This window comes from Neomonachus schauinslandi, chromosome 12 (genome assembly GCF_002201575.2).
Source record: "Neomonachus schauinslandi chromosome 12, ASM220157v2, whole genome shotgun sequence".
NCBI classification, from domain to species: Eukaryota; Metazoa; Chordata; class Mammalia; order Carnivora; family Phocidae; genus Neomonachus; species Neomonachus schauinslandi.
In genome coordinates, this window is record NC_058414.1 from 96,382,168 (window position 1) to 96,454,256 (window position 72,089).

Here is a 72,089-nt window from a genome sequence, read left to right on the forward strand (position 1 = left end):
GTAATGAAAGTCTCCAGGTGACTTTTCAAAGCCTGGAGGTTGGGGACAGGTAGGGGCAGGGAGAGGATTAATTCAGTTCTTTAATGAATTTTATCCATATGAGTTAGGATTTGCACTGAGCACATATCACAGAAAACCCCCAAACAGTGATCCTATCAAATAAAGCCACAAGTAGGCATCATTGTGCTTTCTGTGTGTCAGTATTTTATGTTTTAGAGACTCAAACTCTGAGATGCTATTGGTCATTTTTCATGGTTAAAAAAGACTACAGCTGTAACCTCCGTGTCCAAAATCAAAGCAAAAGAAAGAATCAAGAGTGAAGAGCAAGAAACTTCCCAGCAGTCTTCCTTCAGAGCCGTACCCAGTGACTTCTGTTTATATCTTTTTGACCAGAATGGTGTCACATGGCCTCTCTTATTTCCAAATGAGACTAGACAATTTTACATTTCAGCTGGGCACTTTGCTATCCCAAAACCAAATTAGGGTGCTATAGTAAGGAAGAAAACAGAGAGCATATACTGGGCAGGCAACTAGAAATCTTGGCAGCAATACCTGAGAGAAAGGGAAGACATTCTATATTTAGAAAAGAACAAAAGTCTGTATGTGTCCTTGATCAGAATGAGTAGAAAGAGAAAAATTGCCTGTGTGCTGGTTTCCCAGTGGAGTTTCACAGAGAAGTAAGAATTGTTCCCCTCTGTATGTTAAGCAGCTCTCAAATATGTTGTCCATGCTCACCTAGCAGTGACCATGGTCTCTCAGCAATATAGTTTTATTTTTAGCAATAGACTAGGAAACAAATCTCATAGGGAAGAGGCTCCAAGACTGGTTTCCACTTCTGAAAATCAATGTATGAAGTGTAAGTACCTCAGAAGAGTGGTTTGGTATACCATTTCTTGAAGCCAGGTAAACATAAGTCTAACTGTCCAAACAGGGCAAATGAAGCAGATTTTTTGCCTCCAGGAAAAGTCATGAGTTTGTATCCACTGCATTGTTCTTTCAATATCTAGGACAATATTGAATGTTTAATATATAATTCTGATAATTCAATTTGTTGTTAGATGGTTGTAAAACTGAAAACTAAAAAATAAATAAAAATGAAAATAGAATTTAGAACTACTAATCTCTAAATGATATATTTTACTTTAGGAATATTTCACATTTAAGAATATTGTTCACTTCAAGATCAGCATTTTAATGGTGAGCACAATGAACCTATAATCAGTTGAAAGAGATATATTATTTATATCAGAACCTTTTAAGCTTTCTTGTGGTTTCATTTATTTGATTTTAAAAAGGCAATTTAAGAATACTGTAGATTTTAAAGAATTATAGCAATGTATTTCTCACCTGGACAAAATTTCAGATTCTTTTAATTATGCAAATTTTACATGTTATTAAGGACAGACTTCAAGGTTCTATTTTAAGACCAAGCATTTAGTAAGAGTCCACTATTATAAAGTGGGATAAAGTAAGGCCACATAATGTTTAAGTTATATCCTCATTTCTTGGAGAAGGTGACAAACACACATATGACTAAATTTGATTTTGATTTTCCTCTGGTCCACTGTGTTAATTAAAATATGTAGAACTAATCACTAGTGATATACTTTGTTCTTGTTAACATTTGCCAACTCATTTGCCTTGAAGTTTTTAATTGCAAAGAGATTCCTTCTCTTTAGTAGATGTCTCAGCACTTCAGCATGTGGCTTTTTCTTTGCAAAAACCCCAAGATCACCCTGATAACATATTGAATAATTAGCTGGACAGCTAATATATTTAAAAACTAGTGAGCTAGAAAGTTTTTAAAGATTCCACTGTTGAAAATGGCACATCAAATTTCTGGGGCAAATGTTTTAAACATTTATTAAATCTAAGCAATTTATTAAATGTTGTCTGAGGAGAAGGACTAATTCCTCTCTAAGTAGTTTCTAGGTTATTAAATATGATCCAGTGCATATTATATGTATCCAAGGCTTTTTGGTTAGAAGAGGGTCACATGGTCTATATTTCCTTTTCAGGACAAGTAGTTTTGTTAGTGAATGGTTTGTGAAGGATGTAAAATCCTGTCTAATTTTCCTAGTTGGGCTCTAAGTAGTTTGATTTGTTTCTTGAACAATAAATAAATATATGGCCATTGAATATAGACTTTTATTTCATACAAACGACAACCCTGAAATGACCACTTCCGTTTTTCATGTCTCATCAAAATACTGCTGAAGACCCTGATTCAAATTGCCAGGAACTTCTACTTTGCTTAAATCCAATTGTTCTCCTTCCTTTTTAAAAATACTGTAGTTAAACACTGGAACAATAATGGAGCAATGTCTCTGGGGATTGAATTATGTTTAATTGGGAAGGAAGCACACTATCTCTTGTTGCCTTACTTCATAAAACTAAGACTGTCAATTAGTAGATGCTGCAGCCCAATTTCAGCCAAGTTGCAGTGCAGCCTGTTAAGAGCATTGAAATAAATAGGAAATTTTTAAAAGCATGTCTTGTGAAAGGCCGTTATAGGTGGGAAGTTGGGTTATACCTGTCTTTTTAAGCTGTAGCAGCATTATATTAGAAGGTGAAGGACACTCATATCGATAAAATAGTGGCTTTGGTAATTCAGATGATTAGTGTAGGAAGCCCACCCACTTCCAATTTTCCCCAGGCATATTCCAGGATCACATTTCAATGATTGACTCAGGAATTGTAGGCTCTGTATTTTTTACCAATCCCTTCAGCCAACTAGCATCAATGTTTCACCACTGTTTAGGCTCTCAACGAATGTGAGGAAGATTTAGAATAGACATCCCTTCTATTCTGTTGGGTTCTATATACAGTGTACGTAATGAATTGTCAATATACAGTGGGCATTATAAATATTTCAATGTCCATTGGAAATCTCATCTTCTGTGGAAGAGAATTTTAGTATCACAAGTTGACACTGAGTTTGCTCATTTTGTGTTGTTTTCCTAAAATTGGCCTTTTTATGAAAATTCTTGTACGGACTTTTGATCAGGAAATATATGTTTTGATTATATCAAAATGGTCACCTTGAAGTCAGTTTTAGATATGAGTTACAGATTCCTAGAAAAATATGCAATGTAGGATGCTGCTTTATTAGTAAATGGGAGTTTGTATTTTTTAAAGATATCAAATTTGTTTACTACAGATTTGACTTCTGCAGAGCTCACCTTAATGAGCATTACAATAATGTTCCTTTATGCTTAAAATGATGCATTAGTATCCCATCAGTACCTTTGCCAACGTGTGAATTTTTAATAAGGTGATGATCATTGCTAATGAAGCTACTTTATTAGATTTTGATGGATTTTGTGCTAGAGATTTAGTGAGGCCTTTGAATATAGAGAGTATTTTCTCCCAAGGCAAATCTTCTGGCTTCATTGAAAACTTCTCTGAAAACTCCCCAATATTGCTTCACCTATTTTCTGCTGACATGACAGTCATTTTTACAGAAACATAATAGTCTGCAAGTCAAATGTTTAATTTGCTGCTGCAAAAGAATTCACTATAGAATTCTCAATGTGGGGTTAATTACATAGTAATGAAAGAGTAATCCTATTGGGAAAATGCTCTGAGTAACATTGCTCTGTTTCTTCCTGATAAAGATGTGCATGCTTGTTTCATTTTATAATGCTGGGAAATTCAGAGAAAACATTTAAAAGATATGTGCACAAATAGCAAAGTTCTTACCTTTTGTCAATATGATGAAAAAAATGAATGTGTGTAATTATTATAACAGCAATCATTAATGATTAGTAATGCATAAAATATAACATTCTATCACAGACAGGAAAAATAGTACATCATAAATAATTGATAATATGTTCTGAAGAGAGAAATTGCTACTATGAAAAAATAATAGGGGAGTCACTCAAAATTGTCTCCATATTTTGAATTTCTACAAAGAATCCTTTGCCCTCACTTTCTCTGAAGAGTGTTATAAAGCTAGCTATGTTATTGTAGGTTTACTCTATATGTCAGGTACTTCACTGAGTGCTTTACTTGCAGTATCTTATTAAACCCTACAAAAAGTTTATGCAATAGATAGTATGATCCCTATTTTCTTAGCTGAGGAAAACAACATTTAAAGAGCATAAAAATCATTGCTGTGTGATAGGACTCAAATTCAGATCCATTTGTCTCCAAGGCTTTGTTGTCATTCGTTATCCTGTACCCTCTTTTGGTGTCATTCCATACATATCAGAGAGGCTTGGAAGTTCAAAGAGAAACATCTCCCACCTAATTTGCTCATCATTCTGGGTGGACAGTGGCTAATACAATGGCACAGTGTTATTTACTTTAAAACTACGTTGATTAGGATGGCACGGTGTAGGTGTGATAACAAATACCCTGAAACAATGAAATAGAGTCCAGAAATAGCCCCACACACATATATATGGTCAATTGATTTTCAGCATAGGCACAATTGTAATATAATGGGGAAAGGAAAATTCTTTCAACCACTGGACCTAGAAAACTGGAAATCTATATTGAAAAAAAAAGCTTGATCCTAATCTCATGCCATACACAAACATTAATTTTAGGTGGCACATAGACTAACTATCAAACTGTGAACTCAACAATTTCTAGAAGAAAATATAGGAAAATATTTTCTGGACCTTGGGATAGGCAGAGATTTAATGGAAAAGGCCCAAATTGCATTAGCCATAAAAGAAAACAAAATGATAAATGAGACTTTGTTAAACAAAAATCCTACTCTTCAGAGGAACACTGTAAGAGAATTAAAGAGGTAAGGCATGAATAAACTTTCATATTACATATACTTGATAAAGGACTTTTATCTGGACTATGTAAAGAACTCCTACAAATCAGTTATGAAAACACAACACAATTAAGATGAGAAAAAGACTTCGACAGATTTCAAAGATTAACAACTGGCCAATAAGCACAAAATAAGTGTTCTATAGCTTGTAATCAGTTATTTGCAGATTAAAACAAAGTGAAATACAGCCACACACTAGAATTGCTAAAATTAAAAAGGCTGACAGAGCCAACTGTTGTCGGTAAGGATACAGAGTAATTACACTCCCATACTTTGCTGGTGGGAATGAAAAATGATACAAGAATTTTGGATATCTCTTGGGTGCTTTCGTGTGTGTGTGTGTGTGTGTGTGTGTGTGTGTGTATCAGTATAACTGGGGAAAAGGAAAGTAAAACATACACATACACATACAAACATATACATACACACGCAGGTTTTACTTTCCTTTCCCCCAGTTTTATTGATACACAGTTGACATATTGCATAAATTTAAGGTGTATAATGTGATGATTTGATGCATGCATGTATTGCGAAATGATTACCACAATAAAATTAGTTAGCACATCTATCACTTTACATAACTACTTTTTTGGGGGGGGCGCAGAGAGAACATTAAAGATCTACTTTCTTAGCAACTTTCAAGTATATAATACAGTATTGTTAACTATATTCACCATGCTCTGTATTAGTTCCCCAGAACTTTTTCATCTTATAACTGGAAGTTTGTATTCTTTGACCAATAAGCATACAGTAACCACCTGATGTCAATTTCTACTTCTAAGTATTTACTCAGTAGAACAAAAACATATGTTCACAAAAAGACATCTAAAAATATGTTCATAACAACTGTTTTCAGAGCCAGAAATTGGAAATCACTTAAAATTTTATCAACAAGAAAATGGATAACCAAGTAGTGATATATTAATATAAAATAGTACTATGCAGCATTATACACAATTACTGATGTGCACAACAACAAAGATTAATATCAAGTATTATATGAGCAAAAATAGTCAGACATAAAAATATATATGTTTATATGAAGTTTAAGAAGAGGAAATGCTAATATATAGTACTAGGGACCTTAGCTTAGAGAAAGTACCATTCAACTGAAGGAACTCTCAGGGGTAATTGATGTATGCTATATCATTTATTTGGCTGATAGTTGCAGGGATAAATGTATTTTTCTAAACTCATCTAACTGGATATTTAAGATCTCTAAAGTTTACTATTTTTAAAATATACCCAATAACTTTAATTTTTATGAGAAATAGGAATGAAAAATAGGCAATATTTTTTTCTCAATAAAAATGCCTTAGACTTACTGTTGTCAGACCATCTGTACTAGCTTGGTATTTGTGTTTAAAATGTTTTCTACTCTATCCCTTGAAAGGTTAGGCTCTTGGTTTATTTTAAGTGGACAGTTAGGAAACCTTAAGCTGATCATTGGATTTTACATGTGGGAAATGACCAAAGGCCTTTTCTGTTACTTTGATTTTGTTCTTTTTAAATATATAAAATATTTAATGACCTGAAATGTCAAAACCATTTGAAAGGTACACAGACAAAACTGAGTTCCATCTATATTCACTCCAGTTTTTTACCCTAACCCATATAAATAATAATATTTTTAGTTTTTTGTATATCCTTCTAATACTAGTTTTTGCAAATTTAATTATATATATGTGTGTGCATTCCTATTTCTCTTCCTTTCTGACACAGACATTAGCATACAATATGCTCTGTTCTGCATATTCTTTTCTAACTTATCCTGGAGATCTCCATATATTTGTACATAGAGATTACTTTCTGTTTTACACTTTCAGAGTTCTCCATTTTGTGATTGTTACATAGTTTGTTGAAACAGTTCTTTATTAATACACTCTTGGTTTGTTTCCAGCATTTTGCTATTTCAAATAATGATACAAAGAATACTCTTCTTCATATGCTCTTTATATTTGTGGAATATATTTCCATACTTTCAAGAGGTTCTCTTGAAAACCCTAGAGGTTATTGTTTTTATACATAAAAGTTAATAGATTTTTATTTATTTTACATATTTATAGATTTTTCTTTTTTTTGAAATTTTAGTTCTATCACTATATCACCTACAAATAGAGGCAATTCAACTCTTCTTTCCAATTTCTTTTTTTTTTTTTTTTAAAGATTTTATTTATTTATCTGAGACAGAGAGAATGAGAGAGACAGAGAGCACATGAGAGGGGGGAGGGCCAGAGGGAGAAGCAGGCTCCCTGCCGAGCAGGGAGCCCGATGCGGGACTCGATCCAGGGACTCCAGGATCATGACCTGAGCCGAAGGCAGTCGCTTAACCAACTGAGCCACCCAGGCGCCCCTTTCCAATTTCTATAATTCTATTTTTTCCTTGTATAATTGCTTTGATTAATTCCTCCAATATAATAATATAATAGTAATGTTGATAGTGGCTGACTTCAGAAGGGAACCCCTGTTACATTTTGAGAACAGTCATCTAGAGCTTTCATTTCACTATAATTGTCTAAATTAAATTATTAGCTCAAAGCCTATGAAGGACTTATTAGAGTATTTCTGCTAAGTTGCACTTTGTGATGAACAAAAATTATCTAAAATATCTTCCTAATTTATCTATACATGGATCGATCTGTTACTGTTCAGGATCTTAAAACTTCCTACTGCTCACTTATAGGAAATTTTATTAAAAATACTAAGTCCTACACATCAACATTTCAACATAAAAATATACATTTTATGGTTTACTTCCTGACTTTTTCAGTGGCACAGTTTCGTATGCAATAAATCTGATCAAAACCTTAATCAATTCTTTCTGGTGTAATTAATCTTGGACCTTAGCTTCATATGATTTTTTGCATTTCGTATCTGTCTTCATCATAGTAACATCGAACTGTATTTTCTTCCTATTCCATTTCATAAATTTTGGAAATGTTTAACATCTTTGACTTTATTTTTCTATTTATTTTAGTGTTTCATTATGATAAAATTTTTGTAATTTATGACCTTAAATTTTACTTTGTTTTCATGACATCGTTAGCAAAAAAAATAATTAAGTTACAACTACATATTCTTTCCAGAGCTATGCCCAGGTAGGATATAAAGGAGTGCCCTTTAGTATGGACTGGGATACATACAAGTAAGAGTTTCACATATTTTTAGGAAATGTGTTCATGCTTACTAGATCAGTCTTCTAATTTTGGAATGTCTGACTAGATTGTTGTTTCTTTGGAAAATGTAGTCAAACTGTAACGAAAGTGGAGACTCTGTAGCACAGCTGTTAAGACATGGGTGGATTAGGTAGCATAAGGTTGATGAAACCACTAGTGTAGAAATGGTTCTAAACATCTGAGACTATCAGTGCAAAGAAATCTCTATTTCTGTGGTCTCTGATTTAGTCTCTCTCACGTGGAGGGCCTAATGAAGGAAAGAAACTACCGCTTTCTAAATTGCGTAGAACAAATACCGTAAAAGAGAAGTGTCTGGATCTTTATTACTTTGGAGACCAAAAAGACAGTGTACTTTGAAGTTAGTTCCTATGGTTAGTTTCATTTACTTGATGTGGAAGTATCGTATGAATTCATTGCCACATGAATAATGCATAGCAGTAATCTCTATTATCAGAATGTTTTTCTGTAGACATAAAGTATATTTTCTATGGCTAAAGGAAAAGCAGCAAATTATTAAACTCTCAGGTTTTTTTTTTAATGATCTGCTCTACCTCTTCAATTTATTCCACTTTTTTGTTTTAAAAATTGCATTGATAAGACATTATTACAAAAGAAGCAATTTGGAAAACACTGATCATTCATTTTCATTTTGCCTCCTTGTTTTACTTTGTGTTTTGAGCACAGTATGTCAGTTCATAGAGACTATGATTGAAAAGGGGGCTTATGATCTTCCTCAAATAGCTTTGCTCTGAGTTTCCAGTGGATGATTTGGAGGAAGAATGTGATGATGACTGAGCTTATAAAATAATAAAGTACATTTGTTTTTGTGATGCCATATATTGATATAAAATTAGTTTGAAGAGGTTGCTTTCTCTCTCTTATTTTATTTTTAATTTTATTTACTTATTTTTAAAGGCATTTATTTTTCTAAAGATTTTATTCATTTATTTGACAGAGAGATAGAGAGCACAAGTAGGCAGAGTGGCAGGCAGAGGGAGAGGAAGAAGCAGGCTCCCTGCTGAGCAAGGAGCCTGATGTGGGACTCGATTCCAGGACCCTGGGATTGTGACCTGAGCCAAAGGCAGACGCTTAACTGACTGAGCCACCCAGGTGCCCCTTATTTTTAATTTTAATTGTTTTTTTTCAGTCTTATGCAAAACTTCCTATACTTAACTCTGCAGGACACATATTTAGATGGTCTGTGTTTCTTTTTATTGATTCAAGGATTGGTTTCATCACATGCCCAGAATAAAGTTTTGATTAAGAATAAACTTCTTATTTTGCAATAGCACACGCAAAGATGAGGTGAAACAGCCAAGTAAGTCTCTGCTTAGGCTGTTAGGTATTCCTAACACAATGACAGGGAAGTCAGTATTGAATTTCAGATGACAATTTGAATTTTGGCATGTTCTTTAGTTAGGCCAGTGTGATCTGTGCGTCCATCACTGCCCACTTTCTGTCCCTAGAATCTCACTGAACATTTCAAGAGCACTGCACTGAGTCACAGGGAGGAAACTCCTGACTTGATGGGCAGTGCTAGCATCCAGCTGACAGCTCAAAAGGGCCATTGGACCCCACCTCATTAATTTTCTGAGCACTGCCCCAGTTTTCCCAAAATCTTTTGGGCTGTGCTCTGCACCTGGTAAAAAGCATTGATGGCCTGAAAGTACTTGGGAAGAAGGTATTCCTCTCCTCCCCAACCAACACAGAAAAATCTTTATTATCTTGAGACAATTCCCTTCACAAGTCTGTGATCTACAGATTAAGGATATTGAAATTGTACATTGTGGTTTTTTCCCCTACTATCATTCATACTGTTTATAAGAACAAGAACAGATACTATTTGTTAAACATTACTGTGTTCTGGAGACCACACGTACATTATAAACTCCTTTAACCCCGCACAAAACCTTTACGGTAAATGTGATTTAATACTTCCATTTTACAGATGAGAAAACAGGTTTTGAAAGGTTGAATGATTTGTCAAACATGCTCAGCTATGGAGCATGGCTGAGATTTTAATGCACATTTTGCTAACCTTGAAGCCTGGACTCTTCTTTATGCTATGCTTTCTCAGGGCTGGGGAAAAGTAGTATAAATACATTTGTTTTTAAATCATGGATAGTAATCTTATTGCTTAAGCCATTTAAATCTAAATTGACTCCCCAAAAGCTCTCTGCAGATGTTGTTCCAAATTACACTGATGTTTCAAGGAAACCAGCACTAGAAAATTTAATTCAACTAAAGAGTAAATTCTAGAAATCAGGGAACATTTTTATCTCTCATACCAGTTGATTCCTGGTAATTAAGAGTGTCCTGGTCACTTTTAGTTACAACAGATACTTGTTGAATTGAAATAAACTGAATTGAATTCAAGAATTCAAGTCATAGGCTTATTTTGGGGGCTTGGACACATTTGCAGAGTATGTTCTTGGAAACTTTGCTGTGAGGAATAGAGGTTAAGAAGAAAGGAGACAAAAAGTTTAAGTAATTACATGAAAGGATAGTAATAGAAACAGAAAATTCCTGTCTCCTATGTCAGTCATCCTAGAACGCAAAAGCTGTCAGCTCCTGGGGATAACTCCTCATACAACCTCTGGGACAGAACTACATTCACTGAAAAATCTGTGACTGTCTCTGATGATAAGGAGCATGTCTTACATGGGCAGAGATGTTCCAGGTTCTCAAAGCAAAAGTGAGAAAGTCTAAGGGCTACTGTGCTGTTTCTTACATTCTTGAACCGTGCTGAGAACAGGAGAAAGAATGGAGAATTCCTGCCTCATTTATTTCTTTTTTTGATAACAGCACATCAAGACATTATACAACACTGCAGATCTACTATATAGTCCACCTTTTGGAACCACAGATAAAAACTAGTGTTATACATGCAATGGCAGAAATTGCAAATTGAAATGAAGTAACCTTATATTTCACTATTTGGGGGAGAAAGTTGAAAAATTTTTTAAAAACTTTCTACTTGCTAAAATTTATGTAAGATAGAGATCAAGGCTTTTAATTATTTATTCATAAACTTCTTTACTTACGCTTATAAAGTAACACCTGATTTTTAGCGCTGTTATAGGAGTTCTAATCCAATGAGGAAATTTAGGCAGGGAGGTCGCAAATGACAAAAGGTAAAACTGAGAAGTGACTCAAAGTGTTCTGGCTTGAACTTTAACATTTTTTTTTTTTTAAGATTTAATTTATTTATTTGACAGAGAGAGAGATAGCGAGAGCAGGAACACAAGCAGGGGGAGTGGGAGAGGGAGAAGCAGGCTTCCCGCAGAGCAGGGAGCCCGATGCAGGGCTCGATCCCAGGACCCTGGGACCATGACCTGAGCCGAAGGCAGACACTTAACAACTGAGCCACCCAGGCACCCGAACTTTAACATTTTTAACAGCATGCTGCCTCTAATCAGTGTCGAGGCAATGGGGTAAAACAGTAAAGAAACAAAGAGGGGGCAAGGTGACAGAAATGGAATTTCCAAATATCTATTTGTGGATTTTTTTTATCGTTTATATTACTTTTGAGTAGTATCTGGGAATCTGTATGCCTGCATTCTTCTTCTTAAAGAACATGAAAACACTGAAATTTACATAATAATCAGTGGCAAAGAACTTCATAGTATAGACTTTCTGTTATTTTTTGCATCCTTCAGCAATTCTTAAAATGTTACTTAATACAAGAGGCTATTTTGAGTGTACTTGTGAGAAGGTGGGCAAGTAGAAAAGAGAGCTCATCCACAGATTTATACAAACTATTTCTACTTAGGAATTCCTTTCTTACGAAGGTTTATGGTGTTTGGTAGAATTGATCAAGGGGAGGAACTGCTATAGACCCAGCTCTCCACTGAATGGTTATTGAGAGTACATTTCACTGTCTGCTCCCTTTTACTGCAGTCAATGATCAGTAAGTGTTCTTCCTCCAAATAAAAGTCTGTATGCACCCTCCTGTGGTATGTTTGCCACTTTGTAATATTTTTAATGTGGCAGAGGTAGTGGTGAGTAAAAATTCCCACGGCAATAAAGCCTTTCATTTAATTTCCTCTATTAGTTTTTCTCCAGAGAGACAGAGACAGAGACAGAGACAGAAGATATATAGTCAGACAAGGGCATATATGAATAAAATTCTTAACTCTAAGAAACTTATTAACAGGTAAAGGAAGAGAGAAGTAACAAACTATTCAAGTTCTAGCTTTAATTTCACCCTAACTTGAATCTACGTGGACTATGTCTTATTTGTATGTTTTTACTTTACTTTTCATATACTTGTTTTTTAATTCTTACATTAACTCATACTATATATGATCTTAAACTCCAAGATATTTTTATGTAATTTTGATAAGGAAATATTTCCACTGCATCTCTGTTACATTAGACAAAAAGTAGTGTTATATTTTAAGAGTTAATATGGCATGTTGGAAATACAGTTAGCCCAGAGTTTAGGATTCGTTTCACATATATATATAGAATCCTAAACACACAATTAAACTCGAGTTTTAGCTTTCTTTCTAGTGAATTAAGAGTATTGATTCCTGTCCTGATTATCATTAAGGTCTGCTCTGAATATCTAGAAAGGGATCCTTAAGTTTTCTCAAGTTATATAAAATTCCCTAAAATTGGTGAGTCAGTATTTAGTTCCAGTTGGACTTTTTGAATATCTCATAGCTATAGACCTTGAAAAATTTCTTCTTTTTATTTTTTATTTTATTATGTTATGTTAATCACCATACATTACATCATTAGTTTCTGATGTAGTGTTCCATGATTCATTGTTTGCGTATAACACCCAGTGCTCCATTCAGTACATGCCCTCTTTAATACCCATCACCAGGCTAACTCATCTCCCTACCCCCCACCCCTCTAGAACCCTCAGTTTGTTTCTCAGAGTCCATAGTCTCTCATAGTTTGGCTACCCCTCCAATTTCTTTTTAAGGTGTGATTTCTCTAACTATAAAATTCAGTGACATTTACCTTATAGTATATATTCTAAGACTTCCTTAAACACAAACTAAGAAACAGAATCTTAACTCATAGGCATTTTCTAGTCAAACTTCACCTATCTACACATTCTAAGATAATTTGATCCTGAAGGTGAATTACTGTTTGTTTTTTTTTTTTTAAGATTATTTATTCAACAGAGAGAGAGCACAAGCCAAGCCGGAGGAGTAACAGGTAGAGGGAGAAGGAGAAGCAGGCTCCCTGCTGAATAGGGAGCTCAATGCAGGACTTGATCCCAGGACCCTGGGATCATGACCTGAGCTGAAGGCAGTTGCTTAACCAACTGAGCCACCCACACACCCCGAATTACTGTTTTATCCTTAAGGAATTTAGAGAAGGTACCATATATGTATGCGTGTATGCGTGTGTGTGTGTGTGTATATTTTGAGATGGTTATTTTTTGTTACTATGTTATTAGTAGCCCTCTACTAATACAGTTATTTTATAGAGCTGATTTCACTGGAGTATGTTGCAGTAAATCCCTTGGCATGATTAGAAGAACAGATTTCCATTTCCTGAATAGCCACTGAGTGATGCTTGAAGAACTTGGAGGCCATCAATAGGTCACTTCTCAATTTCCTTCTCATTTGACTAATGCAGCAGGTCTGTTCCCTGCTTTATTGCATAGTCTTGCACATTGGGTTCCTTTTTCCTGACTTTGGACACTCTCTTTCTTATGACTCCCAGTTGGTTATTTTTATTTTCCTTCATTATCATTTTACAGAGGGCATCATAATTTTTAAGTAAATCTCACATTTCTATAATTATGTAAAAGGACGATTTGGGTTGAGACCTCTTCTTTCTGAAAGTTCTCTATGGATCATATCTCTCATCTTTTAGTTGGGATCAGTGTTCTTCATGAAGTTATATGGAGTTTCAGATGGTAAGCAGTGTGTGTGTGTGTGTGTGTGTGTGTGTGTGTGTGTGAGAAACTCTATAAATTGAAGCCCTATCATACATAAAGAATTACTGTGAGTAATCTACAAAATAGTAGTTTTGGCTCTTTGTATATATTCCCATGAACATTTATAGTTTGGAATTAAATATGGTGCCCTTGCAAAACTATGATGTATAATAATTATTGTTAAACTTCCAAACTGTGAAGCAGTAGAAAAATCTATTGTGATTTGGGTGAGCTTTTCTTTTTTTTAACTTTTTGTTAGTGTCTTGGAAAAGCATAACATATGATTACTAAGACATTTTTCAGCGAATTTGGCAATGTTCAATAAAGCAGAGAATGTACTTTTAGAATAAAATGCTTAATGTTTAATTCATCACAAATACAAAAGAACTGAAGTTTTCTTAATTCAAATCAGTTATGTTAATTTTATTATGAATCACTAATATTCCCAAAAGGTGGCATGCTTGAATCATGAGATATATTTTGCACTAAACAGGCAAAAGAATAGAGGCATATTATTAAAAGACTATTATCAAAATTGCCTTTTTCTTTAAAATTTGTGTATAAGTTTTTATATAGGTTATAAAAGTTATCGGAGTTCTTTTCTCTTGATTATTACAGCTAAACATTTCAAGTCAATCCATCAGTCGGTACTTTTAACTGGTTAATTGAGGTCTTATGTCAGCAATGTTTAAATTGTCTGGTGGGCTTTCCAGATAATGTAGATATCCCATCTGTCCAGTTAAAACCTCTACTTCATAATTGCATAAAAATGAATTAATGTTGGAAATATATGGAATATGTAATTAAATAACAATTTAGTTTGAAAGAAACATAGCTTAAAGCAAAAGTTAGCAAGTTGTAATATGCAATAATGAAGTATTTTCCCTTTGGACTACACAACATCATTTGTGAGATTCACAGTTTTGAAAGAAGCCATATGAGGTCATGATATTTGTATGTCATTATTGGACAATAATAATCAAGAAATCATCAACCTTCTCTTCCTGAAGCATCATAGGTACTATTTGTGTGTGTGTGTGTGTGTGTGTGTATGATTTTACAGTTAGAAACAATATGTACTTAACGATATTTAAGAGAACATTGACATGTTTTCCCTTTTTGGTCAGTTTCTACGTTTCTGATGAACTATATTCCAAAAATTAATTTATTTGGAAACTTAAATACATTTTTTTCATAGCGTCAGCAGTATTAATGTTGGGGAAAATTTCATACTAACTTCATCAGCTTATTTAAATCATAATGCAAATACAATATGCAGTTGAAAGAAATTTTAAGAGTAGATGTATACACAGTTGCAAGTCAGTTATTACTGATTATTCATTAGAAACTAGTGAATATTTAAACTATGTTCAAAAATTATTGTGAATTCTAGTATCCCAACCAAGCCCCTTGAATTGCTGAGTGATTTTCTTAAATAAGATCAGAATCGAGGCAAATGTGGAGGGTGGGGGGTGAGTGGCTGGAGGAGCAACTTTCTGTGGAAGAAGAGAGAGGAGGCTTGGAGAATATCAGGGTTTAATAGTTGGCACCCAAGGGCTCTGAAGGACTAAGCCAGGTAGTCAAAACTCAAATCTGGAACAGGAGCTTTGAAGTGGTGTGGTTGAAAGAAGTTAGAAACCAAATGGTGCAATCTGAGGGCAGTACAAAGAAATACAGGCTTCCCATAAACAGGTACTGAGAAAGAATCAGGCACCACAGGAGTTTTTTCCCAGGCATGGAGCCAGAGTTTTCGCTGGTAGGGACAACTGGTAGTCTAGAAGCTGCTCTGTGAACTCAGTCACAAGAAAAAGGACTTTCAAGAACTCTATGACTAGTCAATCCATTGGTTCTTTTTCTGTTCACCTTCCTCAACATACCCCACAACCGAACCTCAAATCCTTAAACCAGTATTTCTCCTAGCTCTAATATTAACTATTGCTACATTAAACATTTTACATATGAATGATATTATTTTGGCATATAAATGATACATATACAATTAGTATATAGTGCATATAATATTATATAATAAGTATTATTATTTATAATACTGTAAGCATTATAGTGGATGTGTGTTTAGGTACTGTAGGAGCATAGAAACATGGATTCAAATAAAATTAGGTGGCTTATGAAAGACTTCCATAAAGTAACAATGCTTTAGCTGAAATTTGAAGGAAATAATCTTGTTAATGATATTACAGCTGTTGTGTGCTGAGGTATTAATGAGCCGGAGCAATGACTCAGTTGAGAAATAGCATAGCAGAAAGGACAAAGAGAAGGACATAGATTCAAAAGGTATTTAAAAATTTGGATGTGTAGTTAAGAAGAGAAAAGAGTTTAGGATGATGCCTAGCTATTTCTCTAGTACGGCTGTATTTCCCTTTTGGAAAATACATGGAATACCAGAGGAGGAGCATGTTTAAGGGGAAGTTACTGGATTTTTGTTTGGACACAGAGAATTTGAGGTGGTTGTGGATTATCTGTGGAAAAAAATGCAATATGAGGTGGGAAATAGATGCTCAAAATTCTTGTCTGGATGGAGGTGCAAATTTGGGACTCTGGACTAAAGGCAGCATTGAGCATGGACACTCCCATTTTTTTCTATATAGGTGAGGTTGATCTCCCCTCCCCACACCTGTGTGCCCCATCTTTAGCTTCCCAGTCCCAGATTATGGCAGTTCTGTTTTTTCCAACTGTTTGATCCAAGAACTTGACCTCAGCCTTGACTCCGTTCCTTATCTCGTACCCACACTTAACTACCTAAAAATATACTCAGGGCAAAGAGTTCCCATTGCATCCATGTCCTCATCCCTCTCCAAGCCATTATTATTTCACACCTGGGTCGCTACAATAGCTTCTCAGTGGTTAACTAGTTTCCAGCTTTTTTCACTAAGAACTATTCTCAACACTGCAGCCAGAGTTATCTTTTAAGTAAAAGTCAAATTATACCACCCCTCTGCTCAAAATCCTGAAGTGGCTGTCCATTTCACTCATGATAAAAACCAACATGTTTTAAGTGAATTACATAAGCTGCCTACATTACTTCCTAGCTCACTACCTACTATTCTGCCCTTCTTCATGTGCCTGGCAGGTTTGAGCCTTTGGACCTTTTCCCAGGCTGTTTTCTCTCCCTGATACCACCCAGTCTGAGAACCTTCACTGCTTTTTCCCATCTGCTGAAACCTCACTTTCTCAAGAGGACCTGCACTCTTTGAAAATAGACCTCATTCAGACCCTTTTTCGCTCCTGTACATTTTCTTTTCCATATAACTTAGCTTCTAATATATATAACTTAATTTATGCTTAACATCTTTTTGCTGTCTCTTCCATTAAAAGGTAAGCCACATCAAGTTAGGGATATTCACCTCTTTTTTCTACTGATATATGCCTAGAATAGTACCTGACACCTAGTAAGTGCTTGATAAATATTTGTTGTATTATACAATGGAGATGAAATGACACTAATATTTCTTAAGAAGTTTTTTTCTGGGGGCACCTTGGTGGCTCAGTCATTACGTGTCTGCCTTGGGCTCAGGTCATGATCCCAGGGTCCTGGGATCGAGCCCCGCATCCGGCTCCCTGCTCTGCGGGAAGCCTGCTTCTCCCTCTCCCACTCCTCCTGATTGCGTTCCCTCTCTCACTGTGTCTCTCTCTGTCAAATAAATAAATAAAATCTTTAAAAAAAAAGTTTTTTTCTGGTGGAGTTAGAGTTTAATGCAGTCAACAGAAAATAATTTTAGAAACACTAATTTTAGGAAAAGTGTACTATATATAGGTTTAGATAAAATATGAACTGAATGTTTTCAGAGCTATGTAAACAAAACTACCTGACAAGAAACACAATTTGTGAAGACATTAAGGGTTTTTCATATGTGTGGATATTCACTTCTTAACAGGGGAACAGTTTTTTTTTTTTTTTTTCGTTATACTTTGCTATAGGGAGTAGTTTTCCATTAAAAAGCTTCCTGATTGATTGTCAGTGGACAAGCTCAGATCCCTCTTATCTTTAAATAACCTGTCTAGGCAAACAATAACTAAGGAGAGAAAAAAAAACTATATGGAACAAAACAATATTTTGTAGTATAGGTGGGTAATTATTGCCTTTGGTAGTTTCAGCAAATTCAATTTTCTTCTTTGCTTGAGCCTATTTCTTTGATATTAGTTCTGTAGACGTGCTGGATAGAAATAGTATGGTCAGAAGAGGAAAATAATAAAATGAATTACATATAACAAGTATGCATATGAATAGGTAAGATAATAATGAAATATTTTAAATAGCTAAACATTACTCCATTCATCAATTTAAAAATCTGATTTTAATTATGATCGTTATAGGTTCAGTATTTATGTTTCATTAGCTCAAAAACTATGAGCATATTTTATAAATTCTAACTCATTTAATATCAGAAATACAAATTGCCCTGTTTTTCTTCTTCATCATGCATCATCATGAGTGTGGGATTTGGAACTGGCTAAAATTTCTATTAATAATAAGGAAAACAATGTTTTTCCTAAATGCTGTGGAAGTAATATAAAACATATATAACTGATAGTTAATATACCATTATAAAAATAATTAAATGTTTTACATATTTTAAGAGGACATACTGTGTTGATATCTTGCCAATAGATAACAAAGCTAAAATTAATTAAGGTTATATTCACCTTTAATGCAGATTTTATTTTATATCATTTGTTCATTAATTAAGCTAAGAATGACAAACTGGGGGCACTTGGGTGGCTCAGTCGGTTAAGCCGTTGCCTTCGGCTCAGGTCATGATCCCAGGGTCCTAAGATTGAGCCCCGCATCAGGCTCCCTGCTCAGTGAGGAGCCTGCTTCTCCCTCTCCTGCTCCCTCTGCTACTCCCCCCTACTTGTGCTCTCTCTCTCTCTCTGTCAAATAAATAAATAAAATCTTTAAAAGAGAGAGAGAATGACAAACTGGCTCTACCCTTTTTTTTCTTTTACAGATTTTGAGAAAATGCTCTGAGTTTTTGTATTTTATTAGCTTATGCTTTAAAATATAATATTTACTTTGGAAATTTATTTTGTTAACTGCTCATGTTATTGTTATTCTCCTTATATCCACTATCTTTGAATTTCTTACAGTTCATTTCTAGAAATACTTCTTTTGTTTGTTTAGACAAATGGCCCTAACCTGGGAACATTTGGCTGTATGGTTGTCACAACTCAGAGAGAGGGAGGCTACTGGCATTTAGTGTGGAGAGGTCAGAGATACTGCTAAACATCCGATAATGTACAGGCCAGCACAGATGTGGGGGCAGGGTGAAGAGGCACTACAAATTAGTTTTTTAGAAACTGAGGGATAAAAGCTCTGTTTTTAGGCTTCTCGATCTATGCACACTTTAACAGGGCCATTTTGTGAGAGAATGGGTGAGGTGGGCTGTTCAGCAGGGGTTGACATTACCTTTTAATTATCCATCTTAAGATGATAGGCAGAAATATACTATACAAGCCTGCTGTCAGAGAACTATGATCCTCTCTCGTTTTCCTTTATAGTGAAACTCAGTTGCTATTGAGCTGAGATTCTGCAAAAAAAGAGAATCTCAATGATTATGGTTTAAAAAACATTAAGAAAACTTGAGAGACTTACAGAATGGAATGCAATTATTGGATAAGTTAATATTACTAGATATATATGAATGGGTATATGATTAGTCTCTCTTTGAGTTTTCTTTTCCGAACGTATGACCTTCATTCAGTTCTAAGTTAGAACTTCTCTCTCCATGATTACAATTGATCTTTTCTCCCCCTCTCCCTCCTCCCCACTTTCCATCACTCCCACTAGGGACATAAGCCCTAATGCTGCTAATAGTTAGCATCTATAATCCTACAACAGGGCTACCACCAGTAATGTAAGAATAAAAAAGGAAGAGAGAAACACAGGAGGAGGAAGAAAGAAGAGAGGGAGAGACAGGGAGGGAAGGAAAGTGTACAGAAAATCTAAAAGGGACTCATGGTTCTCCTAATGCAATCTCTCTCACATTCCACATGTACAGTTATTGCTACCCTAGGGGAAATTTATATATACTGTATATGCAAACATATGCTTTAGAAAAACATATTTAGGGCGCCTGGGTGGCTCAGTTGGTTAAGCGACTGCCTTCGGCTCAGGTCATGATCCTGGAGTCCCGGGATGGAGTCCCGCATCGGGCTCCCTGCTCGGCAGGGAGTCTGCTTCTCCCTCTGACCCTCCCCCTCTCATGTGCTCTCTCTCATTCTCTCTCAAATAAAAAAAAAAAATTTTTATAAAAAAAAAAAAAAAAAAAAAAAAAAAGAAAAACATATTTAAACTTCTCCCTTCACATTTCAGAATGAAACAAAGTATTAGTTAAGAATAACATAACATAATAAAATAAAATAAAAAAGAATTATTTATGAATTATATAATGTATTAATGCTCATTATCTCCTATAAGTGTGGCATATTGGGTGTCAGTAATTATATCTGGTTTCACATTTGTAAGTATTAAAGACTGTCATATGTTTTATTGGTAATTGAAATAAAAAACGGTAAATCAGTCTCTTCTTTGTATACCGGTCATACTGTCTCTAAGTTCCTATAGAAAAATAGCTAGGTAATTAAGTTTGGGGGCTGGAGGTATATAAAAAAGGAGGATGAAAGAAACAAAGATAATTTTGCTTCAGAAGATTAAAAATATCATAGGAAAGTGTTTGGGCTGTCATTTTTATTGGAATATAGAGTTGCAGAGAATTTAGACATCCTTTGGAAAACCAGACAAAAGGCCCTTATAAACTGATCATAAACAGGATGAAAACCAGAGTATCTAATTCCCTGGGAATTAGTAGAAATTCTCCATAAAACTGAATTCTGTGTCAGTGTATCTATGATTCATTTCGTCATTCAAATATTTGAGACACTTACTACATGCCAAATGCTCTTTTAGCTGCTGGACATTCAGATAAAAAAAATACAGATAAGCTACTGGCCTTCATGAAACCTACATTCTGATGTGATTGTGTTATTATTATTAGATACTTTGTGAGCACATTTACCATTTGTCTGTTCTGGATTACATTAGGTGGACTGGAAGTTTAGACAAAGTATACTTTGGTATTTTGATAACTTACCATAGGAAAATATACCAATTAGGGGAAGGTTTTGTGCCTACAGCTCTAGCCACAAGTGGCTTCACGCCTTCAGAGGGGGACAGGGAAGACAAGGGACGTTCTGGAGATAGCCTGTTTAGTTTGGTTTTGCTTCAGAGAGAGCATTAGCAATCTGTTCTGCTCTCCGTCCTTGCTGTGCATTCAGCTGCTTTTACTCTACCTTCTTCTGCTCAACGTGCATCTTTCTTTGTTTCCGCTCTATAGTCCTTTCATGCTGCTTATTCAGGGGTTGTAAATTTTAAATTACTCTAATGTCTATAGCATTTCCCGAATTGTAAATCTGGACAGTATTAAAGGGCAGTGGGGCCTCCCAAAGAGCCTGTTTTGCTTGACTAAGTTCTTTGGCTGTATTGATTTAGTATAAGAATTTCTGGGATAACATTCAGTTTCTTCATGGTTCTTAAAAATCTGAGGCATCAACAGGGCTTTGCATTCCAGGAAAGAGACACAAAATGAAAAAAACAAACAAACAACAACAACAAAAAAAACAAGAAACAAACTGTTGTCAAATTGGTCGAACATACAAATCTCTACAGACTGGAAATTTTTTAGGGTTGGTTCTGATAACGCCACGTAATTTTCTTCTTTGGGTGTTCACTGCATTTGTCCTTATTACCAAAAAATAACAGTGAAAAGCTAAACTGAACCAGAGCAGCTGTTATGTTATTACTTCTAAAAAATGTTTCAAATCCTTAGTATTCCTTTCTAGTTCCATTGGTACTGGATTTCTCTTCACGTGTCAATACTAAGACATGAAAATAAGCTGCTAAATCGAAAGGTTGACATCCCAGTATCTCCCAATGAAAACAATTCTTCACCTATTCTGTCTGTAACAGAAAAATGTATATTTATATGTAAGAAATTCTTTGAACTTTCACTGTCTTGTTTTTCACAGTACTGGGTGTATTCTCTTGCAGTTTTTTTTCATATTTATTTTATTCACTTCTATCCCTATACATAGAGGATTCTATCATGTTATTTCTACCATTTCATCAATCTTAGAAGCCTGTACTTGGAAGTAAGAAGAACCATTGTGTAGAAATTTAGAAATCATCACATTTAATTCTTCCACTTTACCTGTGAGAGTGATCTTTCTCTCATTGGATGTAATCCAGTAGCACTGAATGCCTTTGTGTTGCCCTATACTTTACCTGTTTTCATAAGCTCCTTGGAACATATTCCCATTTGCCTGTATTTCTTTCATGTTAATTTTGATTATTTAAATATGTAATTTTATCACAGTTACTCTGAATTTTGATGCATTGAATTTATGAAAGTTGCCCCCCCAAAAAGTTAGTTATAATTGGCTATTTTCTTATTAGGTATTACTCCATACAATGTAAAACATTGACTTTGGACATATGTAATTGTAAATTAAAGACTCCTTTCTACCTCTGCAAGGAGTGACCTACACAATTTCTGTTCAGTTTCTGGTATGAAATCCTATGTGATTAGGATTTTTAAATTTTTCCATTGAATTTTTTTCCATTTTGGTAATACTAGTTCTCATAATCTTCAGATGTCAGACCTATGGAAAAATATGCATCTACTGAGTTATTGCTCAAAATACTAAATGTTTTATTATATATTGGATGTTTCATCTACAGGTAGAATGCAGAGAAACAAGCAAAATTACTCTTTCAGTTCCATAATCCTAAAGTCAGTCTGTTTATAATCCTAAAAACCAAGGACAGAGGCCTGAGCTAACTTGATCAGGATCCCAATCTGTTTAAACCTAAATTTGGGTTTAAAGTCACACAGCAAGCAATTGGTCTGTGTTATATGGTGTGATTTGAGGGCATCCTTGCTCCCCAAATACAGACTCCAAATTAATAAATGAATTCACTAGTTAAGAAAAACTGAGAATTTTATAAAACACACATTTTCCTGGCTGAGATAGAGCAGGTGATATGTTTAGTTCAGTGTAAACTAAGCTTACATCAGTTTGATTAGCCTGCTCATCTCTGATCGCCTAGCTAGAATAGGTTATCTTGGTGACATAAAAGTTTTGAGAGAGAGAGAGAGAGATAAGGGAGTAAGGCATAGAGGAGTGATTTGGAGGTGGTAATAAAAGCTGTTAGAAGAAAGTATGAGATATTGAGTCAGGGCTCTTCTGATGATACAGTGTATCATCATGAAGGGCTTTGAATTACCAGTGAGGGCTTGGGGCGTAGATGATAATTGAAAGCAGAACCCTACAAAGTGATGAGAGGGATGTGTGTCATGACCAAAGAATGACCCATTTTCATCTGCACTATGACCACATGTGAAGTAGTTCCTCCTTTTGAACATGGGTTTTAGTGAACTGATGTACAGGGATCTCTTCCACCATTACCGTTGGCCACCATTCTCTGGAAGGTTCTTGATGTCTAGCAAAGGGTGGTGTTACTATATTTTATTCAGTTTAAGGAAGGACTTTGTCATGGGCTTCTCTATCTTGGGGCAGTGTGAGACTCTGGTTCCCTGGAGGTTGAAGTAGGGATTGACCAGCAGACCTGTGAGTCTTTTTCCTTTCTCTCCCTTTTTGTGCTTTTGTGAGGAAACTTTCTTATGTTCTCAGCTCTATTCACCCCTTCCTTCTGAGGCTGGTGTCCCATATGGACCATAAAGTAGAGAATTTTTAAGGAAGTTCTTATGATTGGTATAGAAGGTAGAGAAGGCACAGCTCTGGGAGATTTTAGCCATTCACAGCCCCATTACACATGAACAGTATAAGAGAAATAGTAGAATGAACTAGTTCCTGGGCTCTTCAGAAGTTTTATCACAATGTTACACATACACTGAGTTGGTATTTTTGCAATTATGTTGAATGATCGTTGAATGCTTAAAATTCCAATGGCAAAGACTCCAATATAATTAAGACGGCATGTCAGTAAATATGGTAGGTTCAACCTAGTGCATTTTCTATTCACAGAACAAATCATAGGATCTCAATAGATTGTAAATACTTCCTTCTAATTTGTCATTTTTTCACATTTGTGATATATTTGTTGGTTTATTTTACTTGTTTCTCTGTACTGTGACGATAGATAAACCATCCAATTTCTATGTAAATAGTTTACACCAATCATATGGATTTATTTATAGACAATGCCTTAATCCTATAACGTCTTAAATACTATGCCTCATAATATTTTTATTTTTATTATTTATTATTATTATTATTTTTTAAAGATTTTATTTATTTATTTGACAGAGAGAGACACAGCGAGAGAGGGAACACAAGCAGGGGGAGTGGGAGAGGGAGAAGCAGGCTTCCCGCCGAAGAGGGAGCCCGATGTGGGGCTCGATCCCAGGACCCTGAGATTATGACCTGAGCCGAAGGCAGACGCTTAACGACTGAGCCACCCAGGCGCCCCTCTCATAATATTTTTAAACCTACAGGGTTAACAATCCGTTTAAACCTATTTATATTTTTCAACATCAAAGAAATGCAACTTTAGAAGTTAGAAAATATTTTCATTATTTAGTTCACTAAAAGAAGTAATGATTGAAGGTAACTGACATACGTACCCAAGCACAGCTTCCTATGAATTGTAGACTTATGCACCCTTACTGGAAAAACTTGAACATATAAAACATCATGTGTTTAGAAAACCATTGAATATCAGGAACTTGATAACTGAGTAAGAGGTAAATGAAGCCCAGAAGTTTAGGAGTTAACCTGGTTAAGTAGCCTGTCTTCCTGCAGAATTGAATAGACTGAAGTGATATTTTCCAAATTGAGGAAGAAAGGCTTCAAACCTTTCTAAAATTATTATAAGATATAGATGAGTGACTAAGAGGAGAAGGAATGTATAAAGAAAATAATCTTTTTTATTTTGGGATAAATGCTTTAAAACCAGAAGATAAAGAATGTGTTTTTACAGAAATAACACATTGTGCAAGTTGTCTCATTTGCTTTAAAACAATGTGAAGTGAGGCTGTGTGTGTGTGTGTGTGTGTGTGTGTGTTACACTTTCTCCGCGCTCCCAAACTATTCACAGTTAAACCGACTTTTACTCAAACTTTGCAACAGTAACTGCCAAAGCACTAAGCTCTGCATGTTGCTGGATATCTTGGCACAAAGAATAAGTAACAGGAAAAACACCCTCTGGGAAAGTTTAGAGACTTTGTGTAGCTTTTTTACTTTAATAATTACAGCAGTGTTAATTCACAGCCTCTTCCACTAGATACTTAGGTTTTAAGTAGCCTAGCAATTACAAATGTTGCCATCAGCTACTAGCAAGTCCTTCTGAATATTTATCAGATGTTTCCTACCTTTCTTTCTGTTTCATTCATACTTTTCCGTTTTCTTTTCTTTCTTCCTCCTTTCCTTCTTTTTTTCTTTCCCTCTCTCTCTTTCTCCCTCCTCCCTTTTTCTTTCTCTCCTTTTTGTTTATTGTTAAAGCTGTTAAAATTAAAGCTGAAGTGTATGGAGGCTCATATTCATTCTCTGTCAAAATTGGCTTTATGGATATGTTTCATTTAAACTTATTAAAGTTTGAAGATTATTTTCTCAACATTAATGAGTGATTATTTTATTTGCAACATCTTTTTTCTTAGTAAATTAAATTGTATGTATTTAACATACAGATTTTGAGACTCTCTCTCTTATCTTTATTCCTTCTGTGTGAATCAGCAGTCTTCTCTGTGCTAGACATTGTGCTGACAAATAATGATAGTCATGGCCTCTATTTGTCCATCAAGCCAACTACTAAATTATTTATGTTGGATTTACCATAATATAATATTCAGCACAGTCCTTTGAAATATATATCATTGTCCTCAGTTTGTGTATTAGAGTAAAAACAAAAGTAAGGTTCAGAAAAGTTAAATGATATCGCTGAGGTTAATAACCAATAAATAAAATCTCTGTGATTCAAGCCCAGTTCCTCTGAAATTCAAATGTTGGTCCCTGAGACATGCCCTTTAGAAGGTGATTGAATGGAAGAGCAGGTGGAGGGGTCCCTGGTTTTCTTCACTTCCAAACTGATGACTCACTAAGGACTGAGACTGATTGGCTCCACTTCCCCAACACTTATTCTATGAATTTCTAAGAACTACTCTGCACTCTTAGAGTCAACAGAAACTCCTTAGACTTCAACTTTAAATTTGAATGCATGTTTCTCAAAAATTGGCTATTATCAGTAAGTTATTTTATGCACCTTTTGAGAAGAATGTAATGGAGATAGTGAAATTTGCCAATGCAGCCGTGATGTCTATGATTCATTTTCTTTAGTTTAGAATTAATAACACCAAAATAAGCAGAGTAAGGGAATTGGGATTTAGAACATTTGGGTTTTTCAGCTCTGCCACCAAAATCTGTGATCTTTGGGGCTAATATCTTTATATTTGTTGGCTTCAACTTCCCTATCAATGATATGAAAAAATTGTCCAACATTGTATTTAAGGTAAAATGCAGTGCTAAATTTTTACTGTTACTTGTAATAGCAACTCAATATGTTTTACTTTTTGTTTTTGTGTTCTGCTCTGTTCTCTCTGTCTCAGGCTCAGCTAAATACCATAGAAAGATTGCTGTCTTCTTCCTGAGAGCTTGAATTATAGTTTCCCAGGTGGATATTAGAACTTCATGAAGGATGATTGGAGTTGCTGAATATTTTACAAAGGAAAAGTGTGTGGCTTGAATGATAATTTAGTTATCTTGATGAATTCCTCCTTTGTAGTTGAAGAAAGACAGTTTTGAAACATTAGACTTCAAAGAAAAACAGGAGAAGCATTGAACACATCTGTAAATACTTCATAATTGCAATAAAGTGGTTCGTAGAAACACTCACCCTAATTAGAGTGAGGTAAGCGTAAAAATAGTATGCTATCTTTTATTTTGCAAATAATGTAACTATCTTTTTTGTTCTGTATTCAGTGATAATTTACTATGTCAGTTCTGCTAAAAGTTGAAGAAATAAAAATGAAAGAATTACTTCACTAATATACCATATTCCAAAAATTGTGCTTGAACATGGAAAATTTTTGAATTTGGAACACGCTTTTTCATACAATTAATATTATGAGATCTGTGGTGGTCAGTTTCCCAGCCCAATCCACAGACATCTTACAACTTCATAACATGGCTTAAATACAACACATTTATATTAAAACATAAAGTAAGCAGTCCTGTTGAGATTATAAGATAAAAAAAAAATGAAAGAGCTATTTTTAGTGCTCTAGCTGGGAGGGAAAGTAGGTTTCCTGACAGCTGCAGCCAGCCAACTAAGTAAGCAGCAGGTGGAATCTGGCCACACCTCTTGTTTACATTCTGTCCGTGGATCCTTCATCCAGTAGCAGCAGAGCTCAGGAGTTGTGATAGAGACCATAGAGCCCTCATAGCCAAAATATTTACTATTTTCCCCTTTACAGAAAAAAAAAAAAAGCTGGCCCATGAATTAGAGGAGGACTCAGAGCTAGAGGGAAACCTTTGCAAATTCTAATGGTGACGTCTGTCTTATGAACTCCAAGGGGCAGTGGTTTTGTCTCCGTAGGCGTTCTATCTCCAGAGACAAGGCTCTTACCTGGCACGTAGCAGGTGCATAATAAATCAGCATTGATGCAATGTTCATAAAATTTCAAGGGCTTGACAAATTGATGTCTCTGGTTCTTTCTCATTTGTCATCTCACTTATAAAAATATCTGAATATTATTTTTAGAGAGTATAATTTCTATTTTATCTTCTCTTTTGAATACACTGGGTTTCTCTCTCACCTAATGTAGGGGTGACTTTGTATGAGCACTTGAGACTAGAATAAATATCTGTTTCAGGAGTATGTGCTTAGTTATAATGCTATCTGATAAAACTAGGTAATTATTTGATTCAATCTTCTTTTTCCACAGATATTTTTGTTTACATATTTATCAAATCAAGAGAGATGTGTTAAAATTGTTTATCTCAACTTTTTCTTGCACTGCTAACAATTATTGCTTTATAGATGTATCAGTGCGTGTAGCCAGCTTTTTACTTAAGATTATCTCTACCAGTAAAACAAACCCTCTCAATCCCATATAATAAAATGTATACTGAATTCTTCTTTGCAGAGTATTGATATTGTATTCATTTTTTCCTTGTTTCCATTTGCCTAGTTTTATCCATCAGTATCTTCTGATGTCCCAGAAAAGGAAGGGGATTGTGTCTCATTTTTATCTCCTTTCCTCCTCCCCTCATACAACAAGAACAAAACAAATAGAAGGAAAATGTCTTTTCTTGTATTTACTGTATTTTTCCCTGTTGCATTTATGTTTCTTTCTGCACATTTTCCCTCAAGAACTATACCCTGTACCTTGATTTGAATTATATGTATTAAATTATATGTTAAATCACAAATCATATATTATTAAATTATGTTACTTGATAAAATAACTTTTTGTCATGGTTATTGAAATCTAGATTGTATGTTTAATTGAATCTGTACTTCCTTCCAGTTTCATATCATGACTTACCCATTCAGATCTTAAAGAAAAAAAAACAACAATACCTTAGCTCTCTTATAGTGTCTTGTTACTTTTGTGCGTGTGTCTGTCGTATTTAAAATGGACTGTCACTTCATAAATGAATGATAATTTGAGTAAAGAATTCTGGGATCACTCTCTTTTCTCTTTCCAAGCTGTATTATCTTCTGGCATATAATGTTGTAGAAGACAAATCTGAGAAAACTTGATTTCTTTTTGTATTGAGGGTGACATGCTTCTTCTATCTGGAAGTTTATAACATTCTTTATTCCTGAAATTCAGTAACTTTCCCAGAGAATGTTTCCATGTGGTTCACTTTCATTAATTTTATATTATCTACTTTTTAAGAATATACAGTGCATTCAAACAACTTACCTGTATTTTCTAAACCTAATAAATGTCAAAGCTAGCACCTGAAATCAGTCTCTTATATCCTGCTTCTATAGCTTTCTCCCTCAGTTACTCCACTAGCTCTTAATCTTAAAATGTTTACTGCAGTGTGGAAACAGTATGGAGGTTCCTCAAAAAGTTAAAATAGAACTATCCTACAATCCAGCAATTAGGCAACTAGGTATTTACCCAAAGAATACTAAAGTACAAATTTGAAGGGATACATTCACCCCTGTGTTTCTAGCAGCATTTTCTACAATAGCCAAACTATGGAAACAGCCCAAGTGTCCATTGGCTGATGAATGGAAAAAGAAAATGTAGTAACTATGTATACAGTGGAATATTACTCAGCCATCAAAAAGAATGCAGTCTTTCCATTGGCAATGATGTGGATGGGGCTAGATAGTATTATGCTAAGCGAAGTAAGTCAGAGAAAGACAAATACCATAAGATTTCACTCATATGTGGAATTTAAGAAACAAAACAAATGATCATAAGGGACAAAAAGAAAACCAAGAAACAGACCCTTTAGAGAACAAACTGAGGGTTGCTAGAGGGGAGGTGGGTGGGGAATGGGCTAAATGGGTAATGGGCATTAAGGAGGGCACTTGTGATGAGCACCCCATGTTGTATGCAAGTGATGAATCACTAAATTCTACTCCTGAAACTAATTTTACACTGTATGTTGACTAACTGGAATTCAAATGAAAACAAAACAAAACAAAACAAAACTTTTACTGCGTGTATAGCTGTACTTGTTCATATAGGAAAAGTCTTGGGTCTAAGTTGTGTTTACCTTAGAAATATTTTCTAAAAATTCTTGTCATTTCACTAACACTGTTGAGGGAAACCCACTGAGGGTCTTTTCATAAGGGAAAAGTGATTCTGAGAGAGCATATTTGTCACTCAGGAGATCATTCCTGTCCAAGTCTAGTAAGTGTGGGAAGAACGTAAGAGATCCCTAGAGCATTAGCATCCTTGCTTCAGGCAGCCTGTGCTCTAATGGGAGACGTGGGAGGCAGGCAGCTCCACTGGGGGAGCCGTAAGTGAGAATAACCCAGTGAGAACACACGAGGAGGACAATGGCAGCTGTCCCAAAATAGCCAAGAGGATTCTATTCCACAGCACACAGGTGGGACAGCTCTAGGTAACATGCATTTAATGCCACCAAATTGGAGCCTGCAAATACTGTTCTGTAACTCTCTGGGACCCTGTACTCTCTTTTTCTCCTAGTTTGGTATGACCCGGTTTATACAGAACAAGTTTGTTCTCTTTCTCCCCTCTCTCCCTTTCTCTCTCTCTCCTTATCGCTACCTCTTCTTTTCTCTGAAGATTTCTCAAGGGCCATCTTTGTAGAAAGGGAATTCAGTCAAAGAGCTTAGAACTCTCTTATGCAGGCTTGCCATGTGCATATGCTCTGCCTTTCTAGAACAAAGGATGGATTTTTGTGAAGCATGAAACCCTCTGCTCTGAATGTGTAATATAAGTGCACAGTTGTTTTCCCATAACTGCTTTGTATGTTTTGTATTGTTGACATGCCTGAGTGGAAGAGTTCCTTTGAGTTTTTGATTGTTTCAAAACTCACAATTCCCTTTCCCGTAGCCTTAATGTTTACATATTAGGGTATGGATAAATTAAAATATCCCACAGTGGAATGTAAAGAAAATTTCTATCAGTTTATGTATTACCAATAACAAGGGGAAATTAACCCTGAAGAAAAATTCCTACATTGAAATAGGCTTGTAGGGAAAAAAATTTAATTCAGTGCTTCAGTATATTTGTGCTTGATATAAAGGAGATTTGAAATAGTGTAGTGAATTTTCCAGTGTAGCATTTTGGGGTTGTTAATTACCATATATATACCATCAACCTGGAACTCAAAGTAAACTAGGACTACCAGGAACCTTAGCAGTCACTTAATCTACCTCCTCTATTTTGCAAGTGAGGAAACAGACTCAGGGAAGAAAATGGCCTAAGCACTGAGCTAATTGGAGGCAGAACCTAGCCCCAAAGCCAAATTTAGGGACTCCTCATGCCAAGATTCTCCCAGCTTATCTAAGTTTCAACCTGCAACCCCTTGCTTGGATATGTTAATGGGTTCTAGAGGATACGTTTGAGCTCATCTGATTCTAGGGTATTATGTCAAAGTAATATGCCATTCCTGCTGATTCTCCAGTATAAGTGATGTAAAATTATTCCCAGCATAGAAAGTAAAACAGTTGAAAAATTGGACACTCAGCATACCCACAGCCAACTGAATAATTAAAGTTCATTTATTTTACATCTTATATCACATGAATAGACCGGAATACACCAAACTATTGAGTTATTGGGATTACATCTGTTAGATATCAATTTGACATCTCAGTTTGGTTATTTGTAGGCCATATGAGTAATGTCATAACTGTATTAGATCAGTGGTTTTCAACTGTGGCTGTGTATTAAAACCATCCAGGTATAAGTTAAATCAGAATCTCTGGAGGGAGAATCTAAGCATTGATATTTAAAGGTTTCTGATTTTGTTAAATTTATTAGACTTTTTTTTTTTGCTAATAATGCTGTATCATAATGCTTATGAATTTCTTTAGCACAACAGGTACTTTTAATCGTAGTACTTAGAAATATAGATTGATATTAAATGTATTTGTAATCATAAAATAAAATTTAGAAATACATTAATTTCAGATATATTCTAATTGTCTTGTGCAGTGGAATTTGGACCTCCTTTTTTGACCCATAGTCAGTCTATAAAATAAGAATCATAATACTTATCTCTTAAAATAAGTATGAGAATTAAATTTGCCACATGATACATTATGCACATAGCAAGTGTTCCATGATGATGATGATGATGATGATGATGATAGGGATAATCACATTTACTAATAATACTTTAACCTCAAGAAGTTAAATAACTTTCCCATAGTCATACACCTAATTAAGGCTAGAGTGAGGATTACAATTTGCAACATATTCATCATAATCTAAAATCTTACCACCAGTTTCAACTTACTTAATGTGAAGTTAAAGATAGTTTGAGGCTAATGGAGTGGCATAGGGAAATGCAAAATGTCAAACAAAGTCTATGTACATGTGCAAAGCACTTTTAAATTAAACATGTTTATGTATTTAGACATTAGGTTGGAAGCATAAGTGAAAAAAAGGAGAGATAGGGCCATGGAGGTGATATTTTGCAGATGTGATCCACTGAGGGTACTTGAAATTCAGGGTAAAATCATTTGAATTTCAACATTCAGGTGAAGTTTTTCACTTGTGCTCATATAATGTAATCATTTGAAACCTTATCACACTTCAACTGAAAGTAATTTACAGCTGTTTCTATTGAGAGTTTATCATGTACAACACCCTTTTAACAATATGAAATACTGTCCAATCACTATGGTTGCCATATCTAATGGCTCTTCTGCCCATGATCCCATAAATTACTTTAATGGAGCAGTAATTTTCTCTCATAAGTTCGAGATTTTGTGACTAATCTTTCTAGAACATATGTTCACAGACACTAAAGACAGCACTCTGACTTACAGCGCTGGGTAATAACAGAGATATACTTCAAGGGAACAATTTCCTTACTGACCCTCGGTAAGAACTCAGGAAAATGATGCAAAACCCATGAGTTGGTCTGTTAATTAGGAGACTGATCATTCATCTTGCTGACTTTTACATGTGCAGGAAGGGTGCCAGTGATGGCCATCTCTGGCGGATATAAGGAGCATCCTGCACCTGCAGTCCTTACTTACTATGGGTTTTAATCCTCAATGCAAGAGCAAAGATCAGCACTGTCAAATTGCCTTTTGTCATCTTGGAAAGACTGTTGATAATAAAGTAAAGGATGAACAAAGATTTTCTATGTTGCTGGAGCTGTTTATCAGTGTCTGTACTAATTATACTAATAACATGGCTCCACCATATTAGGAAACCAGCCAGTGTTTTTTTTTTTTTTTTTTTACCACTGCTGTGGTTGTTTTTCAAAACATGAAACATCCCAGTGGTACCAGAATCCTTCAGCAGTTGAAGGAGATGTCAAAATGAGAGTTAGAGGTTTCATCTGTCTCACCTCACAATTATGTTTTATCAATTCATACTTGATTAAAACAACAACAACAACGTGTAAAGCATTCCAAAGCCTTGTATGAGTGGTAACAAAAAATAAAGCAGCATTTTTAACACTAGTCTTGAAGTTCAAGAAATGTATCATTCATGAATCACAAACTGATAAAACCCACATTCAAAGCATTGGAAGTGAAACTTTCAAAGACATCTGTTTTTTAGTGACAAAAAGACATCCCTTCTTTCTCTTCCTTATGGACATTCCATTTCATTAAGAGCATGGAAATGTCATTTATGTTTCTTTAAAAAAACATTTTCTAAAACTTAGGGGTCAAAGAAGTAAATGTCTAGTGTAATTTTTACAAGATAGGAAAAGTATATATAGTAAATGACAAAGTACAACACAACATGATTTGAGGGACTTTAATCACATGAATCTCTCACAGCTACAAAAGTTTAATCAAGTTCGTTATGTGTGGGTTGTGTGTATATACCATTCTTTTTGGTCACCAAGAATTTTATTTGGTACATTTCCAGAACAGGTTTATCTCCTTCATCTGTTGTTCAAAAGGACCTATAAAACACTTGTAAGTTGAAACTCAGCTTGCCTTAAAATGCTTTCTAGACCCTTTTTATAATACACTGTTTGCTAAATCAGAAACTCTACTGTATCTTGGTAAGTTTTTGTCCTAAACCAAAAAAAAATTGTAGACCAAATTTTTAATTTTCATCAGTAGACTAATGAGCTTTATCTGTGTGGGAATAATAACAAAAATTACATTAATGGTCCTAAAATTACTTCCTTTGAAGTTTATGATACTTAATCCTTAATGGTCCTAAAAATATCCTCGCAAACATCACCAAACACTGCCACCTTCCCAGTCAGCGGTTATTATCAGAGGCAGCAAAACATAGTAGGAAAAGAATCGAACTGAGAGCATCAGAGACTGCAGTTCCAGTCCCAGATCTGCTGCTATCCATTTCCCCAACCTGGGGTTTCCATTTGTAAAATTGTGTACCACAAACATTGAAAAACTTAAGTATGAATCTGTGAATGTTAGTGGCAGAACCCCACTCTGTTGCTTTAAAACCAAGCTAGGCAATTATTCTTCAAGGAGGATCATAGCAAAAGTCATTCTCCAACATTCTCATTTTATCCTTTCTTCTGTAAAATAGATGCTGCAAGCATTCCAAGTGTCCCTAGCCTTGGGGAGATAAAACTTCCTTTACCTGGAACAGTATTTATGTATGCAATTGATTCTAGAAACAAGGGATGTATTTTTAAAGATGACTCGGTTTTCGTTTGAAAAAAGAAAAAAAAGAAACTTTGCACTAAAAACATTAAATCAGGTGCCGTTTATGTGGCAACAAACCAAGGAACACCAGACAGTAAATAATGCAGAGAATACTGCACATTCACTCAAAAAGAAAATGAGACGAGAAGAAACTGCACAAGTATTGAACTAACACGGAGGGCATAAATTAAACAGTGAGTGACACAGTCTAAAATTGCTTTCATTCCTTCTTTATACTTTTCACTCACTGGTTTCTTTATAACTTTCAATTAACCCACCCCTTTTGCTTGCAATTTCTCTTTTTTACTGCCAATGATACTTAAAGAGATACTAAGTTATAGATTCAGACATATTTTGCAAAGATATTTTGCTATTGTTTTTGGTGTGCTTCAGATTTAAAATTTCAAAGGGTGCAGGACTCACTAAACTAAAAACAATATGGTGTCAGGATTCTAGACCATAACAGCCCAGCAGCCTTGACCTGCCAGCCTAGTAAATAGTGAGGCACTGAATACTCTCCCAACAATGGAAAGCCACCCAGGCACATCATCTTGGAGCCTGGCTTTTGCCTATGATATGTGGACAGAATTATCCAGTATTTGAAAAACATTTGTATTTATCACATTGTTTGTTTTTATATAAGAACTTTCTTACATATGCTACAGGTCTGGAAACAAATCCAGTTTTCATGAACATAGATTCCATTCAGAAATCAAAATTGGGGCTTTGTTTCTTTAATTGAAGAAAAATATGTTATTTTCCAGTTTTTAGAAATCTGTGGTGGTTCTCAAAAATAGCAAAAGCTGATTTGAGTGGCCTAATGCCTAAGGACCCCCTTCTTGACCACTTCCTTAATTTGTGAATCCCATCCCACATAAGAGATATAGCATCCATGCCCACCAGCTCCTCTAGACTAGAATTAATTAACCACATATGCTCTCTTGGTCTTTAGATTTTCACGAAATTCAACTTTTGCTTTTCCAACCTCTAGAACACTATAAAAACAAGAAGTTTGCATATGACTATAGGAAGATTACATATCACTCACTACATTTGAATGCACAGAGAGTAATGCAGTTGTTTAGTTAATGGTGCTTACCCTTAAAAGTCATCTGACAAAGAATCACCAATTTGTGGTCAAATTAAAAGGAACATTTAGAAATAGCATTTCCCCGGCATCACTCTATGTATTTCTGGAGCAAAATGAAATGATTACAGACTTGTTACCCAGATTTATGTTTGTCATGATAGCAAACAGCTTCCAGAATGAATATGCTAATAACTGCAGTAAGAGGTAGAAAGAAATGAACACCAGGCACCCCATGCGTGTTTTGAGTGGACAGATTATTTACAACTTAGAAGGTCCCAAAGGACCGCATTGAGGCCATCATGTAAGGTAAGCTTAAGCCTATAAGGAAAACTAGACTATAGATAGTTTTACAAGGCATCAGAGGGAGGCTGCTTCAGGAGGGACCAGTAGAAGAAAAGAACAAGATTGGATGTAGCATGTAAAGGAAATTACAAACAGATAAGATTTATCAATGGCAAGAAATCTATTTTTTATTTAATATTAAATATAAAAGTGTATGTTCACATAGAAAGACATACACCAAGAGTTGGATGACTTTTTGTGTTGTTGCATCATTATTGGGAATTTCCAAATTTCTTTACTTTGTCCACACCTTGTGTTCTGGAAGACTTTTTAAAAATTTTCTCTTAATGATAGTTTACGTCCACTTTCTCATTAGTGCCAAATCTGTAGGATATAATCTCAGGGACACTTCGTAATATTGTCGTATGATAATTTTTACCCATGAACTTCCTTCATTTCTCCAAAAGTCATCTTTCTCTCTTTTGAAAGTGGTCTCCCCTGTTCAGCTAAGGAAAACCTCTCTCCTGGAGTGAAAAGGAAAGACTTGCAACATTATGGGATGATGAGACTTTCCACTTTCTTTCTCCCTAGTGTAGCTTAGAACAAACTAAGTATTTTTTATAATAGTGTAAAAGCCAGAATGGTATGAAAGCAGAATAGTTTGACTTAAATTCACATTTTTAATTCCTTGTAGCAAATAATATCACAGAAAATAAACCAAAGAAATTATATATAGGAATTACTACCTTACTACCCATGTCTGTTTGCTCTAATTTAAAATTTGCCAAGTCTTTTTATCAAATAAATTTGAAAGCTCTGTAATGACTGAGAGGTAGTTAAACTGACCTTAGAAAGCAGCTATGTAATTGCTGATTTTTTTTTTTTTAATTAAGGTATGACAATGTGATTAGAATTTAAATTCAAGGTATTAGTCTGGGAGTCTTAGCTTTAAAAGTACCTGTAGGTTTTTGTTTTATGATTCTATTTTAAAATGTACACAAAGCCTACAGGTTTAATTACAACCTTACTAATTTGTTTCCAGATATATTAAGCTTAAATTTTAAGTATAATGTTAACACAATATTTAATTCTTAACTCATTCTTCAAAATATGCATCTGCTTTACATTTTTGGAGGAAAAATGACTCATCTAGTCTAACAGGGTGTTGACTTCATTCCTTTATAGCATTAAACTTGTGTACAAACCAAACATTTTTTCAAGCTTTAAAAATATGCCTCCAACTAAAAGTGGGTTTTTGAGATTTTCTGGTATACCCAAAATGCTCTTACTTTCAATTTGAAAATATATGCCACTTAGGTACAGTTTGGAAATATAAGGAAAAGCAATGATGTCTCTGAGGGCAGTCTTCCACAAAATGCCAGTTTTTAAATTGAGGATCCAGAAAATGTTGATGGTTTAAATGTTTATGATTGATGTTGTGGCACATGGGTAGATAGATGACTTGAACAACTGAGTAGTTTAAGAGTAAACTTAATTGCTATATTAAAAATGGAAAGCCTGAGTCCCAAAATAATGGACAAATTCTACACTACGTATCCCCCAAGATTTGTTTAAGTGGGTGCTGGTATGAGAGAAAAGCAGTCTTACTAGCTTTAACATACTTAAATTTGTGTTCTTGACTCACACTGTCTCACTTTTTTATAAGTTCAGCCAACTGTATTAATGCATTCTCTTTATGTTTTTTACCTTAAATTTTACATAAAATGTATGAGATCTCCACTTAACCTGGGTTCATTCGGGGGGGGAAAAACTTACAATGTTGCCACATATATATTCCTTTTTCTGGTATTCTAGGTGTGAATCTTCCTCACTAGAAAAATGAGTCTGGTACAGGACATCTTTTATTTTTTTTTAAACTAGACTCTGGGGCGCCTGGGTGGCTCAGATGGTTAAGCGTCTGCCTTCGGCTCAGGTCATGATCCCAGGGTCCTGGGATCGAGTCCCGCATCGGGCTTCCCGCTCCTTGGGAGCCTCCTTCTCTCTCTGTTTCTCTCTGTCTCTCATGAATAAATAAATAAAATCTTAAAAAATAAATAAATAAATAAATAAACTAGACTCTGTATTTATCATTGCTATTTTGGACCATTTTCTGGTCCTGTATGTGAATTCCAAGGAAATATTTTGGTGGGGACTTGTTCAGTGATAATAATTGTATCTATTTCTTAGCATTTTTTTCAGTAGTACATATTTAAATTTCAGGGTCATATCTATTCCTTCAAAAGTTATCTTAACACATTAAAAAATACAATCTTTTCCCAAACTCTACCCTATATTCATTTGCTCAACCAAGTACATCTTCTTTCTTTTATGACCATGCATGTCAATTGCTGCCCAAAAAAGTCCTCTTCATTTTCCAGTACTTCATTCTCCAAATAGTGATGATTGTAAGTGTGTTCTCACTTAATATCTATCTAATCAGCAAGTATATCTCTTGATCCTTCCTTTAAAACATCCCTAGATACGGTCTCCTCCCTGCCACTTGTTGGGGACACATAATCCATCAGAGATGGACTTCAGCAAATGGGACGCTGTCTGTGTCTTGAAATATCAGCCTGAATTTTAGTGGAGAGATCCTAGATAAGAATTGATCACTAAGGGTCAGTCTTAATGCACTGATCCAAGATGTCAGAGACTAAGAGCCAAGAGGCAAATCTGTGGGTTGGGCCATAGGAATGGGCCTGTTACAGGTGGTAGACCAGAAAAGATTGGAGGCAAAACTGCCCCGGGTAGAGCAGGAGAACAAATGGAGAGAGGAGACACTAAGGAGGAAATATGGAGACCAAAGATGGGAGAACCACTACAACTTATAAAAATGAAAGGATCAGTGACCACAAACATCAATTAAATAATTAGGGTTCTGATTGTATCACTGTGCAAAACTGGAAGGAAAAATATTGTTTTGCCTCTTCTTTTTCTGTGTGTAAAAGTTTTAGCTCTAACCATTTTATTATTGCCCTCAGCATAAATTTTCTATTTGAAAACACTTTACCTCCCTCATAAGGGGTGCCCACCTCAATGCTTTAGGCCAGTTATCAAATTAGAGAAAGGGAGGGTGTGGAGGAAACTGATGGGAGTTATGAAAGCTGATGGACAGTAACTATGAGAGTAGAACTCATGTTCTGTACTATAATATCACTGATGCAAAGCTTCTCACTGTTGCTTTTTTTCTGAAGGACTGTGATCTGGACTTTTTATATTTCTCTTTCTATGCTTGGAATAAAAAGCCTCCCTTCCACCCGCCCACCATACTCAACCACCCCATAAAGAGTGGCTCACTGAGATAAGCTAGCCAAAAATGTTTGAGTTTATTCCTCAGAAATCCCAGTGGATGGAGTCTGAAAACTAGTTCTAAAGATAGTTCACTTTATGAGTAGCAGCTTTTGGTAGTACCAAGAAATGGAATCCTTCCAAATCTTTCCACAGTGATTGCTCTCTTCTTTTCCCAGACGAGTTATCATTACTAAAATGGGCATATATGCATTCTCTCTTCTCATCCTTTTTGCTTCTGGAGAAGCACAGACTTTGTCACTCTACCAAATAGTACTATGGCCTCTGAATGGAACTAACAGAGAAATTGTATACTAAAAAAGGGACAATTAAAAGACTTTTTGTAGCCTGCACAATGTAGTTTAAAAAAAAAAAAATGTTTCAATAGGAACAAATCCTGAATGGCTGAAACCAAAAGGGATGTTACATGATGTTAGTCAGGAGGACTTTTCATCAAATCCATATTTCTTCAAATTGGGGTTTTCCATTTTTTAGTTGGACCTCATCTAAGACCCTCACTACTTAGAAATATAAATGTTCTCATTATATCAATGACACAGAAAGCAAAAATGCACAGATAATTTGTACTAAATAAAAGGAGAAAGACAGTTTCAGGTTCAGAGGTGAAGCATGCAGTCAGCATGATCTCAGCTTTCTGGGAGAGAAGTATAACATCAGAGAGCACAGTGACCAAGGACTACACATAATGTGAACTTTGGGTCACATGAGGCATGTCAGAGTAATCTGAAAACAGTTTGAAGGATCCTCCTGTGAAGAAGAAATGTCACATTCAAATCATCCATTCATTCAGTAAACATTTATTGGTACCTACTAGGTGCTGGTCACTCTGCTGGGAGTTTGAGATGTGTTAGTACAGTGGAAGCCTGAGCCTCCCTTCAAAAAGTTTATAGCCAACTGGGTTTTCCAGAATATATTACAGTTGAAAAACAGTAACACAGAAGAGGATCAACAGATCCTGGAAGAAGAAAAATTCAAAATGGAGCAGAAAAGAAAATAGTATTTTTTCATCCACACTAGTTGTACGAGTGTGTATGTATTGATCAGATTTTTATTTATTTTTTAAAATTTTATTATGTTAATCACCATACATTACATCATTAGTTTTTGATGTAGTGTTCCATGATTCACTGTTTGCATATAACACCCAGTGCTCCATTCAATACATGCCCTCTTTAATACCCATCACCAGGCTAACCCATCCCCCCACCCCCCTCCCCTCTAGAACCCTCAGTTTGTTTCCTGAGATTAAGAATTCCTCATATCAGTGAGATCATATGATACATGTCTTTCTCTGATTGACTTATTTTGCTCAGCATAATACCCTCCAGTTCCATCTTGTCATTACAAATGGCAAGATTTCATTCCCTTTGATGGCTGCATAATATTCCATTGTATATATATATACCACATCTTCTTTACCTATTCATCTGTCGATGGACATCTTGGCTCTTTCCACAGTTTGGCTATTGTGGACATTGCTGCTATAAACATTGGGGTGCATGTACCCCTTTGGATCACTACGTTTGTATCGTTGGGGTAAATACCCAGTAGTGCAATTGCTAGGTCATAGGGCAGCTCTATTTTCAACTTTTTGAGGAACCTCCATACTGTTTTCCAGAGCGGCTACACCAGTTTGCATTCCCACCAACAGTGTAGGAGGGGTCCCCTTTCTCCGCATCCCCACCAACATCTATCAGGAAATGATCAGATTTTTATTAAGGAAGAATTGAGAACTGATATCTGATCTCAACTAAATTCTGTTTGGAATTGTTTATAGTTTTCTTCAATTAATGCTTTGTAAAATATATATATAATTTTGTTCCTGGTTGTTTTTTTTTTTTTTTGGTTGCAAATTATTTTACCATCGTCGTAAATCCCAAGGTAAATAAACAACACAGAAATTGGTCAGTTCTCTTTAGAGCAGTTGAAGTGAGGGTGGTGATATAGCAGAGGAGAAAAATAGACAAGAATAAGGCTCATTTGTGGCTTCCAGTTTTTCTGCATAGTAAGGACTTGGGGTAACAGTTCTGGTGGTGGTGCATGAGCATCTTGTTTGTATATGGAAAATACTGTCTTCATTTAGACTGCATGCTTATTTGTGGTTGTTTGCAGGGGTCACTAATGGAGATTATGTGATGCTTATCCTACATCAAATCATCCTTTTGAGTTGCCATAGATAGTTACATATTCACCTGTAAGGACACCACTAATAGTGTAGAGTAATCTTTTCTAGCCACCACGCATAACCTATATTATCTGACTTCAGCCAAGAGTTTTTTATTTTTTACTGATGGCTAAATTTTATTGGGAATTTTATTTCCTATCAAGGATGAAATTAGTCTCTCTGAATGAGGTCTTCTGATTGAGTTGCTGAAAAGATATTTATGTAGCTCTAATTTTAATGTTAAAAACTTAATGCCTGTGTATGAAGGACCATAGAAAATATCACCTTTGATCCAGTAATTCCATTCCTGACAATGAAGCCTAAGAAAAAAACAAAATATAAAGAAACCTATGCCCCCCCCAAAAAGTTTATTGTTGCATATTTATTTATGTTGTGTATTATTTTTTTAAAGATTTTATTTATTTGAGAGTGAGCTAGCATGAGCGGGGTGGGCAGAGGAGAAATGGGGAGGGGAAAGGGACAGGGAGAAGCAGACTCCCCACAATACCCCGGGATCTGCACCTGAGCCAAAGGCAGACTTAACAGACTAAGCCACCCAGACACCCCTGTGTTGCATATTATTTTAGGTATAGATATTTAAAATTGCCCAAATACTTAACAGAGTGGAATGACTATACACGTTTTGAAAAGTCTACTAGGTGTAATGCTACTAAATGGAATGTTATGTAGCTATTAAGATTGCATTAATAAAATGTTTATAGTAATATACAATGAGATTCTACCGTAATGTTTAATATTATATACAATTTCATGATAAAAATGGAAGCATAGTTTTAATATATTCATGTTAACTTATCAGTCTGAGGACATTCTTTAAGCTAAGTAAAATATGTCTGTCAGAAAAAATTTTTGTAAAACTTCGTTTTATGCAATATTTCATTTACATCTCAGGGGGGAGCTATACTGTCTATCCTAAGATTCTCAGGTCCAATAATACATTAAGGAAGAAATATGATAAACTCAAAATTAACTATGAATCGACTAGTGAATTAGTAAGTCCATTAATACTGTCTTAGTGTGACGAAAATGTTCTTTACTTCTGTTGTCTCCTAGCACTAAAATTGTCCTTAAACATAAAATCATGGAAAAGATTATGATGTTATTTATAACAGCTATCCTTGCAATATGCACTAGTACAGATGCTTTGCACATGTTAAATCTATAACTGGATACAAATTGTATCTATTCCAATGTAAATATTCATATGCCCACTTTAGAAACAAGAATCAAGGAGTTACATGACCTGCCCAGGGTCCCAAACCCAGAAAATTGACAGGTTGTCATCTGTATGTGGTCTTCCCCACCAGTCTTTTGGTGCTAGCAGCTTAAAGTGGCCATGTTTCATGTAGTTTAAAAACTTTCAGGGGGCGCCTGGGTGGCTCAGTTGGTTAAGCGACTGCCTTCGGCTCAGGTCATGATCCCAGGGTCCTGGGATCAAGCCCCGCATCAGGCTCCCTGCTTGGCGGGAAGTCTGCTTCTCCCTCTCCCACTCCCCCTGCTTGTGTTCCCTCTTGCTGTATCTCTCTCTGTCAAATGAATAAATTAAAAAAAAAAGATTCAGAAGGTGTAAAGAATGTTCACCTGTGAGCCATTGGCTCAGCTTGAGTAGTAAGTCATTAGTAGTACAGATCTGTGACTTACAGTGGGGTTACGTCCCAGTAAACTCATCGTAAGTTGAAAATACCATTTAAAACACCTAAACCGGGGCGCCTGGGTGGCTCAGTCAGTTAAGCGTCTGCCTTCGGCTCAAGTCATGGTCCAGGGTCCTGGGATTGAGCCCCACATCGGGCTCCCTGCTCGGCGGGAAGCCTGCTTCTCCCTCTCCCACTCCCCCTGCTTGTGTTCCCTCTCTCGCTGTCTCTCTCTCTCTCTGTGTCAATTAAATAAATAAATAAAATCTTTAAAAAAAGAAAAACTTTCAGATATTTCAACTATATTTATAATTTACATTAAAGATATCAGCTCACAGTTTGTGATTTCACTTTTTTTGCAAGTGATTATTGGATGTAACTGTACCCTACTCCTCAGCAGCCTGTCTTTAATATTTTGATATTCTCATTTTCACCATAGAATGAAATGGGCAATGTGCACAATGGTGTATTTTTGAATTGAACAAAGGCATGGGAACAGTATATAAAATCTACTCCCCTAGAAGAAAGTGGACTTTCCAGGAGATGTAATAAAGGAATGTACTGATAGTTATTTGTGTTCGCAGTGTTCTCCATTAACAGGAAACTAGAGCAAAGATATGATTGGAGACATATATCAGTAAGATGTAGGCATGGATTACAAGTGGTTTATAATTCTTTCTCTGATTTTTCTCTCTGAATATGAAGACATCTAAAAGCCTATTCTCTATTCGAGAGACATATTTAGTATTGTTCACTGGCAGCATACATTTCTCCCTACCATCACATTTATTATTGTTTAATCAAATAGTGACAAGTCAAGTGGTTCAGAAAGAAACCAAGTAAATGAATCCCCATCAGTCTTTACATAATTAATGGTATTCCCTGTGGACTGGGCAATTTATTAAATTGCTGAGCAGAACCACTTCAGACAAACGTATTTATATATTCTGTGAAAGACTATTCTAGAAACCTTAGAATGTTTGAAACTAAAGTCTGTAGATTTTTAAAAATGTTTAAATATGACAGTGTTTTAGGAGAGGGGAAACTATTAATAGCACCCATTACTGCTTTTTCCATTTCAAGAATCTTTAATGCATTATTATAACAATTTTGAAATTAAAATCACTTAGGAAAAACAATAGGAGAAATCAAGATATTAAAAAAGTATATAACGAAGGAGCAGTATTGATATCTAGGGAAAAGATTAAAACTACACTTCAGACCATGTACTTTTCTCCCTATAGATTAAATTACATATGAAATTCATATATGAATGCATCCAACCATAGTATATATACAGTTAATGATGAAGTGTTTAACACAGCAACTTGCATCTTTCAAAATATTTTTAATGATAAGGCTAGTGAAAATATATTTAAAGAATACCTTTTCTGTTCATTAAGATTAAGGTTTGTTATAGGGAGTCCTAGACAGTAGTTTTATTTTTCATATGGCCCAGGAGACTACAGCACTAATGATTCTCCGAGGCCACCAACATAGCAAGATAAATCTGGAAAAAGCAGGCTACTATTTAGAATCCAATAGAAAATTTAATAACTTTAGGTTCATTTTTGTCTAATGGAAATTAGAACTATTCAAAGCAATATGCTATAAATGTAGTACACATGTTCAAAATGCCATCTAATATTTTATGAATGTATTTATAAGACTAAGATAATATTTACATAACATTACCAGTTCTCCTTTGCACTTAGCTAGAATGCAGAGGATGATGTCCCTGTTTTAGTTGTGATTCAAAACGTCCTTTTTGTTTTTTATTTTGTTTTATCCATATCAATCCTATTCTGTATCCTATAATTTCTTTTATTGGGAAGGAGTCATTTATTTATTTATTTTAAATTTTAATTTCAGTGTACTTAACATACAGTGTTACATTAGTTTCAGGTGTACAATAGAGTGACTCCACAGTTGCATATATTACTCAGTGCTCATCAAATTAAGTGCACTCTTAATCTCCTTCCCCTATTTCATCCATCCCCCCACTCACCTTCCCTCTGGTAACCATCTATTTGTTCTCTGTAGTTAAGATAGCCTGTAATTTCTTTCTTTCTTTTCTTTTTTAAGTAGGCTCTATGCCCAATGTAGGGCTCAAACTCAGGACCCCAAGATCAGGAGTCACATCTCTACTGACTGAGCCAGCCAGGCTCCCCTAGCCTGTAATTTCTGAAGTTGAAATACCAATGGCAGAATATACTTAGTCTGTGTAATGATTTAGTAATTATTCTTTAAAATCAAAGCTATCCCTGTTGACTGCACCCTTTCCTCCCACTGTCCTTTTTACTTACATTTTTCATTGTTATTTTACAAATCTGTATAAGCTCAGGAGTTGAATCTCTTTTGCTTGAATATGCATCACTTCACACTTGGAAGACCAGGGAATGAATGCTGTGTGGTCTTCCATGATTTGTTAAAGTGAAAAGGATGTCTTTTCAGCAGATAGCATTCCTGGAAAATTCTATCCCATTATTTAAATATCCTTTCTTCTATGGAGGCTGGGCTCAGCTTGGCCATAATGGTTTTCTTATTGGCTGAGTGGCGGTTACATTGGGTGTGACTTTGAAGGCAGGAAATGGAATTGGGAAGGTGACAGATCCTGTTACCATTGTTTAAAAAGCATGACATGTCAAGTGACATCTGCTTAGACAAGAGTTGAGTTTTTCTAGTTCTGTGCTCTAAAAAATAGACTTGTGTTAGTATTCAACAGTATAATGCTTTTTACCAAACAAAAACCTACCAGATACTGCATTCTGAAATGAAATTCTCTAGTAGACACTATTCGCTTCTTTTTAATATTTAATTTGGGGATTGGATACTATCAATTTCTTATTTTATACACTGTCTTTAATATTTCACTGCTGCATAGGATGTCCACTTTAAAGAAAAAGGGGAAAAAAAGAAATGAGAAGTGGTCTGGCCAACATTATACAACAGTGGTGTCAGTGCAAACTAACTGATAATTCTGAGGCAAATGTATGTATTTTTATTTCAACTGGCTTGGGCTGGTGACCTACCAGTTAACCCTCCAGCCCCCAACACACTCTCTACTTAGCTTTGGTGCCCCAGAAAGCTGGACAGAGACTATATAATCGGGGTCCCTTTTCCTCTCATATCCAGCTGTGTTATGTGCATAGAGCACCTGTGAAGAGTCTGGAGCAAGAGAGAAGACCGAAGTTAAGAATTTGTTTCCCTAGCTTCTTTCCCTGAAGCTGTGTGGGCTGGTGGCACAGTCTTCTCTGAATTGAAGGTCACAATCCTGTCAAGCATCCTTCTTCTTATAGCTTTGTGTCACTCTGGGCTCTGGTAATGGCCGTGTTATATTGTAGGGATAGGAGGAGTGCTACCAGCATTCCTTCTGTCACTAATACCAGGATTCTGTAATCCCAGAGGTTTTCCCCTGGGATTCCCTCAAAAATTAGGGTCCTGGGGGATTTAATTTTAAAATTTTGAAATTGGAAGGTAAATTTTTTGTACAAAAGTTTTCCAAACCTCTCATTTTAGCTTTATATAAAGATTATGTGTATTTCACTGGACATAATGCATATCTTGGATAATATCTGGATCCAATAGACTGACATAAAGTAATCTGTGATCACAAAACCATCTAATTCATAATAGGGCTTCTACTAAGTATATTATCTTAATAATATATATTTATTTGGTGATACTTTCCCTAAATTTATTAAAAATTATACCAAGAACAATGACTAGAAGGTAAAAACAGAGGGAAATAAGGGATGGCTTATCTTCTTTCCATTAATATTGACTTCTGAAAAGGGACAAAAAAGAAATAATGGTGAAATGAGGAAGAAAGAGGAGCTCAATTAATATCTTTTTAAAAACTTAGGCTTTATAAAGTCTTTAAAAAACATAACCTCCCATTTAGTTCTTGCAACAGTTCTAGAGATAGGCATTATAGTTGCCTTCATTTAAAACATGTGGATGCTAAAGAGCAAACAATTTAAGTAATCTATTTAAAGCTGTACAAGCAGTAGGTAGTAAAACTGGAAATCAGCTTCCAGACCTATTTACTATTTAGCTAAATTCTACTTTAGCAGGTTTTAAACATTGACAACACTATTTTTCAAGGTCTTATCACAAACTAAAATCATTGACCTAGTTAGAAAAAAAACCTGTAAAATAGATTTGTGTTATGAATGTCAATCATAGCTGTTAAATCTAACATATATCATTAAAGAAAGAGTATGGGGAACCATTCTAGAGAAGTTTTTATTGGGAGAGTCCATTTAGTAATTAAGTGGAAATTGCAACAATTAACCATTAGCTTTGAATAAGTTCCTAAAGGAAAACAACACACTACGTTGTGTTTAATAAAACCTGTATGTATATGAAATTATTTTCAGTTTCTGAAATGTATCATTTCAGATATCATGAGAATTAGTTCCTTCATGATTCCCATATAACATCAAAGCTGTCTTTATGTGCTGTCAGGACAGAGTATTTCTGGGATACTATTAATCAGACTGAAGAAAGTAAAAATAGGTTTATGAAATAGTCTAGACCCAAAACGGAGGGCAGACATTAACTTCTTGCCTGATATATTGGATACATTAATATACAATGCATCTTCAGTACTTGACCTTAAGTGTCAGGAATAAAATGCACCATTTCTCTTTTTATAAGCAGTACTTTCTTTCCTTGTCAACATTTTGTGCTGCAAGGTGAAAACAGTGAAATACATTAAAGCATTAAATATACATCTTATTAAAAATGTAATTAATCAGTTTATACACTTGTGTTCCTTTAATGCTAGACTTCACCCATCAAACTTCCAGAGTTAAACTAATCACTAGCAGGATGCTGTGGCAGCATAAACTTTATTTGAATCTAACTTTTAATTTCTTCCAGTATCACTGAGTTAATAGCATCTTTGGTCTGTAATCAAAATGCATATTTAGATTTTTCCTTTATGCTATATTTGCTTGATCTTTATTCATATAGGCTATGTAGCTTCTCAGCTCATGCCAAGTATTCACTGGTAATGATCTCAAGGTAGATAACCCAAGAACAATTTTGACCTCTAATATTCACCTAAAACCTAACCGTATGATTGCTCTTTGACCAGTGGCATAGGCAATATTAGTCTCAAAATATCAGACCTTTTTGCCCCTTTCCAGTGGAGGGCTTTGAGAGAGTCTCATTCTTAATTCTGATTTAGTGTAACCCCATATGTTTACATGTGTGATTGGATTTTTAAAGTTTTTAGACCAACTTACAACTAGTATCCTAGTAGAATGTATTATGTAATATAGTAGGGAAAAAGATGGGGTTTGAAATAAGAAAGCCATTAATTTAAATCCTATCTAAAATCTTATTTAATGTCTTAGAGTCTTGTTTTTCTTATATCTAATTGGGAATTTAAATCCTTCCCATTCAAGGTATCCTGAGTTTAAAAAACATTATCCAAATAAAATTCTTGGTTCATAGAAGGTTTCCATCAGTTTCAATTGCTTCCTTCTATCTCCTTCCTTTCATTTATTAATCACATCAATGTACCAGAAAACAGAAACTTTTTTGGTTTATAATCTTTTTAACACATGACAGAAAAACATGTTTTTCATTCATTTCTGTAACAAGCACTTTTTGAGTCATGGTTATCAGCAAAGAAAATAAATGAAACAAAACATAAATAGGTAGATACACAGATGTAGATAGATAAATGAGCCTGCTCTTGGTTGTTTGCTATGCTCGAAGAAATAGAGGTATTTTCACAATAGTGATTAGAATGAAGATCTGGGATATATAGTTCAAATTACTTAAAAATCTCTGATGGAACTCAAAGCCTGAGAACAAGTAACTTGAAGTTGAGAAAATATTTTTAAAAGTTTAGGCAAAAATAAAGCTTAATGTTCCAGTGCATTCTCTGCCAGGTTATTTTCTGTCATAGAGGTATTATTAAGAAATGAGTTTAAATAAAAATAAAGATCCAAATGTGTATCACATTTACTGGGATGATATTCATGATAATTTGTTCTATGGATAAATAAGTGGTGATTTTATTAAATTTGGAAAATTCCTTCAGGATAAATATAATGAGGATCTAATAGTGGAAAAGTCAACCAGAAGAACTGTTTGTTCTTCTAAATGAAAAGTAACAGAATGGAGAAGAGATCTATTCACAGAAGATGTATTTTAGTGAGAAGGAATATTTTTATTGTCAACTGACTTGTCAGTTCTCAAACAAGGGTAATTAAAACCATCAAAACTTCAGAATCCAGAAATAGGAGTAATTATTTTCAAATTGGAAATTACCTCAATTTATAATACTGCATTTTATATGTGTTTTTATTTGCTTGATGTTTGCATCCCCCATATAAGGGTAGACCATGCTTGCAAGAACCACATGCATTTTGTGTAACATGATAAAGTAAATATCACATCTATCACAGTGCTAGACGCATAGTGGTTGCCAAGTAAATATCGGATGAATCAACAATCGAGTGAGTGGTTGCATGAATGATAGAAAAAACTCCGTTTTTTTTTTTTTTTAAGATTTTATTTATTTATTTGACAGAGAGAGACACAGTGAGAGAGGGAACACAAGCAGGAGGAGTGGGAAAGGGAGAAGCAGGCTTCCCCTGGAACAGGGAGCCCGATGCGGGGCTGGATCCCAAGACCCTGGGATCATTACCTGAGCCCAAGAAGCAGACGCTTAACGACTGAGCCACCCAGGCGCCCCGAAAAAAAATTTGTTTTAATGGAGGAAAAGCTACCAAAATTCAGAAAGCAAATAAGTTAGGACTTTTTTTCTTCAGTTTCTAAAATCGACTTACTATTTCTCACTTTAGCAGACTAATTTGGGGACAGAGGGTGGTGGCATGATAGCCTGGGAGTACTAAAAATAAAAATAAAACAACTGCACTAGCTGATGACAAAGTAACTTTGTCCAATTATTAGTAAAAACTGTTTGCATAAAAAGTTACTTCCTGATTACACATTTTTCAATATTTGAATTATACACTTAATACTCAATATAAAAATTTTCATTCAGTGAGAAAAAATTATAAAGCATAATAACATGTCTATACTTCACTCTCTTCTCTCAAGAGAAATAAAGAGTATTTATGCTTGAAGTTAGACTGATTAGTTAGTGTTGCTTGTTCCTATGACTAATTAATGAGGAAATGGTGTGTCCTTACCCTTTGATTTATTGCTGATTAATAAATCAATAAAGTATTACTGGAAGGAAGAAAAAAGAACAGAAACACACTCCTATAATGAGATGATGGTTGCCCTTTTTCACTTTCTGGATACTCACGGTCTCAAAAAAAAATCCACATCATAAATGAAATTAGCTGGGACCATTGCCAAGTTTCTGAAGGAGGACTACAATTGATGGCTCATGAAGATTAAATTATTCATTCACCCCTGGAACATGAAATTCTAGGACAGAGTTGGGACACAGCCATTATGGTTGAAACTTGTCATTGTCCTTGCTACCGTGTGTTCCATTTTTTAATAAACAGGAATTTTAAGCTTCTAGTTTGTTATTTCATGTCAGTGCTTTAGAGAGTGCCTCAGTCTAGGGTATATGATCGTGATGCATCTGGGGGCTGCATAATGAACCACTTGAGCTCTTGTGGTGCCTCTTTCTGGGGGGGGGATGTTATCACCATTTAAATACCTGGAAATGAGCCATATGAGGAGAGTGCAGAGTGAGCTTTAGAACACAAAGAGAAGTGGCTTCAGCCTTGCCTTAGTCCTTGACAATTCACAGTCAGACTGGTTTAAGGCACATAAACTGCCTCCCCTGTAACTGCACCCACGCTGCCCCTATGTCTCTAGGGTCCCCCTCATCTCTTGCTGGGACTCATGAAATAGTTCCCTCACCTTAGTTAGATCTCATATTGACTTCAGCCCTCCTGAATTATCCTGTTCTTAATTAACATTAACTACACTTCAAACCTAACCAGTCAGTACCTAAAAGTGTAATACAAACCTGAATGTTCTGTGCCTACTGGATAATTGAAAGCTCTAGGCTTTCAACTGGTCCAATTTGGCAAATGAATTGTTGCTTTTAGCATCCTTGGGATCTTTGGTGAACCCTAAATCTTGCACTATTTATTTAATAAGTCAAATATTTCATAAAATCTTCTTTTACAGCTTTATTGAAGTATAATTGATAAAAACCCCTGCACATATTTAATGTATACAATTTGATGAGTTTGGACATATGCATACACCAGTGATACCATCACTGCATTCAAGGCAATAAACATATCCATCACCTCCAAATGTTTCCAGAGATCTGAGGTATGATATAATGGCTATAGTTAACAATAAAGTATTGTGCACTTAAAAATTTAAGAGACTAAATCTCACATTAAATGTTTTTACCACAAAAACAAAAACAAAAACCCAAAGGGACAAAAATTCATAGAATCTTAATAGTGGCTTCAAAAAATCATGTGCTTCCAGCCTAACACCAGACTCCCAGTAATCAAGTGTTTCACACTATTAGTTAATAACAAATTTTAAGTCACCAGATCCTTTGATTTTCATCTATACTATATGTGGTCTAATATTTGAAGATAACTTTTTTATCTGGGTGTATTTTTAAGAAAGACACAATTTGTATATTAAGCTGTAATATATAAAAATACATATTATTTATTTGATTTAAAAATATATATTATTTTGATTTTAAAAATTATTTCTTATTATCAAAATCTTTTAATATAGTTGAATGAATATCATGGCATCCACAATAGCAAATTGTAGTATATAAACTCAGTATGGTTTTTGCAAGTCACACAAACAAGAAAAAAAATACATAGAGAAATCGTTGTTATAGACAAATTCATAGTCATTCTATGACTAGTAATTTTAATACGCCTTACTCTAACTTGAAAATCTAGAAATATATGTCTTTCTATACACTATAGTTTAACACAGTTCTGAACATGTATGTTCCTATTATATAAATATAGATGGTATGTATATCCCTGAAATTTCTTTTCTCAAGAGCAGTTCAGTAACTTTTAAGTTTTTACTAATAATTAGTGCTATTAGATTTGAATAAATAATCTATAAATCATAGGGTTTTTTTGTTTCTAATTTACAATGTTGCTTTTCTGCAACATTCTAAAGTGGCCAACTCATTCTGAAGTGGCCAACCTGTTACAGTATAGTTATTCAAGTTTCTGCAATATGTGGCCAAAGTACACTGTGGAACTGCAATAATTTCAAGGTAATATTACTTAAATTTTTTCTGTAAAGGTTAATATAAATTTATCGAAACATGGACCCTGGGACAAAACTATTACTAAAATAGACCAGTTACAAAAAAAAAAAAAAAAAAAAAAAAAAAAGGAAAGAGAAAGAGAGAGAAACATTTTAATTTTAAAGCAAAAATGAGAACATAAAATTTACAGCATTAAAAGACCAATGTCACCTTCACAAAAAAAGCAAGAACTTACCAATTTTTGTCTGGTGATGGTCATTGATTTTACATCAAGGAAATGATTGATTTAGGAATTGATATTTGAAAGGTAAACATTTTTTCAAGATTTCTACTTGAACTACAAAATTATATCTCCCTCAAAATTGACTGAGGAAAATTATTATCATCCCAACTTAAACCTGTCTTTTTTTCAGGTGTTTAAATGAAAGTCAGCTTCATGCAGAGTAACTGACTTCTTAATATTTAAGCGACTTTCTGTAAAGTAGATGTGTGTAGCTTTTATGGTTAGATCAGTTAATCAATTTTCTTTTGCGTTGCTTGGTAGAAAGGGTCCTCGAATTGTTTACTGGTTATAATTGGTTTGTGTTAGTAAGCCCTCCATCTACACTTTGCTTTGTTTTCCTTTCTTTGCTTCCAGGCCAACATTCAGTTCAACTTTATTATCTTTCATCTACTCTGTGCCACTATTTAACCAAAATCTGGAGGGCGTGGTTTCACATAAAGATAGTTGATTAGTTCCAGATCATTTAGCCTTCCTTCATTTCAACAAAATTTCATGGAAGTGAGATGACCAGGGTTAGACAGGTGATGTATGACCATTTGAAAAAAAAATCGAAGCAAAGCAGTCTTGCCTACCTCCCCCCAATCCATTTACAGGTGCAGCGGTGAACTTGGTCCCTTACCGAATGTTCTCTGATAAACATTGGACTTCTGTCAGTCTTCCAGTGGTTAGTGGGGATAATAGCCATGTTTTCTGAAAAGGCTATTGTAAGCATTATTTGAGATGTTATATAGGTATAGACGAGTGGGGGTAAAGGATGTTAAGGGTATACTCCGATTTTCCTTAAATGATTCAATTTCACTTCCGAGCTCCTCCCTCTCTCCTGGAGATATCAGGTGGGAAAGCCTAAACCTAACCCATCAAGTAATTAATATACATGAGATTAAACCGCTTAGTGTTAGATACTTTCGTATTTCCCCCTTCTCCCTCTCCTTTCTATGCAAATATGACCTAGTCCCTCTTGAGCATCTGGTCTGACCCATGGATGGGCTGGCTGCTCTCTGTTGAGGCACTGTTGGCCTAATCCCTGATGTTTCTGCCGGCATTAGCTAAAGAAATCTGTGACTTTGGCACTCGGGCTGATTTCCTAGTCCTAGACAATGCTTTTAGGAGTGTTGTCTCTCCCCTTGCTACCTGGACTCCGTCCTAATACTCAGTTGTATTGCATGGTACTGTGGGTCTCCTCATGACCACATTCAGGTTCAGACTGAAAGGCTTTCTGCTAAGGTCAGTTTCCCACTTCCTTGGCAGCCCTTTTTGTAGTCTCCCGACTCAGACCAAAATCCAGCTTTTGAGGCAGCCCTTTTTCTCTCCTGCTGCATTCCTAAGGGCATAGAGGGATCCCCGGTCCCTTCATACTGTAGAAGTGTTGGGGCTGCTCTCTGTTACCTGCTCAGGCAGTCTCTCTTGCTAAGCACATTGACTTGGACTGTCTTCACTGTCTTACAGCTGTTCTAGCCAGCTGGCCTGAGAGTAGAGCCTGTGAGGTTACTCTCTCCCAGATACCTAAACAGGAAATGAGGGAATACGCCCTCTTCTTTAAGGGTTCTTTCAATTCTAATTTCCCACGTTTCTCTCTAGCACAGAGACGAAATACCAAGATACAGCTTTCTCACCACTGGATCTTCTCTCTGCTTCCCTTCTCCTGAGACCCATCTGGAGGAGAAGGGCTGGAATTTCTGTTTCTTTTCTACCCCAAGCTATGATCTGATGAGACAGGCTTTAGTGTTTGATATGTTAAATTGAATTAAAGGAGTTTAGAAAGTCATTTTCTACAGGTGAGGCCTGGCTTTCCAGACCCTGCTTTTGCTGCTGGGCATGAGCTTTAATGCTCAAAGCCCATTGGTGGCCTCTTTGTTCTAGGTCCTTTCCTCCCTGGGGCAATATGCTTCCTGACTATCCCTTGAAGGTGAAAACCTTGGAGGGGAAAATATTTTAGGCAAAAGTAAAAATATGTCATTCTACTCTCTACCCCGAATGTGTTAAATGCTTATTTTAAGTGCTAGGTCATAAGTGCTTTCATGTAATACATTACTCAAGACTTACACAGTCTTATGAGGAAGATCATCATATTGCATATATGGAAAGACAGGTTTGAGGAGGTTAAGTAACATGTCATAAATGACACTCTTAGTACCTGGCAGAGCAGCTTTTGAATAAAGAGACTGTAATTCCATAGTGTATATGTTCCCCAATCTAACAATGCCTTTTTGGCAGGACATATTTAAAATATCTCTTGAAAAGTTGAAATGTCTGGGCATTTAAAACTCTAACAGATTTGATCTAGGGGAGAGGAGGAGGAGGTGAGAATAGTATATTTGAGAACAGAACCTTCAGGCATCTTAGGGAGCACACACCAGCCAGGCCACGTACAGTAAATTTACTTCTTTTTGTAGAGCTCAACCTGTTGTGCAAGATGCTCCAGTCTTCATCCTGACAGTTCAGGAATTGCATTCAAGTCTGTTTTTCCACTGGATTATTTCCATACATATATTCATGTTTAAAATAATGCTTTAGTTAATGACTTTGTTCATTAAGAGCAACCTGCGATGTAGACAGAAGTTTTATATTAAAAAAGTTGAATTAATGCATGAATTTTATAAATAGGTTTTGAATAAATTTCCCCATATGGAGAAAATTCTCTCTGTTTTAGGTGTAGACAAAATGTCCTAGAGTATATACCTTTGCATTTGACTCTCATAAAAGATACCTAATTTATTCTGTCTGTAATGAAAAAGCAAAATCATCCATTAGCATTCTTGTTTAGGGTATAAATATTAGTCTAGTAAACTCAAAGTTTTGTGAGACCTAAAGAATATTTTAACATCATCTATAAATGTGCAACCTTGAAATCACAGAACTGGGCAAGACCATAACAGGTAATCTGCCTGGATACTTCAGGAGTTTTCTAATTTTGAACATTAAATGTCCAAAGTCATCAGTCTGGTTAAAAAGACCACCATCAGTCTGGTAAAAAAGATTTTAGAACTGACCAGAGTATTTTGTCATACTGTTATCAAGGGTTTTCTTTGTGTTGTGTGTGTGTATCCATGTGCGTGTGTTTGTGTAAATAATTAAGTCATAGCGATGAAAGAAAACATCTAATTTTCCCATGCATGGAACAATTGAATTTTAGTTTAACCTTGAATGATGGGATGGTAGTTAAAAAGGCCATGAAGTGAGAGCACCATACAGTTAGGAAATGCAGACCACCCAACATGTCTCAGACATGGGACCCCACAGGAACAAACAAAATGCTTTTCACGGAGAATTCTTGGTTTTTCTCTAGTACATGGTCTTCTTCCAGGTGATTAGAAATGACTATTTGGTGATGTCTGCTAGTATCTCCCTCTTACTGAACTGAATCTGACACACCTCTGATGGCCAGGGCTGTCTTGTGTTCAACTATGTTCCTCACTGATTCAATGTAAAAAGATTAAAGTATTCTCAACAGTGTAGCCCTTGCACGCCTGGACAGCTACTTTAGAAATGCCCTTGGAAAACACTGAATTTTATCAAAGATGGGAAATGAGTGATTAATTTTTAACATACCTGCTTCTGTAAATCTAAATTGCCATTCTCAGACTAATTTCATTCCAGCAGAATTGTTTATATGCATATCAAGATATCATTTTTTAAAGTGAAATTTCAAAACATGTCCAAATCTGTTGCCAAACCTCAAAATTAAAAAGAAATTTTCTTCATAATTTTAAATAATGCTTTCTTGCTAGCTCTAAATCTCAGGACACTTTTCTGAGCATAAGTCTTGGCTATTGATCAACATTTTCATCCTCTTTCATGGAGTTAAATATCATGGAAACATTAGTGTTGAAAACTAAATAGAGGGAATTGTAAAACATACTTTACTTAACCCAGAGACACTAGTATTTTCCTTTATCTGCATAATGACACTTGAAATCAATCAAATGTCAGATTGCTTTTACCTACTTTCTCAGAATATGTGACATTGTTGCATAATGAGCAATCCATGAATTAATTTATCCAAACATGAATGTTGGAAATTAAATGATGTGACTAGTATGACTATCCTGGTTTGTAGAACACTTTCCATTGGAAAGTACTGAGTTGCACTACTTTAATCCAATGGCTTTAGATTCAAATATCCTAGTTCCCAAAGCATGCTCTCTAATTTACAGACGAATATTAGAACTAAGGATGAGGGACACCTGGGTGGCTCAGTCGGTTAAGCGTCTGCCTTCAGCTCAGGTCGTGATCCCGGGGTCCTGGGATGGAGTCCCACATCGGGCTCCTTGCTCAGCGGGGAGCCTGCTTCTCTCTCTGCCTGCCACTCCCCCGCTTGTGCTTTCTCTCTCTGACACATAAATAAATAAAATCTTAAAAAAAAAAAAAGAACTAAGAATGAGCACTTTATTATCTTTGTGTCTTCATCTCTAAAAAGAACCTGATTCCACCCATCAGCCAGCACTTGAATCAACTAAGTTGGCTAACATGGTATCCTCATTCCTGTCCCACAGGGTTTGGAGGATTTGCTTGGTGGGGGCCACGGTGCAAATTGTTCTACCCAATAGTCTATACTCTGTCAGTTTCCACACAGATGTCATTTTCTTTTAAAATTTATATTGGCTTTTTAGGTCTCAGTTTCTTCATCTGGAAAGTTGGTATAATAATAGAGGTAAGAAAAAGATTTATTATGAAGTCAACAAAAATTAAGCTTCAAGGACTCATTTGCAAGGGCCCATGCAAATTCACCCTCAAAATGTGTAAAACCCAGATCTGTTTCTGTACATACTCCATAAGGATGCCATGAGGATTAAATGAGATCATGCCATGTGCCCAGTGCAGTGTGAAGAACGTGCTAAACTATCTTCATTATAACATTTATTAAGTGTGAGGTTCTATGTAGTTTGTGAGGCAAAATACTCATTTGATATGGTGACTATCTCTGTACTTACCACCCAGCATTGTTTGCATTTACATATCTGGCTTTGTTATATCCAGAAGGGAAAATCTGTGTTGATCTTGTTTGCCTTTCAACCCTGGCCACCAGCATGGTTCTTGGCACTGGACATACTAAAAATACCATGCACTAAAGACACAATAAATATTCACTTATCTATCAGTGCATGTTGAACATGATTTAGCACTTCAGAATAATATTCAAATTGTGAAATAGATTAAGAATCAGAATTGTTACTTTAAAGATATCATTGTCCCTTAGTTTGTGCAATTACTCATCCAATATCTTGCCCTATTTCAATGTATAATAATTTATCAAACAAATTGTCTTAATTCCCATGGATTCTATAAAGTTCATATATACACCTTCAAGAAACAGGCTATAATGCTTTGTTCTAATAACCCCAGGACAATGGCATTAATGCAAATAATATAATTAAATATTCATATAAATGATTTTTGTCTTATAATTGATTTATCTGTATTAGTGAAACACACGTTAATGATAATATTGGACAAACCCTGGGTGGTAACATCTGTTTCGTTCATGCACTCCTCATCTGCCACTCAATCTATACAGACACAGGAACATTCAGTTTAAGGTTATAGAAAATCTGCTCAGTTTGATAATGTCAACCCATCACATTTCAGTTAAGCAAACATCAAATCAAATGATGCATGTCACAGATGCATAAATATTATGTACATGGAAAGCAGATTTCTAGACATAAATGTGTAGAATCTTCTGGTTTGTAAACTTGAACTACATTCTTAAATTTTGGCTGTAAGAAGAAATGGATGTAAAAATAACCCATAGTTCTCAAATAATTCAAGCGCTAATTTACTTGGAAAAAATTTTTACAAAATATTTTTTTCTTTTTGCATTCAAAACTGTCCTCTCCTGGAATTATTGTCCTAATTAAAACAATCATTCTGCTGAAAGTAAACATTTCCTATGATAGGACATATTGGGCTGTATACACATCATACTCTCTTGTGATTTCTTCAAAAATAAAATTAACCCATCCATGTTCTCAGGGTTAGTTCAAGGTATTTCTAAACCACCATAAGCTGAAAATCATTACACAATTGAACTTCATTACAAGATAAGTGATTCTGACAAAATTGCCACTTTATGGAATTGATCAGGACGAATGTCATTCCACAAAAGGATTTTCCTTGTGAGAATGAAAAATATTCTGTACATCTGTAAGAAACTTTGTAAAATTTGTTAAAGTTCCAGTATGGAATGAATTATCTTATTTAATACTTTTCTAAACTTGTTAAATATCCAGAAAAAAAATGTTTTCTGCATAGAATGTACTTGATAAATATCTAGGAAAAAAACGCTTTCCATGTAGGAAGCACTTGATAAATTCGGTTTGTTGAACTGAATTGAATTCAGACAAGGAGAGCCCAGAGGCATTTTTGAGAGGGTGGTTCTCAAATTCTCTCCCTTTTCTCTCCCTTCAGCCAATATCATACTTGCTTTTATAAAGGATATTTCCTTTTGCTCAAAGCCAACAAACAAAGCGACTGACTGCCTCCCACTCTGGAGTAAACACATGAAATCATAAGCTACCAGGGACTGTTTTTTCCATTTGATTTAGTGACTGACTTAGTTTGAGTTCCCCCAGAAGCAGATCCTTAAGGAAGATTCAAGTATAGTTTATTTGGGAGTTGAAGAAGAACACTGGCAGGGTCATGGGGAAGTGAGATAAGGAAGGGAGGACAGTTCATAAAGCTGTATTTCCAAAGCAGCAGCTCCTAAAGGCAACGGGCACTTAATCCCATGGGAGATACTCGGGAACCAGTGCCCAGAGCTCTCCCGACTGGAGGGTAGTGCTGCTGGGCCATCTGTACATCAGCTCCCATTAGTCTTTGGATGTTTTCCGTGAGGGCTGCTCCTAGGAGGCTTAAGTTCCCGGCTCTTGCAGGATGCCATGGACTTAGCAAAGTCATCTACAGTGATAAGAGAAAGCCCTTGGGAAAGGAAGCACAGGTGTTGGCTGGCTCTCAGGAAGCAGGCAGCGGTGGGTGAGATGCTAGAGGTATGAGGGTGTGAGTGGGCAGCCATAGCACCGTGGCATCTGCTGCAGAGTACTCTTCCGGAACATTCACTCATATATATATATATATATATATATGTATGTATATGTATATGTATATGTATACACACACACACACAATATTATAAGACTTTTTTTGGGAATAATGACTAGAACGGGTTTGATCAAATGTATTTATATTAGGACAGAACCGTGTTGCTCCTACAGCTAAATGGTTACTTCAGGAGCATGCCTCAGAACACCCTGCTGCTTTCCTTCCCGCTCCCTGAAGCCCATTTCAGAAGCAACTGCCCATGAGCAGGGATCATCCATTTCTCCCACAGGGCCCTCCCAGGATGACCTCAGAGCCAAGGCAGGCTCTGGCCTCAGAAACCCATGCTCAGAATCTCCTGCTTATCGACTTGTTGAAAATCTGTTTTCCTTTTGGTCAAAGCCAACAAACCAAGCGACTGACTGCCTCCCACTCTGGAGTAAACACATGAAATCATAAGCTACCAGGGACTGTTTTTTCCATAAACTAGCAGTTCTATTAAATTGCATTATATAAAAATGGGATTTGTACTAAGGTTGTTTTATAGGAGGTTGGTTTATATCATCAACTGTTTCATTGAACATCTGAGCTGTGATGAGTCATCCATAAAACTGGCAGAATAAAACTTGCAGAATGGCGATTGTGAAGTTCTAAGGTTCATAAAACAGGGTGATGCGCTTTGACAGTTTTGATCTTGCTGAAACGTTTTATCAAAAGAAACTGAATCATCAGTACTACATTTTAATTTGATTTTTAGGGACTTTCTTCTTGAACTTCCCCTTCCATACTGCTGATCTTTTATTTAAAAGTGGGAGAAAACGAGACCTCTTGTACCTCTTTTGTTATAAATAAGAGGGAGTTTACAGGTCATTTACAGAATGAAAACCTTGAAACTTCTCTACTTATGTTAAAAGAAAAACTAGTATTTGTTGGATAGATGTACTGTTTCAAGCATCACACTGACTTATGACTCCATTGTTTATACCCATTGCCTCATTTACTCTTCATGGCAATCATGTGACATAATCACTACTATTATTTACTTAGAGAACACTGAGGCTTAGAGAAGTTAAATAACTCCTTAAGGTAGGAGTTGGGAAGCAAACCCAAGTTTCTCTAGAAGAAACTATGCTTTTAAGCATTCTACTCTCCTGTTTTATGAAGTAACAGGTGTTCATGTGAAAAATATATAGAGAGAAACAAAACTAATCTATGATTGAAAATAGCACAGTAGTGGTCACCTCTGGGTGGGGGAGGGAGCATTGGAAAGGATCATGGGGAACTTTTAGGGTGGCTGAAATATTGCATTGTACCAGGCACATGGTTATGCAGATCATATGGGGATATGCATGTGTCAAAATACATCCAATGGTAACACCTAAGGTTAATGCATTGGACCAAATGCAGATGATTCAGGCACACCTTTTTTTTTTTTTTTAATTTTTTTATTCTTATATTATCCCCATACATTACATCATTAGTTTTAGATGTAGTGTTCCATGATTCATTGTTTGTGCATAACACCCAGTGCTCCATGCAGAATGTGCCCTCCTCAATACCCATCACCAGGCTAACCCATCCTCCCAGCCCCCTCCCCTCTAGAACCCTCAGTTTGTTTTTCAGAGTCCATCCAGGCACACCTTTTTAAGGTGTCTGCTGCCCGTCTTTCTAGCCATGGCATCTGAATGGAAATGGCCGTTCGATTCCCTCATCCTACCTCCCACCCCATGTGACAGGTCAAGGGTCATGCCCATTATCCAGTCCAGCCAGGCAGAATCCTTCCCAGGGACTTTCAAAACTTGAGGTAGGAGGCTTAAAAACTTACATTGTTTTCTATGGTGACAATTTTGTAAGGACCTGAATCCTACTTGCTGACAATCAGGTCTTTTACTTTGTGGAGAAGGTGGGTCTAGCACTTAAAAGGTGACCAATGCAACTGAGAAGCTGAACAACTTAACTTGTATTTAATTTTAATTCATTTAAATTTAAACAGCTATGAATGGCTAGTGGTTAACTTATTGGACAAAGCAGGTGTAAGAGAATGAGGCGGATATCCCCAGAGCACAGAAAAAGAAATGGGAAGACAGCCTTGGGGGAACTGGAGTGCTCTTTAGGGCTGGCTTCACCCTGCCCTTGGGATTTGGAGATGTAAACTAATGAATTACACATGCCTCCATCCATCTCTGCAAACAATTCTCCTTCAGATGTCACCCTTTGAAATGACCTTTAAAATAAAATAAGCCTCTCTTTTCCCCACCCTTTGTGAAAATGCAAATATGTGGGTTGGGGTAATTATTCCCTTTTCTCTAAATACCACATGATTAAATAACACAAATTGCTGATTGCTGTAAACCTTTCCGTCTTTATAAGAATGGTAGATGGAATACAGAGTCAGCTTCAGTAACTGCAGGGTGGTAGGAAAGAAGGAGACTTCACAATTTTTTTAGGATTGGCTGTGTTAACTTTCAAAAGTCTCCAGTAAATGCAATGTGCCTGGAGTCATAACTTTGCATAATTAATGATGTGATTTTTGGGGGCACTCTTAAGTTACTTAAAGAATCTTTCCAAGAATGTTTCAACGTATTGTGACCAGTAATGCCACAGTTAGTGACTTAGCATTTGCTAAGAAGGTGCCTTTGAACTCTGGCTGATATTGTCCGTCTTGTAGACTGATTTATAAATTTTATAAAAGAAGTTATAATGATAAAACCAGTACTCTCTAAAGATTATGGATCATAGAATTTTAGAGATGGAAGGAACTTGAGAGAATATCTAGCCCAGCCTCCTCATTTTACAGATGAAAAAACAAAAGCCCAAGAGAGGCAAACTCATTTGTTCAAGGTCACAACACCTAATTAGTGGCTGAGCTGAGACTAGACCCCCAGTCTCCTGATCCCTAGAGTGTGCTGTCAGTGAGTCAAAACCAATATATCTTGCTATTCTGACTTATGCCTCTTCGAATGATATCTTAATTGCCATTTATACTTTATGATTCTGTAAGAACTGACAACTTTGTCAAGACATAATTTCATATAATCCAGTATTTTTTGTGACTTTTGGCATTGAACAACACATGTATTATATATTTATCCTTGATGAAAGTCTTAAGAGATTAAGGATGAGACCTCAAAACATACTAGCTCCTAGTGACATTATGTAGATAAGTCTTACATAGATTTACACAAAATGGTCTTGAAATTGTTTATATCTGCCATCTCTATCACTTAAGGTAAAATAATTGTGGGAAAGGCACAAGCTTGGAATTGAGTAGAGAAGATTCAAAGTTCAGCCATAGCACTTCCTTAACTGCTTATGGCTTAGTTTGTTCTTGAAATAAAACGATTTTAAAAGGTACAGAATATAAAGCATCTAGTACAGTGCTTAGCATATAGAGTGAATAAATACATAGTAAAACTTAATATATTTGCATACAGTATTTGAGGTGTTTCCGCACGGGGATCAATATTTCAAATTACATGTGGTTATGTAAGTATATCTATTTGAATACAAAAATTATTAATATGACAAGTGCTTATTGAGTGCTTGGTATCTTTCAGGAGCTGTTTCAGATTGAGAGTACATTCATGGACAGAAGAGAAAACAATTGCTGTACTCGTATACTAGTTGAGGGTCAATGGGGTGAAGGAGGCAATTAAAAATAAATATATATACGTTATATGTGCATATATAAACAAACACAGCAGGTAATTAGTATTAAATAGGCATTTGGGCAATTATTACTTATCTAATTTGTAAAGTTTTTTTCCATATAAATTAAGGATTTAACAAACACTGATGAAAAATACAGTGCTTTGCCTTGAATTTGATTTACCTTTGAAACAACCATCTTGAAAACAACTGATTTAAAATATATTTTGTAAGTAATTAATGCCTGTATGCTAATTATTATTATGAAAACAAAAATAGACAATTCAGAGATTTCTAATAATTTTTGTTTTATTTGTATGTAATACATTTACCATTGTGCACCATGAAAGCCTATTCACAGTTAGAGCATCTACCTTGATGCATTAGAAGGTCATATTCCATGCCAAGGTGTTTGGTTAATAATGTGACTAACATCTGCAGATTCTGATTTAGTTTGTGTAGGACAGAGGGGACAGCCTTCTTTCTGAGATGCAGTAGCTCAAGATGGCAACGAAGAAACATTTTAAGTGGTAGAATGTCAGGACCAGATTACTAAGTTCAGTGGAAGGTAAGCCTGGGAGAGAGGTTAGCTCATTCCTGTGTCTGGTGTGGGTGCAGGAGTGAGAATGAGGAGGAGGTTTACAGGCAAAGGTAATAACCTCTGTTTGGGGTTCACTGAGTTTGATTTTCCTACTGAACAGGGCCCAGACACATAAGAATGTAACTTTGGCAGTCTTAAACTAGAGACAAATACAGGTGTTAAGAATGTCTTACCAGGTGTAAGTAGAAATATAGGACAAATAAAACTGTGAGGAATTCGCATTTTCCACTTTATTTCAGTTATTATAATGTGTCTATGAAAAATATGCAAAGAGGGGAAATAAAGTAACCTTTGCAATAAAGCATTCCTATTAATAAAGAATAAACACGTACCTCTTACTCTAAAGAGGTTACTACCAAGTGGAGAGAAATAGTTGTAAAGTATATTAAGTACATATAAGCCCTAAATTCCGAGACAGATTTACATAATTTAGCATAACTTGTGGGTAATGATGATGATAAAACCACTAAACATCTGCTAAGCATTTAAAAAGCATTTTCCTCCCATTAGCATCAGTAGCTGGAAAATAACATTCTTTGGCAAAAATTGTCCTTTTAAAACTCTAGTTTGGGGCCAGTAGAATTTTACTTGAGCTTTTATTTGGGGTCCTTGCTTTTTTCCCTCTCAAAAAGTATATGTAACCAGAAGCTTTCACCTGATTGGAAATTCATATTCCATTAAGTTCACTCATTATTTTGATTATGGCAAAGTCAGACTGTCTGGAAATTTCATTAGTCTCTTACTGCTGCACAACATCCAGTTAGGAGAGACCATGTTCTGGTCAGGAAATGAACAGAGTCTTGTGGCAGGAGGAGAATGAAAGTATGATGTGTTATTTATTATTCTTATAGGGTATTATAATTAACAATTTTATTATAATACAATAAAAATATTACATATTATTCCAAACCCTAATTTCATTGTGTTGTAACAGGTAACTTTGTTTTTAAGCAAGGAATATGTTTGTTTGTTTCTCTTTAAAAATTAGATAATTCATGTGTCCTTTATTTTGGTTTCTGTAGTGTTTCTTCATCAAAAGATGTAAAATAATTTACTAAGTTTGGCTTTAAATTGGCTAGTCCTGTGTAAAATAGCATAAGTGTACTCTTGCAGGGATAATAACACTTTGTATTAGTGATTGATCACTCAATTAAATTCTCCATGGAAAGGAAAAGCTAAGGGATCTCATTAATTTCTTTTTACGAAAAAAAGAAGTATAAAAATATCAGAAAATTGTATGGAGAGAAAATTAATAGTAATAGCTTTTTAAAAAAGACACTTTGAAACCTGAAAATTACTTTAGATGTCTAGTAACACTATTCAAAAAAAAAAATACAGAATGCTTTTAAACAAAGTCAACAACAATGAAATAAACTAAGCAAACATAAATAAGAATACATCTCAAAACAACTGTGGATAATAGTTTTTCAATGCAGATCCACCTGTTAAATTACACCAAATAGTGGCAAATAAAAATAATCTAGGCTTTTTAAAGAAGGTACAGAGAAAACTTATGAAAACATGGCATCCAGGAAGAATTAAAAAAAAAACCAACTAATAGGTAAAATTATTTTACTGTATATAAATTCTTCAAGGTGGCAAATGTCCTGTCAAATGGCATTGATTATAAGGGACAGTCAACTGGATTCCAGTTTACAAACTAAATTTCCAGCGAGAATCCTAGAACACATAGGTAATGAGACTCAGCATTTACCTTTTAAAGACTAGGAAACGGAATATGTAAGTCAATATCATCAACTAGGAAAAAGGCTCCTGCATACCTACTATGTGCGGGGATGATGCTGGGCATTGGCAGTACACGGGACAGCTCAGGCTTTGACACTGGTGACGGCTGGTGGGATGCATGTTATTGAACCTGTTATCCTGTCCTGTCCTGTCCTCTGTCCTCATCACATCGTCCCTCCAATATGAGAACCACAGCAGCATGCTGGCTTGTCTGCCTGAAACCCACCTCTTCCCTTCTAATCTAATCTGCCATGTCCTTGTTAGGCTAGTCTTTTCTATAATCTCCCCCAGTCAAAATGCTGCTAACGTGCTTATTGCTAACCTAAACTTGGTCTCCTTTGTTTGACTTCTTTGACTGTCTAGCTCTTATAATGCAGTCCCATTTTTTCTAGGTAATCTTAATTTCCACTAGTTCACCCATCTCTCCCATGATCGGAGGGTTTAGTGCTAATCTTATTTCCCAGAACCATCCTGACCTGAACCGGGAAATGTGTAGACAGCTCCACTCTGTCTGTGGCAACTCAACCCCGTTATACCTTACTCGCCTTACCTAACGCACAACTTCCTTCTACTTCTACGGGGCAGGAGTAAAGCAAATTAAGTGAAGTGGGGAAAGTACCTTTGGAGAAAGCTTGTGGTATTGAGGTCATTTGTACAGCAAGGTAAAGTTGGAGGGTAGAAGATGGCAGCGTGGCAGTGTGACCTCATCACATTTGTGAAATTTAAAATGGAATCATCCCAGGAGCAGCGTGCATAGTTAAGTTGTGAGGGGAGGGTAAAATTGACTGAGACAAAGGGATGCAAATTGGGCATGATCAGCAGTAATCTAGGGGAGAAGTTGCCAGGACCAGTTTTGTCTAAGGTGTGATAAAATGGCAGGGGGGTGGAAGGGGTCGTGAGTGATTCTTATTTTTTCCCTTTTATTTTGCCTTTTCCCAATTTTCTAAGTAAGCACACATTCATTTTATTGTTTTAAGAAATGTAACTTTTGAGGGGTGCCTGGGTGGCTCAGTCGTTAAATGTCTGCCTTCGGCTCAGGTCATGATCTCAGGGTCCTGGAATCGAACCCCGCATCGGGCTCCCTGCTCAGCGGGGAGTCTGCTTCTCCCTCTCCCTCTCCCACTCCCCTTGCTTGTGTTCCCTCTCTTGCTGTCTCTCTCTCTGTCAAATAAATAAATAACTATAATCTTAAAAAAAAAAAGTAACTTTTGAAACAAAAATAAAACCCAGTTATATCCTTTGACTTCAAAATTCTCTTACTATTTACACAAAATGGACAAAAAATATAGCCAATAAAACTATTGTATAAAGCCGTGCTTTTATACAATGAGCCTGTGCATAGAATGCAAACAGAGAGACAGATGGGATGCGGACAGAGAGACAGTGGAGGAGAGAAGCAAGCTGGAGGGAGATACCCAAAAATGTTACTGTGGTCAACTCTAGTCGTTGACATCACACATGATTTGCATTTTCTTTCTTACACTTTTATAATTTAGGAAATTTAATGAATGCAGATTTCTTTTTAGTAAGGAGAACATTAAGTTTACTTAAAGATCATGGTGATGGGTATCTATCAGTAAAAATAACCAGAAGATGGCAGAGAACCAAGGCTAGAAATATCAAAAGGGTCAACGTTTTGATTGTGGAACATGCAGGAATTATGCAGAGAGGAAGGGAGCTTCTGTGACAACTCACACTCTTGGCTGAATGGCTGGCACAGCTGATGATGAAATCAGCAACGTGGGAGAAGGATCAGCAAACCTGACAAGTGGGAATCGTAAGTGGAGAGGAGCTTGGCTGTGGGAGCAGTCAGTCCCAGATGAGAGGAATATTTATCACTGGCACAGTTTAGAATTGCCCGCATGTGATGACAGTGAAAAGAAAATAGACTTTATTTGGTTTTGATCTGTTTATATGTCCTGTAATTCATATACTCCATCGTCATCTGCACTAGAAAAGGTCCGTTCCCACCGCCAACCTCCACCCCCAGCATGACGAAGTGAGGAGAAGAGGAATTTTGTAGGACTGATTTGGAGAGAGATAGCATTCAGAGTGCTTATCATGTGCTCGTTGCAGATGTCCAGGGGAAAATTGAGGACACGTGTCTGATACTGATGGGGAATAGGCAGAGTCGGGAGATAATTGTGCAAAGCAATACTCAGGAGCATGGATGGCTTAAATGAAGCCCCCAGTTCCAGAAGCTCCGAGCTGTGTCTTGCACAAGTTCCTTAATCTTATGGGACCTCTGTTTTCTCATTTGCAACATGGAAATGATAGTAGTATAAACCCCGAAGAGTTAGAGTAAACGTTTTGTGAATTAATATATGGCAAGTACTTAGATCACAGCTTGGCAGATAGTAAATACTATATAAATGTTGGGTGGTATTTTATTTACATTGTATTTTTATTTCCACAAAGCATGCTGTTCATGTATTAGGTTAGCACCAGTCTTGCTAAAAATTAAAATCTATTTTGTGTTGTACTATAGCATTCTTTTCCATATAGAAATATTACCAACATTAGTTCCCCTCTTAGATAAATGTGATTCACATTTCATCTCTTTATGTAATTTCCTTATTGTTTTATCATTTTCCTGCCATTTTCCTATTGCTCTATTCTATAAATAATGGATACAACATTTTAATGATTCTAGTAAATAGAGACCATATTTTTTTTTGCCCATGAAGCACAAGGAAAATTTTTTTCATAATATTTTATTCCTGTCATTGTACTTGAGATTAACAGCACAATTTTTCATCCACAAAGTTTATTATAGATCGTAAAAATGAATAGAATCTCTTTTCTGATTGGCTGAGAAAAGGAATTTAATCTTATGTAATTATATTTCAAATCACACATGCATTGGTACAATAAAACTCTTATCTATTAGATCACTGAACCATTTCACATGATTTTAAAAAGATTAATATTCATATAAAATTTATATATCTCTCAGCCTATCTCTCCATGATAGACTTCTTTAAAAGAAAAACAAAATAGACCAACAAAAAGGAGCACCAGATAATGGAAGTACAAGAAGAATTCAGTGAATAGTCATGGTAACACACAGTCATTTTCCTTCTCAATAAAAAGGCAGGGTACGGAAACAGAAAAATCGCTATAGGCTGTAAGAGCCGGAATGTTAAAAAAGACTCAAAACATTCTATCTCAATGATATATAAACTTTTGTTTGTCTTCTTAAACCATGAAACTTTCTCTTCAAACTGATTCTTCCTCAAGGGTCTAATTCCTACAATAAGTAATTACTGTGGAGTGCAGATGAGGGGGTTGGGGGATAGGAAGGTGGAGAGGTTTGGGAGGGGGGACATGGTGGGGGCACAACTCCAGGAAGTGGCTCCTGATGCCATTCCTCTGGATCCCTGAACCACAGGTAGTGGTTTGCCTAACATGTGTTTAATCCAAACTTTGCCTTTTAAGAGACTGTGAGAAGCAATGATGTAGCCAGGGTCACAGGGTTGCACATGATAATACCCAGTAAAGGTGTACTGATGCATTCTGTGCACTGAAAATATTAATATGTCACATTGTAATTTTGTATACAGTCCCTACTATGGAAATTTCTTTTTTTTTTTAAAGATTTTATTTATTTATTTGAGAGAGAGAATGAGAGAGAGAGAGAGAGCACATGAGAGGGGGGAGGGTCAGAGGGAGAAGCAGACTCCCTGCTGAGCAGGGAGCCCGATGCGGGACTCGATCCAGGACTCCAGGATCATGACCTGAGCCGAAGGCAGTCGCTCAACCAACTGAGCCACCCAGGCGCCTCCTACTATGGAAATTTCTTAAAGTTGCTTCTGCTTTCCAGAACTGCTCCTGCTACATAATGTATTCATCTTTCCATAGTAAACTTTTCTGTGCTTGAAGTTTATTTTTTAGCCCGTGGGGATTTTTTTTTTTTACTTAGAAAAATTCTCAATTTAAAAATAAAAATGAGACAGGTACAGTGAAAATTTAAATTTGTTTGGTTGCAGTTCTTGTTCTTTTTAAAAAAACATCTACTTTGTGGAAAATCATTGCTGTTCCCCTGTAGTCCTCTCACAAGGGAAATAAAACTCAACATTATGAAACAAGTAAAGGTTAAATATGAATAGTTTGGATATTGTTTACTAAACTATCAAGCGAAAGACATCTCTCAGGCGTTCAACAAAAATAAATAAATAAACACAGTGAATGGCAAAAGAATAACTGGCATTTTTCCAAATGCAGATTTCCGCTGGGAAGAGATTAAATGAGACTTCTCCGAAATGTTATCAAGTATCCTTTTGGGTTTTGATCTAATAAATATTGGGACAAAACTTGCTGTGTTAGAACTGGTACCCACTTCAAGTCAAAGGACCTCCTAATTTATAGCTAGGGGCATCCTCTGTCCTAAAATTAATGGAGGTGAGGGTCCAACTCCATCTTGCATCCTATCCTGAAAGTGTCACAAGGATTCTACTCAAGAGCAGTCCCCGGCAGGAGCAAGAAAGCATAAATGTCACTGAACCACCTCAGAGGCAAGCACCTTCTTGACTGAAGGGTAACCTGGCATCAATCTAGAAATTCTGTCATACTATGTTAGAGAATGACAGAAAATATCCCATCTCATCTCCCATGATCTTCAGTACTTTATGCTGCAGCTTATAGATAACAAAGGTGCTTTAAATTTTTCTTGTTTCAGATTGATAAAGAGTAAAGAATGCAAGTAAGTAGAAATTACAATTTTAAAACAATGGCAGTAATTGGATGTAACTGGTGAGTGAACATAACAGGACTTGGGAGTGATGCAGCCCTAGATTTGAACGCTGCCTCTATTTGTCATCTAGATATATCTATAGGCAAGTCATATAAAGTGACTGTGGTCTGGCAATGTAGTTGTGAAGATTAAACAGTTAATATATTTAAACCATTTAGTAATTAATGTAATAACTATATTTTGAAGATCCTGGAAGGATACCTGGAACGTTGTGCACATCCAGGAGTTGGCAACCAGCTTGTCCTTTCAGCTCTCAAGATTGAAGGAAATACGGATTCACTAAGGTTATCTCACATAAGGAGGAAATTATTTTGAGGCTACAGATGAAGGAAGCTAGGAATTCTGACCCTGAAGCAGGTTTTTATGGAAACACAGAAACAGGGTATGTCTAGATCTCAGTTCAAAGACTAGATTCACCATATTTTCTTTTCTTTTTTTTTTTTAAGATTTTATTTATTTATTTGACAGAGAGAGACACAGTGAGAGAGGGAACACAAGCAGGGGGAGTGGGAGAGGGAGAAGCAGGCTTCCCGTGGAGCATGGAGCCCGATGCGGGGCTCGATCCCAGGACCCTGGGATCATGACCTGAGCCGAAGGCAGACGTTTAACGACTGAGCCACCCAGGCGCCCCCACCATATTTTCTTAGTAAGCCATGAGAGTGAACCTGTTTTCTGTTACTATTATGACTAGTTCTACTCCACCTCTATCTACCAGTTCTGTTTCTAGCAACAAGTCACCTCATCCTCTGATTAACACTTTTCAGTCTCGAACATCTGCTTACTCAGGTGTCTGCTGACTTAGAGAAAAAGCAAGGTGCAGATATGTGATTGTAGAGAGTGAAAACAAAATATAACTAAATTATAAGTAGCAGAAACTATCCCTATCTACTACTAGCTAAGTGACTTTTTCTTTGTATCCTATTTGAACCCCTCAAGACAAGATCTCATTGGTTTATTAAAAGTAGGAAACCTTTTAAGCAAAGCTGTTCTACCACATCACATCACAGGCTACTTGCCCAGGCTTTCATCGCTCTGATTCAGTGCATCTGGGGATGAAAGGAGGCATGGGGTCAAATGGTACATATTGTGGCCATTTATGCTAAAGGAACTTCCTGGAAAGGGGCTGTCCATGAAGCACACGTATTTAGGTTTAGCATTCTTACAGTTTTCTTTTACACTCATGCAGAATGGGAAAAGAGTTAGATTAATGCTGGAACAAGCACATTTATTTCAAAATTCTCCTTACCTTTTCCAATGTCCTTCAGGTTAAAGAGTTGTGCTTCTGTTGTGGTTTTTATGCCCATGCTAAGGTTCTAGTAACTATAAAAGAGGCTGTGACTGGCCATCTCTCAGGGGTTTCCCAAGAGAGATTTTCCACAGCCCTGGGTTTGGACTTCAGCTCCACAGATTCAAATCTGAGAGTTTAAAAAAAAAAATAATCTGAGAGTTTATTCAGACTTAAGGAAGACTGTTTTCCTCATGACAGGACTCACAGGGCCCAAATTAAAAAAGAAAAAAGAAAAAAAGCCATATTATCAATTTACAAGAACAAAACATTCAGTGTCTCTAGTTTTGCATACTTGTACATTTTTTCCCTAGGAAAAAGTAAATAGAAAATGAAAAGAAAACCTGTAAATTAATTGATGAATTTGAGATTGTAAAATGTGTGTAGTTCAAATGTTTTGTTTATCTACCTACAGGGCTTATGGCTAGAAGTTCCTTGAGTCTTTGGGTCTGAACACCTCCTCTTTTGGAGTGAGAGTAGGAATCTCTGATATTTGCCAGTTAGAATCTATTGTTTCTAGGCTTCTGCTAAGCACCTCTCATCCTGTTGAGCACATTTTGCATTATTTATATTACTATTTCAAATCAAGGCATAATCTTGTTTGACAACTATTCTATCTTCCTAATGACTGTGTATTTATTAATTCATACATTCAAAAACTTACTTATTCTACACCAGTTATGTGACTGCGTATAGAAAACGCTTGGGATACAAGAGAAATGTAGCAAGCATTGACCTTGCCTTTGGTCCTTAGAGTCAAGTAGGGGCAGACAGAGTGTAATTAATTACTTTATC